Source organism: Numenius arquata, chromosome 11 (genome assembly GCF_964106895.1).
Source record: "Numenius arquata chromosome 11, bNumArq3.hap1.1, whole genome shotgun sequence".
NCBI lineage: Eukaryota > Metazoa > Chordata > Aves > Charadriiformes > Scolopacidae > Numenius > Numenius arquata.
Window position 1 is genome coordinate 26,122,176 of NC_133586.1, and position 71,733 is coordinate 26,193,908.

A 71,733-nucleotide genomic window follows, 5' to 3' on the forward strand; every position below is an offset into this window, starting at 1 on the left:
GGGGGAGAAGGAGAGGCCACTCATGCACACAGAGGCTCATTGAATAAATATCTGGCTACAAATTATCTGCTGATCTAATAAAAAAGATATTACCTACCTCTACAAACCTAGTTTCAAATTATTCCTTCTGCTCTGTTCAGTAGCCTACTGGGAGATCACTGGCAGGTTAATTTGCTATTGAACAGGTCCCAACTGGAATTAGCACTTCAGCCTGCCTCTGGTTTCACTTGACAGTTAATGAAAGTCGCTGTTATTCACTCCTGGCTCTGAACTTTATGCACTGCACCATGTTTCATGAGCGTGAAAGAGCTGACCAGGATATTTTTTCTTTGGACTCACAAGGTATTCAGTGCTTGCAAGACCCAAAAGGTGCTGAGATAGAAAATAAACTGCCATTTGTATGCTTTTACATGAGAACTTGGTGTGTTCCTAACAAAAGTGGCCTTTATCTGGGGACTGTCATTTTGATTATTTTATATCTGTATAGTGCCCCAGAGGTGTGCATAGAAAATGAAAACAGATAAAGAGCCTGAATGAGGCAGAGCTGTGCCAGAGGCTCTAATAAACCAGCAGGCTGGGCTGATGGGGGGAGGCCAACATGGGGACGGGTAAGTTAAAATGATCTGTCCTACAAGACAGCGCTGCTGCCTGCTCTGCAGCTGGGGAAGGTGGCATGGAGGGCAGCAGGTCTGATCCATGGTGCTGGGAGATGTGCCTTGTGAATGGCACTGGGGAGGAGTGATGGCTCTCCTCTGCTGGGAGGGCACCCAAAACCATCCCATCCCAGCACTAAATGGGCTGAGCTCTCTCCGTGATGATGAAGACTTGGGTGAACTCCATCCCTGTAGTGTTTGAAGAGGGTATGGCCAGGGACTGCTCAGGGACTGCTGCACAGAGGACCACCCTCCCCTGTGCTGGGCTCTCCTGCCACAGAGATCTCCAGTCAGACAGCTGACTCGGACAAACTCCATACAGGCATGCTGGCAGCATCCCAAGAGCCATGTTGCCAAAGTCAAGGTCTGTAACAACACAGATGCAACAGAAAATGCAATTTTTGTAGTTTCTTATCAGTCCCATCCCACCTTCCTCACCCTGCTGCTCTCCTTGCACAGCCCCATTATCCCACTATGTTCTCCTTGCTCCATCACCCTCCCCTCATCCCATATACAATTTCTGTAGACCTTGACCTGCCAGCCATGGGCCAGAAGCTTCCCTTGCAGCCCAGCCATGGTTTGGTTGGGGGTCAGTCCCATCCCCTGACCCTGAAGATCCATCACAAACAGCAGGAAGAGCTGAGTCAGCAGCTCTTGGTATTCCTCTTCCCTTTCTGACACCCTGAAGTCCCCTAAGTAATTTCCTTCTCCCTCAGTGTTTGCACCCTTCAGGCACTCCGAGACAGTTATCCGGCTCCTGCCTGCATGATTGATCAGCAAAGCTAGACAGATTTAGTTTATTTAATCTGCCTCCTAAATCCCATCCTTCAGCCCCTTCATCATTTTCCTTGTGTCTCTCCATTGTGTCTGTATCTCCTCGGGACAGCAGTGTCTCCAGCTGTGCCCAGGCACATAAGCTGCAGGCAGGGGCTGCCGGTGCCAGCACGATGCCTGGCAGCCCCGGTGTGCATAGCACAACTGCTGCACTGGGGCACCCTGCATCCCTGGGCTGTCCCTGCGGGGTCCCTGAGGATCCTTGGGGACACCTTACATGCCAGCCACTATTTGCTTCTGGCTACCCCCTCTGCCTCTAGGACCCTCCTTTGCAAACATGCTCCAAGACTAAGACCCTCCAATGTGATGGGCCCTCGTCAGACTCTTCTTATCACTTGTTCCTTGACTAGTGTTGCAGAAAAGAGCTTCCAAAGCCAGCAGCAGGAAGGCAAGGAGAGAAGGCACAGGGTATGGTTGTGATCATTCAGGACTCTGTGCTGGTGCCTGTCGTTCCACAACATCCCCTCTCTGGCACAGCCCTCTGTGCGCCCCAGCATCTGCTCCATCCCCAGCCAAGCACTGGGCACTGGAGAGCTTCTTCTGGGCAAATCCAGGACTCTGCTCTCATAAGTACTCACTGTTGTAGAATCTTCTCTCTGCAAAATTTGGGCCAAAATCTCTGCTCCAAGCTAAACTCAGTGATGTGTCTCATACTTGTGGAGAAAGATCTCATGACAATGAGAATGTGTGACTGCTCCAGTGAGGCTTGCCTTGTCCTGCAGAGACGAAGACTGCAGGTCAGAGAGCAGGAACCTGTCCTCCTCTGGGTCAGGGCTCTGGGGGCTCTTTCCCATTCCTGTGAAATAAGACATTCTGTCCAGATGACCTAGAATTCAATGTTTCCATCCCAGAGTCATTGAACAGATGCACTCACCATTGCTGTTTCTACTTCTGTCTGATTAGAACCTTCCTCTGATTGTCCACAAGAGCTGTGGATGTATTTCCAGCACCAGAAACCCAGTGTGGCTCCACACAAAGCAGAAGGACTGTAGCTGCTGCTGAGATCCCCAGAGGTTCACCAAAGAGGGAGCCTGAAAGCAGAAAACACGTCTCCCCAATTACCAGGGGTGCATTTTAGGACAAGCCCTTTGATCGCTGGCACAAAAGACAGGGTGAGGAGAGGACAGGAGGGCCAGGGGTAAGTCATGGGGGCAAAACCACTGTGGGTCGTGTGCCTGGTCCCCCCTCAACCCTCGCGGTTCCACTGGGCACTGCCGCAATTTTGTTGTTTTCCAGAAGTCTCCCTGGCTATCGGCTCTATTGTTGGGTTGAAGATGGAGCCGTGAAGTTATTGCTGCTGGGATCACTGTCTTTTCGTGAATGCTGGTGTACTTCCTTTTTCCAAATCCTCTGGTAATTTCCTACGTCTCTGTAACTTAAACAACTCTATTGTCGAGTCTCTGCTTTATTTCATAAGCTCAGTCCCACCCCGTCCCCTGCTGCATGCCCCCAGCCCTGCTGAGCCGGTACAGGTTCACCCTGCTTTTGCTCAAGAATTATATCTGACAATTTGACAAGGTTTCCTTTGTTTTCTTATTGTCTGTAGATGCTCTTTAGCTTTTCTTTTTCTTTCTTATTTTCTTTCTGTCTTTCTTTCTTTCTTTCTTTCTTTCTTTCTTCTTTCTTTTTCTTTTTTTTTTTTTTTGGTTGAAGGCAGATTTTAGAAGGCTGTGCAGCAGTTCAGCCATTTGAGAGTCATCATTAATTTAATCTTCTTCCTAATTTATTAATGGCTTCTACTTTCTCTCCAGTAGTTAGGACTCCCCTGGTATATTTGTAAAAACCGTCTTATCCCCTTAACCTCTTTGGCAGTGTTAGTTCACTCTGCCTTTCCTCCCTGTCTCCTGCAGGTTGAAGGCAGTCACTGTCCTCCCTGTCTCCAGGACAGTCACGTTCCATCCCAGCAGATCTCCCAGTGGTTTGCCACCTGCTCTTTGTGGTGCTTCTTGTTAGGTGACTTGCTGGAAGCTGCCACCTTGTTGAGGGAGGATGTCAGCCTCTCCCCAAAAAATAACATCTTTCCTCCTCACGTCTCTTGCCAGCAGGCAGGGGAGCGGGGGGCACAAGTCCGTAGCTTGCTGGTTTATTAATTACAGCCCCACAAAGGACCATCCCTCTCTGAGCTGGTAAGGCAAGCCCTAGACGTTGAGAAGAAATCTCTCCTAATCAACTGTACTCTGCAGGCAAGACCTGGAGTTGCTGGCACACACCAGCTAACCCATGATAAATGGAGTAAGCTGATAAGCAAACATCACTTAAAGAGCAGGAGAAAAGTGCCGAGACTGACCTGCAACAGTAAGTATATTAAGGTTAATCCATCACTGGTTGAAGTCCCCTGGATGGCACCAGATCCCAGTGCCTGCAAATCCCTCTGAAGCACTCCAGGGACTAGCAGGGGGGCCTGAAAGCTCCCCACCGCTTGAGACATGGTAATGACTCATCCACTGCTGACCAAGCTTGTAGGAACCGGGTTTTCCAAAAGAGCTGGCTGGGAGAAGGATGGGTGGCATCTTCCAGGGGTGGCTTCTGCTAAAATCAACTTGGATCAGACTGGGAGGTCCCACTGCTGGGGGGGGGTTGCATCCTGGGAGTACCCCAACCTCTCAGCTCTGCTGTAGTGCTGCCTGCACCTGCACCCCCACCACCCTCATGGGACTCTGCACCAACACCCCCAGCTGCAAATGCACCCCCAGCTGGGCAGCAGCTGTTTACCCCATAGAGACAGCATCTCGTGTCTGCCCCATGCAGCCTCAGAGACCACTGGGGGAAGGAAAGGAGCTGTATTTTTCAGGAAATACTGAGGATGTGACTTTTTTTTTTTTTTCCCATCATTTGCAAATGAAACAGGCCCATCAAAGTCTGAATTTTTTCTGGAAATGAAGTTCTGGAAGCATTTCTTTTGGATCAATCCAACTGTTCGGTGTCAACAAAGCCAAAATACGTCATTGCAATTTGGACTTTTCCAAACAGAAGTAAAAAGAAGACTTAAATTAAATTTGTTCCTAAATGTCATTTTGAACAAAGAGAGAAATTCCTCAGCCTGGAAATGTTGAAACAGACATTTTGATAGCACCAGAATAGTTAATCCTATTAAAATAAAATAAGATAGGAGTAGACACATTTTATTCCATTTTTTGATTTGGGCAAAACCACCATAAAAGATAAAACCCCAAACTTTTTGAGAGAGCCACTAAGTAATGTGTGTTCCAAGCAAGATGATGGGATCCCTCCTCTGTGCTGGAGGCATTTGGGGCTGTAGGAGTGACTGGGTCAGGAGAGGGGAAGCAGCTATGGGGCTCCACCATCCCACTTCCTGCAGGATGCTGTTTTGGGAGGTAGCAGCTCCGCCCACGGTGTCTTGGATGCACCCACAGTATCATCCCATGGGTGCAGCAGCTCTGTGTCGCTGTACAGGCACTGCATGCTGTGCTGTTAAAGTGTCTCTGAAATAATCCAACCAAAAAGCATCGCTTTTTGGGACACAGTATGAAATGCTGATTTGTTGAGCGAGGAATGTTTTGCTCAGAGCACCTCAGGTCTGCCAGACTTTCACCAGCATTGCAGCTAAATTCCCTCACACACCCTCAACCTGCCCCAAAGCAGGAGTCTCACCCCAGTGTTGCCTCTCTAAGACGATTCAAGTCTCATAAGACCAATGAACTTCTGTGTCAGTTCATTTGAGAGCAAAATCAAGTTAGGTGAAAAAAATATTATCATGAACTGGAGCTGTCAAAGGACAAATTGTATTCCCAGATTGCTAGAAATGAGCAAAATGGAGTCTGGCTGGCAGCAGCTGGAGCTCCTTTGCCCTGTTGTTTGCTCAGGACGGTTTTAGGTCTCTCCTTGAGATGCAGCTGTTCTTCCCCATGCTGCAAACTTTGACGTGCATGACAGCCCCTCGCATTTGCAGTGCCCATTCCCCCAGTGCAGAGACTCGCTGCCTTCCCCACTGGGACTACTCCCTGGGTTTGAGCCACCTTGTCACCCACCAGCTCTTTTCTTCACTCCTGTGCTGGCTCAGCCACCCCATGAGAACTCCTGGCTCCAGAGCACTAAAAATCCCCATCTCTCCAGCTCCCAAGTCTCTCTGTCTCCAGGCTCTCCAGTTTTTCTATCTGTTGACCAAAGCATTACTTAAAAAAAATTTGTTGGGTTTTTTTTTTCCCTTTTACTCAAAGTTGCATGGTATTTAGCCAATGTGTTTTGACTGCAGGAATGAGATTTTTCATCTAAATTGCCAGCAGCTGTAAAACGCAGACCCTGCCTAAAAGGGAGCCAAGATTGCATAGGGATGGCAGGCCAGGAGCACTGTGCCTCCCTGCCTGATGATTGCTGCCGGTCGCTGCCTGCAGTGCCCTGCCCCATGCCGGTGACGGCACCATTCACCCACAACAGCCAGGATCCTGGTCAGAAGCCAGGTGGGAGCCTGTTACCCACGTGAGCCATTGTCATTTCATTACTGGCCATCAATGCACTTGCAAATCTTCTGCCATCCAAGCTGAAGAGACACCAGTGCCTGTTCCCAGAGCACCCCCTGGAAAAGAAAAAGGGAGAGGGATGAACACAGACATCGAGAGCCTGAGGGCAAGGACCCTCTCCCTTGAACAACCCCACACAACACACAGCATCTCTAATTCCCACAACCAGCAACAGAGGTGGCTTGGGCAACGCGAGGGCAGCTTGGCTTCCTCCCCTCCCAGCGCTCCTTCAGAGCAGGGCTGAGCCTCAGGCATCTGGCTGCAGCATGGACCAGGGCCAGGACTGGCATGTCAGTGCATCCATTCATTATTTTTTTTTTTTCGGATGGATAAAAGCAGAAATCAGCAGCACTTGGACTGGAATGCCCTGTGGTTGCCTGACAGCAGAAGCCAACCTCAGATATGGTCGCACAAACACCAAACAGACAATGAGAAGATCTAATTATAGAGAGGAGAAAAGCAGCCATCTAACCAGGCAAAGATTCGTATTTCTACCGGCAGACGCAGCGTGGAAGGTGGGAGGACAAAAGGAACAGGCAAACGCTGCTCTGGGCTGACTCACGGTTCACTTGACCCCAAGGAACAAATGTCCCTGTCTGCGGGAGTGAGCACACACAGTGATGACAAGCAGGTGTCACATCAGTCCACCTGGGTGCTGGCAGGTACCTACGTCACCAGCCATGCCTCACGCCAAGCAGCCCGTTCCTACCCTGGCACAGGCAGCTAGACATCCTTTCTGTGCCTCCTAACCCACGAATCAATATTTAACACCGTGGAAAAGCATTCCCCTCTCTGCAGGATGGACTCTAAAGGCTACAAAGGACTTGTTCCCAGCTCTTGAGTGCTCTCAGGGCATATCCTTTCACCCCAGCTGCAAACCTGCTTCTCTAGCACTTGCAGGCATGTCAAGGTGGCAGAGAATTGCTTAGTCGCTGTGTGACTGCTTCTTCTCATGTACTTGGGGATATATAGCAAGCAATGAAGCCGACACTGTGTGGGATTGACTTCCCAGCCAGGCTTTGAGGATCTCAAATAGGGTTTCTAGATTCTGTCATAACAGTGATAACGTGGAGAAATTGCTGATGTGTCAGGAGAGAGCACAGCACCTGCAGCAGTGGCTGGGTCACCCCATGAAGGACGCAGGAAGGTGGGTGCCAGGGGAGGGCTGTGGGAGTGAATGAGGATGCTGCATGTCCTTGGGATGAACAAATGCCAGAAGCACCCCTCAACCCGCACCAGTTCCCAACCTCCCCCCAGCGCAAGCAGCATGGGAAGCAGAGGTGGTGGCTTCCAGGGCAAGCTGGTGGGAGGTGCCTGTTTGAGGGGTGCAAGGCTGTGTGGGGACACTGAACCCCACAGTGGGTGCACTGGCTAAGACAGCCCCGTGCTACAGGGTGGTGGGTGCCACAGCTGAGCTGGGAGCTGGAAGCTCATGGGGACAGCCTAGACTGGCTGAGTCTCAACAGGTGTCTGGAGTTCCTCTTCCAGCTGATGTGCATCTCTCAGGACCAAACTGGATGCCCAGGCAGTTTTGAACAGACTTTTCTCTGACAGGTGCCTGCTCTGGCTGCTTCCATAAACACAGCCAAGGCAGTCCATGGTGTTTCTCCTTGACCAAGGATGATGGCAGTTTGGGTTCACCCTCTTCTCTCAAGTACAGGAGCGGGGCTGTGTTTTCAGCCCAAAAACATTAAGTAAATATGCTTCAGAGGAGGGGTGAGAGACTCTTCTGGGAGTGGGGGGATGAGAGTTGCTTCGTGGCTTTTCTCCAGGAGTTCAGCTTGAGGCAGCAGCAGCAGCCACCTTCTCCCCTGGGAAAGGGATCATTCCTCTAACCTGCCATGGGGCTCCCCATCCCTTCTGGGCTGGACTTTGCAGACCCAGGCACCCCAAGAGCTGTGGGCACCTGTAACCCTCTCCCAGAAGAGATCCCTCTCCAAGCATCTGGCAGCCAGGCTTGCATCCTGCCCCGGCAGCCGCTTCGCTGTGCTGCAGAAGTGCCATGTCACCACAGGATGCCTGGCAATCCCTGTCACCGGCCTGACACAGATGCACAGGCTTTCTCCAAGAGCTGACGTCCGTGAGGTCTGGAGTCAAGGAGCTGCTGCTGCTGCCAGTGTTGAAGAGCTGGTCCAAGAGGAGTGATGAAGTGGAAGCAGAAACAGCTGGAGCCGGCATTGGGACCCGCTGTGCTCGGCGAGTGGTGTGTGAGTCCTGCCAGCCCGGCTGAATTTCCTGAGCTGTCAGGTCAGATGGAGAAGTGCCACGTCATTCTTGTCAGGTCACGTCGTGGGGGGGATACGTCCTGTCAGCAGCAGCATGTGCCGCTCTTGCCAGCTGCAGAGTCCCGTGGGCTTTGGGGGGGCCAAAAGAAATGACATCTTGAAGGGAGGCTGGGGCTTGGCACAGAGAAGTGGGGTTTTTGGCGGGGATGGGTGACAGATGGGCTTCACACCTGCATGGGTCCACTGGTGTTTTATCACCCATCAGTAGAAGCCAAGACATGCCTGCTCTCAATGAGTGGCCAAGGAGGAGATTTGGCCACTGCCAATACTGAGACTGGGGCCATCATGTCACAAAGTGGCTTGTCAGGTTTGGTGAAGAAGCCAAGTGCGTGGCAGGTGACATATTTTCATAGATGGCCTTTTAACCTGGTTTGATGCTGAACCTCTGGCAGCAGGGAAGGAGAAGTGCAGTTATACATGAGGGCAAGAGCTTTATACCAGCTGGCTCATTCATGCAAACCTGGAGCATGGGTCATGGCAGCTCTGCCATGGTCCCAGGGCTGGAGATCTCCTGAGGGTCAGCAGAGCCATGAAGTCCCAGATCCCTTCCTACGTTTACACCACAGTATGTTACCCATCGCACAAAATCTTCAATACACTTTGCTGTGACTTTTCATCCCCTCCTGCTGCCAGCAGGTTGCTCCAGAACTTCCTCTGGGGACTTGTGCCTTGTTCAAACCTATTTTCCTTTGTGCCAATGTTACCTATTAGCACAAAGCATCATCCTCCCTGGAGCGTTTTTGGGGAGAAGGTTGCCCTCTGAGCCATCATGGTGGGTGGGCAGGCCAAATCCTTCCAAACATGGAGTGGGGGGGCCACATTGGGAGTGCCAGAGCAAGCAGGACTGGCAAGACTGTTCCTGATGAGGCTTCACTAACACACTGTCAGCAGCACGGATGGGTTTCTCTCTCCAGGAAATATTACAGTGCAGCTCACACATGCCTTTTTCACCGCTGAACAAAATTGGCAGTTTATGGCCCTTCAGTGACTGACTCCCCCAGTCAGCTCCTTGTGCTTTTCATTTACTTCCAGCTACAGCTGAACTTCCTGCATCAGTTCCTAAGTACCTGACCTCACATTTGTACTATTGAATTTCCTTCCAGGTCTCTCACTACAGACTTTAAGGTCACCCAATCGCTTCTGTTTGATATTCCACTGCTGTCATGCATTGCCTTCCCCCTTTGAATCATCAGCAGGTTTTATCAGCAGTCTCCTACCTTTTGTGCAAAGATCATTAGTGGAAATATTAAGCAAAATCAGACCCCAAATGGATATTTGAGAAACTCCATTAGTAGCCTGCCTGCAGGTTAGTGCTTGCTGTTTTAACACTACCCATTGCTGCCTCCCCTCCAGCCATTTCCCATCTTACCCCTGTTCCTTATCATTTCTCCATTAATCCCCATCTTCACTGGTTTAATTAATAATTTCTCATGTGCATTACATCAACTACTTTACTGAGGTTCAGGGAGATGAGATCTACTTCAATTCTTTTGTCTGGGAAAGCAGATACTTTCTTAAAGAAAGCTATCAAGGCAACCTGCCACAGTATACCTTTGGTAAATCCATGTGGTATTTAATCCTGTTTTCTATTTACTTCCATGCTTTTAATTACAATTTCCTTTAAAATCTATTTGAAAGCCTGGTCTATTGCTCAGATCAGGTCTGAAGTCGTCTTTTCTCCAGATCCTGTTTTTTTACCTCTTTCTGGTCAGCCAGCTCTTCAGCCCAGTGAAAAACTCCCGTGGGCAGGAGCACTCGTGGTCTGGAAAAAGAAAACTATTGGAAATGCAGCCTGAGCAAGGGAACCGTGATGCCCACACACCCACTACAAGCAAAGATCTAAACATTCTCATGTTGGAGCCTCTTGTCCAGGGGTGGTTCCCCACCACTCACCGTGCAGCAGGGTCTCCATACAGGGGAGCTGGGCAGTTCAAAGCCCAGGTCAGCACCTGTCCCCGGGAGGTGATGGTGCCAGTCAGTGCTGTTGTGTGCAAAGATCACGTATCTGCAGACATGTTTCTGTGCTAGAGGTTTCAGAGGGCACCAGAAGGCTTGGTCCAACAAGCTTGGCATGTTGGATAGGATCAGTCATCAGATGACACCAGAGTAAGGCTGGAAGGATTCACATCATCTCTGCATCTGATTTCAATACCCAAGGAGAAGAAATTAAAAAAAAAAAAAGTAAAGAGAATTGATGGATATACAGGAGAGAGAAAGTGTTGACAGCTTCAAGGACAGCACCCAGATGGATCCCTTCTGAGGAAAGCCACATGTCTAACCCAGCCAGGAGATCTGCAGAGCCTGGAGAGGAGAGACTATTTGCAGTATACTGAGACAAGGAACCCAAGGAAGGAGGAACCAAGACAACTTGTGCAGTGCATGACACAGGACAACCATGAAATTACCCTCCTTTCCTGCTGAGACTCCCGGCCTAAGCATCCCTCCAGCCCCTCCCACCTACTGGAACCTGGTGCAGGAATGTGTCTATAGGGTTCTTCTTAAAAGTGGGTAACACTGTTCTGCCCCTTTGTGTTGGCATCTCATGAGGCTGTTGAGCTACTTCACTTGTGGGATGCTTTTCTCACTGTGCATCTCAGGCTGCTTCGTGCACATGTTCACCAGAGCTGCTGGCCCTGCAGGAGACTTCTCCTGGCTCAACTCATGTATAAGCCATGGGACTGCCCCATAATGTTTAAGTCAGAAAAAATGATGACTGAAAGACATAGGATAGCTCTCTATAAATATTTTGGGGAGAAAGAGAGGGAGGGAAGGGTAAACATCAGCATGGCAGCTTGTTATTTAAACTATAGGCCAGTGTTGGCAGAAGAGCAAATGGGATAAACTATTCATGAATATATTTTGAGTAGAAATTGGAAAAACTGCTGAAGCCATCAGAAGGTCAGGGTGGCTGTGGAAAAGCCTCACAAGAGGAGCAAGGAGGGTTGGCTCAGAGCCTCTTCACTGTTTAGGAAAGAGAGCTTCTTGGGTTGTGCAGGTCACCCTGCTGCAAGGGGCAAGGAGAGAGGGTCCCAGACCCTGGGGGTCCACACAGGAGAATCTACACCATGCCCTGTTTCCTCCCCATCCTTCTGCCCTTCTCAGATGCCATCAATGCCCCAGGAGACTTTTGCTGTGCCTTGCTGTGGGGCTCAAAGCTTTCCTCTGGAGAGGTGGGAAAAGACTTGTGCGACCGGCACCTCTGGAATTACCATGTCTGAACATTGCGTTTTCCTTGTTTCCTGATCCAGCTTTTGATTTTCTTTGCTTAAGAAAAGGGAAATTTTTCCTTCCTATTAGCAACAACTAGAAGCCACTCTCCTCTAAGCTGGGCCCTCTGTTCACTCAGGACAAGCAAAATTATTTTGAATTCCCAAACTCTTTGCTAGGAAAGGGTCCCCTGAAATGCAAGTGGGTGCTGTAGTGAGGTACAGAGGTGGTGGTCACTTTGCAAGAGAGGAGCAGGGCTGGAGCCACCAGAATGGTCACCCAGGATAGAAAGGGATAGAAAGGGGGGGATAGAAATCACTCCTGAGGAGTTATTTGGGTTTGGTATAAGGGCCTGTAGTGATGGTGATGGGTGGTGGGTGAGGAGAGAACTGGGGTACCCCATCTGGCATGGCGTGACCTTGCCTCTGAAGGACCCCACGTGACTGGAGGTGGCTCTCACACCACCACCCTGCCCAGATTGAGTGTCCCCACTCAAGGACAGGAATGAGGCCCAGGTCTTTTCCCAAATACAAGCTGCCTGACAGCATGAGGCACCATGCCATGGACACTGACGTGCAAAATCATGTCCTGTAGGCTCCTGCCTGAGCTTTGCATGGAAGCCGTGTTCTCATCTCTTCATAGGTCCCAGTGTTGAATAAGGGCATCGAATGTCTGCAGCAGCAGCTACAATGAGCCCTTTGCCCAGAAGATGCACTCCAGACTGGAGAACCTCAGAAAGGCCCCTGTCCTCCCCCATGTCTGCACCCTATTCCCCCATCTCCCTCATCCTTCTCCCTGCACTGTCTTACTCTATTTTCCTGGAAAGCTGGCAGAGCTGGGATAGACACCAGCTCTGCTAGGGCTGGTCTGAGCTTGCTCCTGACCTTGAACTGATGGATCCATGGAGAGGTTCCACTGACCCTGCGCCCAGGTCCCAGCAGGTTTGACTCTGAGATTGCTATGCAGGGTACAACCAACAGGTCATCTCCCAGCTTCAGAGAACCCTGTCCTGAATTGACAGAAGTTCCTGTGAACCAGAAACAAACTAAAAGACTATGTTTGTATATATGGGGTTTTTTTTCAGCAACATATGTTTAGTAGCAGATGCTTCCTATGGGAATGTGACCAAAGAACGGATGCCTTTGCCTGACCCTCTTTCCACACTGTGCAGACCCAAGGGGAAAATGGAGAGCAAACATTTGTTTTCAGAGGTTCAGGAAGCTGCATTTCCACCCTGACAGCCTCTTCACCCTGCACAGAAAGTCTCTCTGTGTTTGCAAAGATCTGTGCTTACCAGCTCCGGTGTATAAACAACTGTGTCCTCATTTTTATCTCGTAACAGAATTCAGATGCAGATTATATACAAATGAGGTGTAGCCCAGGAATTTTTGGTTAGTTACCAAAACAGCCTGAAGTACCGGAAACATTGCACATCTTTGAACTAGGGAATGAAAGAGTCAAAGGAGTTCATGGAGCTTCCCCAGAGCCTGAATTTTTGACACCTATTACTAATATGTGCTCTTCAGACACTGATAATTTGCCAGCTCTTCCTAATAAAAGCCTGAAAATACCTTTTAACTGGACCAGACCCTGGACCCTGAAGCCTGGGATCACAGAGAGCTCCAAAGTGGAGACTACTGGTGGGGACCAGCTCCAGGAGCACATCTCCATTCCTGGGCTGGTGTCCCACTCCCCACACGGATCCTCTTCCATTTCCCCTCCTCCTTGCCCCCATCACATTTAAATACAGAAGGTGGAGGCATGGTATGTACCAGTATGTACCAGTATGGGTGACTGGAGGGGCAGGGCAGGGCAGGACAGGGGTGGAAAACTCAGCCTCTCTCTGCAGATCCCAGACAGCTTCTTGGTCATCTCTGGAGTTTCTCCAGGTAACTTGGTTGTGTCTAGAGTCTGCAGCCATGTGTGGGGCTAAACCATGTGCTCCGGGCTAAAGACACAAAACTTGCAACCTGGTTGGTAAAACATGTTGGAGCAGCATGTAACCTGTTACAGTCATCAATCTAGTTCTGCCTTTCCCTGCGAGCAATGCCTGGATCTCCTGCCGCACATACACGTGCTGTGCCTCACCGGCTGCAGAAGCAAATCTGCTGGAAGGGAAAAAGGGATTCTCTGATTCTGCCTGTGCTGCAGTGGCATCAGCTCCAGGGCAGGGCCTCCAGCACTGAGCTGAAGCTGTGAGAAATGCTGAGTGGACCGTTAGCACCAAGAACATCTCCTCCCTGGGCGAAAGGAGCACAGCTTTTGTCACTTCCCATTTCTCAGCATTCAAAAACTGGCCATTCAAGTTTGCAGTCTCCAGCCCTTTCCTGCTGATTCCTTCGTGCTCCCTGTTGACACCTCCAAATAGCAACCACGGTTTTCATGCAGCTGAATGAGCAGCTGGTGTCAGCAGGTCCTCTCCTCCCACCCAAGCACGCCTGTGCACAGCCCTGGTTCTTGGGGATCTTCCCAGCTGGTGCAATCGCCCAGTCTACAAGCAAACACCAGGAGCAGGGTTTGTCAAACTAAAGGCGCTTCTCCTGAATGTTAGAAGACAAGGCTGCAGCTTGACATTGCTCAGGTAAACCCTGCAGGCACCTGCGAGCAGGAGTGCTGCTGGGAGAGGGGATGGTGTAGGATCACACTAAGCCCCTCCAGTGGAAGCAATTCACGGGCAGAGCTGTGCTTTCTGTGATCTGGATGGGTTGGCTTACTCAGTTTGGTTTTCCTGTGGTAGGTATAAATGGCTGCTTCCCTGGGACAGCTTCATCTGTGCAAGAAGTGTTGCTGGTATCGTGTGCCAGTATTTGTGTACCAGCAAGGCGCTCCTCCGGTCGAAAATCCCCGATGAAGTTATTATAAAACCAGTAGCTTGACTGTGATGCTAACCTCAGTCAAGTGGCAACAGGCAGCTACCTGCTCACATAACTTTTTCCGTGTGCCTTGTGTCTCTCTGGTTTTCGCTAATGAATTATGATCAACCAAAACATATAGCCTTACAGCTTGATATTGCAGATATTTGCTGCCTGTCCAAAGGGCACAGTTTCACTAAAGTTTCAAGGACAGCAGGGAAAAATGGCTGGTAAGTGGGCCTGGGGAAGAAAGGAGTCTCCTTCTCAACAAGAGCAAGCTCCTTCAACCGTAGACCCATTTGACTCAGCACCCTGATTCATAGGAAGGATCCCATGGCAGCAATCAACTCCCAGGAGAGAGAACAGATTTCTCAGTTCTGGACCTGAAGACAAATTTTGGAAAGAAAACTCCTCTGGGATGACTGTCAAAGCCTATCTGTGACATCTAAGTCCCCTGGCTCACGAAGAGCAGCTGAGGAGCCTTGCAGCCCAATGGCTGGAAATAGCAATCCTGCCAGGAGGCAAGAGCCATGCCTCTGTGAAGGACAGTGCAAAGGGCTCCTCTGGCTCCACGCCACTACCTGCTCCTCCATCCCAGGAGGCTGCCAGCATGCTCTCACAAGCTCCAGAGGTTTTTGCTCATTCTGCTTTGGCAGAGATTGCTAAAACCCATGGTCCACTTAAACAATCGCAAAGTGTGGTCACTGGCAAGAACATGAGAGGAGTGCGTACAATCCTCCCTTCAGGTCTTGTGATTGCAATTAGCACAAATATGCTTCCCTGAGCTATTTTAGATAAAGTCTCCACATGACAATCTGTCAAACTCTGAACATAGAGTCCTACAAATCACTTAAGCTTATGCCAGCACAGAAACCCTGTATCTGTAGAGTTGTCTATGATTTAGGTCTGAGATTCTAAGGTGCTCCAGACTCACTTTTCTCTGCTCCTTCCCATCAGCCCAGACTTTAAAATCACTTTCACTCCTTTGCCTGATGTACTCCACACAATTCCCATATATCTTGGTTTTCTGGGGTGGTCCCAGGTCTCAGCAGTGCCATAAATGTCTTTGGAGTTTCTTACTTGAAAATGCTTTGGGTGTATTTATCTCATCAATCTAAACACTTGATTTTTTTTAAAATATTATCTGTCAGCAGCTGCAGAAATGTTTGTGTTGGAGGCATAGCCCCCTCACAGGGGAGCCAGCCTCTGAGATGACAGGAGTGAGCCATTCAGGGTGCCAAGCACTCAGGGTCATGAGCGGTGAAGGACTGTGTGGAGACGTGATGTGTTAAACCCAGGTTGGCATGTTTCTGCAAACTGACCTCATACTCTTGCTCCACTTTCCAGAGCCTCCGGAGCCACCAGAAACTCCCCAGGCCAAGCAATTTGCCCATCTTCCTGCGGAAGCTGACAATCTCAAGTCCAAAAGACATTCAAAAAGACACATGCTTTTAGAGGGACACCAAAAGGTGCCTTTCTGCCTCAACTCCCCCATAATTTGGAGGCCAGAGTGTTTCTTATCCCTTCAAACCTGTTCTCTGCTTTAAGTCACAGGCTGCAAACCCAGCTTCCCTTGGACAGGACACCAGCGGCTGTGCCCTCACTGCTGGGATGAAGCCATCCCTAGGTGGACTTGAGACATCACACCATGCAGCTTACTGGCTCCTGCCCTGGCTCTTGCAGAGGAACTGCCAGCAACAGGACATCAGCTGAGGAGGTCCCTTGGCTTGTAATCAGCCATGCATGGATGGAGATTAGGTCTGTGCAGGTCTGCAGTGGGGTTTGCCCTTTGAAGAGTTTGCATGACCTCACAGGCAGGGCTGAAAAATGTCTAGCTGCCGCAGGGGATTTTAATATGCCAGAGGCATTTTGGGAGGTCCCAAAGAAGCCCAGCAGGGACCATATCACCCCACTCAGGAGCTTCCCATGCTCCCTCAGGCCTGCTGCTCCTGCAAACCGCAGAGAAGGAGTCCATCAGGCACTCTGGGAAATGGCTGTCTCTGGCTTCCTTTTCATTTTCAAAATGCTGACAACCACTATTTGTCCCTGGATGGTTTTTTTGCTTTGGGCTTTTCTTTCAGTTCTTGTGAAACTGAATCATTTTGTGACCAGACGGGAACCTGGACCTGCTCTGAGCTGACAAACATAGCAGCAGCTAATACTGCTGCTGCAGCTCTTGGCTCCCAGCCTGACCCTGCTGCCAGAACGTGTCCCTTCCAAGTGTCACCAGTGCTGGAGGGCCTGGAGGGGGGACAGTTTGCTCACGGCAAGGGTGGTCACCTGCCAACCAGGTGCTTCCCATCTCCCATAGGTGGAATTAGCCCTGATGAAATTTGGGGCTGTTCCGAGCTCGCCCCCATCTCACTGCTCCTTCCCTGCAGCACTGAGGGTGCTGCTTTACCCCACGCTCTGCCTCACCGCCGCCCTGCCCCAGCATCTCCCTCATCCGCATCCCTGCCCTCGGCGCTTCTCACATGTCCGCTTTCATCATCGTTACCCACGAGCTGCCGGTTGTGGCTCCCAGGCGCCTCCCAGGGACACTGATGCTCGCTGTGGCCAAGCACCCACCCCAGATCTACGGGAAGATGGTGGGGCCAGCTGCCCACGTTACCGGTCTTCACTCTCTGCGCTCGGAGCCTGCCCACTTCCCCAGCAGGGCAATGCCTGGCCTTGATGTTTGTGACACTCTGGCCTGGCTCGCTTTGAATTAATAACATTCATTTCACAGTGCCAGGATTTCACTGAACTCTTGTCCTTATTTTTCACATGATTGCCAATCTCTTTTGTTTCACTGGCCGAGTCCAACAATTTCTCTAACTGTCCAAAAGGGCCATTAATCAAATGAGCAGCCACTGCTCCACGCTGTACGTGAGACACATTCATGTGTGCAGCCCCATGGAAGTCAGCCTTTCCTTCGCATCACCAGGCTGGAGCTCTGCAGCACGTCCTGCAGTCCCATCACGGGCCTACTCTTCTGCATTGACTTGCCACTTGCTCTGTCATGGCCGTGGCTCACAGTGTGCTAGCCTTGACTCCTTGCTGGGACCTGGCTGTGCCAAAGTGCCATGCTCCTCAGCTCCCCAGCTAACGCAGGTGGAATTTCTGCTGAACCTTCTTGCCGGGACATCTGTGGGGTCCCAACCAATGCAAACTGTCATCTGGCCCCAGGTAGCGTGCAAGGATTGGTGCCAGCTTTGGATAAATTGGTCCAGGGGAACTTCTGCAGCATCAGCAGGGCTTGGCTGCTCAACCTAGAATCATCCCCCAGCCTGGTTCATTCCCCTGCCTCTCCCTGCCTGGTTCATCCCCCTGCCTCTCCCTGCCTGGTTCATTCCCCCACCTGGTTCATCCCCTTGCCTGGTTCATCCCTCTGCCTGGTTCATCTCCCTGCCTGCCCCTGCCTAGTTCATTTTCCCTTCTGGTTCATCTCCCTGCCTAGTTCATCCCCCTGCCTGGTTCATCCCCTTGCCTGGTTCAACCCCCCACCTGGTTCATCTCCCCGCCTGGTTCATCTCCCTGCCTGTCCATTTGAACTGCAACAGGGACCTGAGCCACTACTGCAGGGGGTGGGTAGCAGCAGTGGGAAGGGAAATGAGAAGAGAAGCCTGACTTTGTGTTCCTGTCGGATGCAGAGAGGGCAGGAAGAGCAGGGCTTGTCATGCCTTCACCAGGCTGTGCTGGATGGTTGCCTGTGCTCTGCCCGCCCTCAGGGTTCTGCACAAGGCAGTTCTCTGAGCCCCTCATCTCTTAGCAAGTGCCAGGGAGGCCAGGGCGTGCTGGCTTCTTTCCATTTTCACAAAGCCTTGTGGTTCCAGTGAGACATGTTGGGGGTCAGCTCCTCAACCCCCTTTGCCAGCCACAGTTGGGCAGTTGGAGGCTTCACTTGAAACCATGCCTGAACATCTGAGCCCTCAGCCAAGCTTCTACTTTCAGGCAATTGGCTTTGACCTCTTTGTAGCTGTAGGGCATCTCTCTGTATCTCCTAGAAAGCCTCTAGACAGAGCTTGAACTCCTTCCAGCCCTCCTAGAATTTTTTTCATATGCTTCAGCTGTTTGCTTCCTCTCCATTTAGGCATCAGAGCTCCCGCCTTCCTCAGACACAGAGTTTGTACAGCCTCTTCTTTTGTCTTTGGGCCTCCTTGCAAAATGCTTCCTGGAAAGACAAAACTAGGCACAGGGTCAGTCTAATCTGACCAGAGGTGGGCATCTTCACCTGAGTTAATCACCCTGGGCTCCTCTTACAGCAGGGTTGGGGTGGGTGCCAGAGTAGATCAGATACATCTTGTCTACAAGTTTATTTTTCTCTGCAAATGAAGCAGAAATGAGTGGCCCAGTTGGTGAGATGTACACTACAGACATCTGAAGCCAGGTGAGATGAACTCTGCCCAGGCATCTGAGCACACTCCTTTCTCTGCACGCTCACACCCACATGCACACACACCCCACATCATGCAGGGCAGTATCTTTTTCCAGGAATCATAGCACAATATCAGCAGCACCTGCAGAGGTGAACTCAGCAGCAGTGAATTGATTTCCCTGCAGGGCTTTTAGCTAATAGATGTCCTGCTCTCACCCACTCCCATCCCACGTGTCCCTCATTCCAGAGGCACTGCCTTGCCTCCCCAAGGCTAAATGTTTTCTTACTTGCTAGGTAAGATCTGAAAGACTTTGTCTAGTGGCACAATGTAGCAGCTGTGACACGAAGCCTTAGCTAATAAGATGGGGAAAAAGGGCAACAGTGACCTTGCATATGACACGAATAATTAAGGCAAGTCAGGCCTGTAGAAGCATGAGGAGAATGATCTGAGAGTGTAAATATATGCACCAGCAAGAGAAGGAGCATGCATCTGAAACAGGAGGTGAGCATGACTGTGAATTCCTGTGCCATGGCCACGCTCACCATGGACATCCTCCTCCACTCACATCCTCTTTGATCAGTGACCCACCGACCATGCCAGGATGCAGAAGAAACAGGATGGTAGATGCTATGGGTCTGTCTTCATGTTGGAGGTTGGGCAAAAGCTGTCACAGGCACGGTCCTTGACTGTTGTAGCTGATCACAGGCTCAGGGAAAGCTCACAGGTTTGCTTTCTTCCAGGCAAATTGTAAGAAATAGCCAGATGTTCCTTTTTGTCATGTTACATGGAAGCAACCACGATAGGAAGCAGCCAACGTCAGGGTGATAAAGTGCTGCACTTCAGGGGCTTGGCGTGCAGGGAACTGGAAAGGGCTGGGATGACTTCATCTGGGGAAGAGATGATGAGTGGGGAAGTGGAGCAAGGTACCTGTCCACTGCAAGTATCACGTCATGAACAGCCTGTCTGCCTGTTCACCTCTTCTCAAAGTGAAAAAGAAAGTGCCAGACCATTAAACCAGAAGGCAACATAATTAAAACTGATAACAGGAAACAGTTTCATATGTACAGCAAAAGCTTAGCTGGAGGGACTCATGGCCACAAGGCATGCCTAAGGATGTGGATTTAGGAGGGATCAGTCGAGGGTTAGATCTGTAAATGGGTTAGATGAGGTCCCTGGTGGCCACCTTGGACAGGATCACACAATTGGCTTAGGCAGGAGATAAGCCTGCGTGCTTTGGGCCATAAACCAACAACTTGCTCACAGTCTAAGGCATCTGCAAGGAAAGGGATCCCTGCCTGGGGACATGGCAGAACTTTGTCTGGAGGCTGGAGATGGGGCCAGGCAACAGCCTGAAGAGGAGGCTGCAACGGTAGCAATCGAGACTGGGAAAGGAAACAAGGTCATGGAGAAGAGCAGCAAAGCTGGAAGGTCCCACTGGAGACAGGGCCTGACCACTGCTTCCCTGGATCCACCAGATGCCTTGTTCCTGCTGCAGGATCCCAAGGGCTGCCAGCTCCCCCCTCCTGGGGAAAACTGGTTGTTGGCTGAGATGTGGAGAGAGGAGGAATCTGCTTCTGACCACAAAAATGAGGAGGGAACAAAGAGCAGGAGCTGGTTTCTGAGCAGGATGTGGCTGTCACAAGCAGGGGGACTCTGGGCAGGGTGGGAAAAGCAGTGATGGCACAGGGCTGCTCAGTTCCTTGGGGGACAGGCTGTTGTGGACAGAAGAATGCAGCTGTGCTCGCAAATCTCAAAGGCCGGAAACTCCAATAGTTAAACGGGGATGGAACCACCTCCAGCACAGAGGTCAGGCTGCAGAACCTGTGCCTTGTAGCTGCCAGTATCAGTGCCCACTTGGCCTGATATCTCTGGGAGGAGCCCTGACATCCTCATGGACGTGTGGCACTGTGCAAAATCAGTGCTGCTCACAGATCCCCTGGAAGAGGACAGTCATCAGAGGAACATTGGTCTCACAGCACCTCAGGGAGGATGCCTGCAGCGGTCAGCGATCCCCCTGGCCAGGGGGAGAAGCAAAGGGCACCGTCAGCCCCAGCCCAGAGAAAGCTCCACACAGAAAGGGCTGCACCAGTGGCGAATCTATACAAAATCCTTTCTAAACACAAACAGACAGAACCTTATATGAAAGAGCTTTAAAGAATAGAGAAAGGCACACTAATAACTCTTGGTAGGAGCCATGACCCCAGCGATGAAAGCATCAGTCTGGCTATTTGAATTGTAAGGATTTTCAAAGAGACTCCGAGCGTAGTGGGGACCCACAGGCATTTCAGAAAGGGGGAGATGTGAATGGTAAAGTTTGGGCTGCTTTGACATGCCAGCCTCTCCAGCACAGATAAAGGATCTCTTTCTAATCAGCAGTGCTGGGACCCAGCGGAGCACACGCAGAGCCGGGGTTCCCAGGGTACATTATGAACATTGAATTCACACACCAAATAGCAACCAAAAGGAGGGGGGGGAAAAAAAGCAGTTCATATAATTAAACTGTGACTGAAGAGAGAAACAGCCTCGGCACTGGGTGAGCTGGGGAGTGCTGGAGTCAGGCAGCTGGAAAGAGGGAAGGAGGGGGTGGGGGCCAGCCATTGTGGTAAAAAACCTGGAAAATTCATTTTGAGTAAACTCATTAGAAAGATTGCATCCCTGTCCTCAGAGGGGCAGAGGAAGAGCTATTGTAGAGAGCTATTGTGCTGCTCAGGAAGCACTCGGTGCTGCAATGGCACCAGACTATGGGAGGCGGATGGCAGGGCTCCAAGGGCTCTCCATGCTAGGAGCGTTAAGCCCTTTCGGGCCAGCAGCTCCAAGGAGCAGGTGGATTAGGACTTTCCTCGGATGCAGAGCAACCACACATGGGGGGATTTGTCCTATCGAGCCGCTGGGCTGGTCAGTGCTGAGCTCTCCTGTTGGCAGAAATAGAGGGTGCCTCTTTGCCATCTTTCTTAAAGCTGCCCACCAGCGTGGGGTTTAGTTTTGAAGCAGCAGTTCTACCAGAACCCCGGGGCATGGGTGCTGGTGAGGGTGGCAGAAGCACTAGGACAGAACACATCAGGACCCCAAGAGAAGGCAGCTCTTCCCATTTAACCTGCTTGAACCACCGCTTTACCCCAAAATCAATCTAGTGCTTATTATTCTCCCTGTGGACATTTGCCCTTTTTCTCACAGCAGAGCTGCTGACCGTGAGGGTTGGCAGCTCTCTGCGCTGCTCCAAGCTTCCTGGTGCACCATCCCCAGGGAACACCAACAGCAGACTGGGGGGAGAGGAGAGCCCATCACCCCAGACCTCTGCTATGCATGCGTGGGTTTGGTAAGCAGGACTCCAAAGACATTACAAGACTGGCTGCTTTTCCCACCTGGGGCTTCAGGATTTGGGTTTCTTTTTTTGGTGAAGTGTCCATGTTCACATCTGTTATAAATTTTACAGTATAAAGGTATTCAGAAAGGCTATTTGCACTGGGCCAAATGCCCTAATAGGAACCAGTGTCATGAGGGCTCCCTTTGTCACCTGAGAGATGTTGAGCACCCAGGGTAGAACCTAAGGAGCAAAAGCTCCTTGCAGCTGGTGGTGGGAGGACAGGACATTTAACTGCTGTCTCTAGCGATGCTGTAGGGTGCTAGTGTGATGAGGACTTTCCACTTTATCTGTCAGCAGTGACCTGTACAGAAAAAATTCCCCACAGCCAGCACTTGCCAACCCCTCAGCAGTGAAATGAAACTCAGTGCTTAGACATGACTCTAAGGAACTGAACCCATCGCCTCTGTCTTCCCACAGTTTCAAATGGCATGCAGGTGGGGACCACAGCTGGCAATCAAGTATGATCTGCCCTGCATTATTGTGGTGTGGTTTATAGGAGGAATTAACTGGTGAATGGGGTTGTTTTTACTGGCCTGCTGATCTCTGACATGAGGTTTCTCACTGGGGGCAATTCAAAACATGCTTTATGCCACCACATGTGCTGGCTCTTTTGTGCAGTACCACGAGAAGGAGATATCATGAAAGCATCTGGCCCAGGAATACATGTAACTGTCGTTGAGGTTCAGAGCAAAACTTTATTGCCAGGAGAAAGTGCAGAACAGCTGCCGTTGCTTTGACAACAGCTAAAGCAGCCCGGTCCCTAGGTGAGGAGGATGTGAGCTCAGTGTGAGCTGTACTGGTGTGTCTACCAGCACCACCAGCTCTGGTCCACGCCCTGATGGACCTGGCTTTGAAGGCACAGCATGTGCCTTTCCTTGCCCCAGCAGATGATAAAATGTCTGGCCTTATGAATACTTGCTTCTTGGAGGTCTTTTGCTTTCCAGGGTGGTCTAGCTGTCAGCTCAGCCACACAGTGATACATCTGCCAGAAGGTACTGGGTAGAGGTCCACCTGAACCCAGAGCAGATACCTTTGAGGACTCCTGTCTCCCACCCAGAGTCCCTTGCTAGAGACAAACTGGTGAAAAGAAAGATAAAGATCTCAGTGTATAAGTCCATCTTTCCTTCACTACCTTCAAATAAAAGAACAGGTTTGGGTGCAGGCAATACAGTTCATGATGTCTGATGAGCTTTGTACTCAGCCATGCATCAATGCTTGATACCGTGATCTCTTCTGCTTGGCCAGGGTTGGGCAGTGTTCTGTGCAGTGCCCGTTTGCAGTGCCACTTGCCCCCAGTCTCTGTGGAGGAAGCCTATGTGTTTCACCCTGCGTTTGGTTTCCAAGTCACTATGGTTGTGGCTGTGCCTAGGTCTTGGATGTGGCTGTGCACGTCTCTGCTCCAGGACCCTGACTTTGGTGTCCTTTTGCCCCTACCAGACATGGTCTGGCCTTCCTTCATGTTATGGATTTTCTCCAGGACCATTCCCAACATCACGGAAAATCCCATGTCTCACTCCAGGGCAATGCATGTTGAGAGAGACCAAGTGGAGACCAAATGGAGACTGAGAAAAGGGCTGCAACAGCAGCAACCTTCAGCTAATGACAACAAACATCACAACTCACAGACAAATTCAGTGAGACAACAGTAGTTATATCCCAAAAAAGAAATTTTTCGTTTTATAAAGGGCTTCCAAGACCCATACAAGATCTCCAGCCAGGTCAGATACCTCCAGCAGTACAGATAAGAAAAGCTGAGAGCTTGGGCTCAAGGTGGGAGCTTGGAATCATGAGGGGCTTGGGATCACCTCAGCCCACTGGTGGAGATGAGGAAAAATCCTAAGAAGGGTAGGAGAGGTCCTGCCTCTAAATTGAGAAAGAGAGGGCAGACATGGGCATGGAGGGACACAGCCATGCTGCAAGACAAGGTCTGACATCCATGAAGCGTTTTGCTGGCACTGATTATTCTGCACCATGAGGGAGAGAGGGGCATGCCACAGGCAGAGGGACCAAGGCAGGCTGCTTGCCCTGAGGTGTTTTCATTCAGTGCTTCTTCAGCACAAGCAGGGCCTGACACATAAAGATGGGGAAGCAAATCCCAGTCTGCTTGCTTTCAGCCACATTATGAATGGCTACAGGGATTTGTCCTCTCTGGAGTGAGGATGCGCTGCTGGGAATGTCATTAAGAACATGCTCATCTGCCTTCAGCGCTGAAGTGGTCATTGCACATGCGGGGGACAGGAGGCGAGAAGGCCTGATATTAACCACCTGGGTTACAATAATGTCATTTACTTTTCCCAGTGGACAAGAGGCAGCTCAGATGACAAATATTCAGCGCTTAGTCAGAGCGTTGCTGGATAGGTTACTTGCTAAGTGAGGGTGTAACACAGTGGTGCAAGTTTTCTGGTATCTCAGGGGTCTGGGCCATGGGACCCCCTTAGAAACCTTGGTTCTGAACTAACTATGAACTGACAATATCTAGATGTTTTTAAAAAATGATGATGTGCACAAGGCAGGAGGTTCTCTGCCAGAGAGAAAGGGAAAGGTGATGGAGAGATCAAGGAAGAGCCTAACAAATCATCCTGATCTTGGTCACAAGGTTTGGGGAGAAAAAAAAAGATATGATCCAGGATCAAGGGACTCATCTGATTAAATTCAGCATGGAATTGGCTCCAATGGACACCTACTCAGTCTTGCTGAGTGTGCAAATCCCTTGTTCTCAGGTAGGTTGGATAAACTGTCGCCTACTCTTCTCTGCTGACTAGGGAAGCCAAGCGTGACCAACAGAGCTCTAGCTCGGCGTTGCACACAACAAAAGCTGGAAGAGATCCTATCTTACCCTTGAGCTGAGGGAGAAAAGGGGATACAGAACCAGTACATGTGGGCTTCCTGCCCTACCTGCCACTCAGGCTGCCTGCCAGCCAGGTGCCACAGCTCCTGTAGCCACAGGCTGGAGACTGGGTCCTCCTGGCACTGCTCCGATGTGGCACTTGCCCAGACAGCATTGTGGTCAGAGCTGAGAACCACCCTCCACATTGACTCTGAGCCTGGCCAGTTTGCCTGCCACTACAGTTCCCAGAAGGTTTCTTGGTCATTTCAGCACCATCCAAGCTGCTCAACATCCAAATATCCATGGAGACAAGACATCACCTTCACCAAGCCTTTCTTGCGCAGAAGACAGTGCCCTCTACACTCTGGCAACAGTGAGCCGCACATTTTTGACCTCCGGGCTCAATTACTGCAGCTCATTATATCTGGGAATGGAGCCAAGCAGGCTGAAAAAGCTTCTACTGGTGCAAAACGTAGCAGCCTCCGTGCTCAGACGCCTGGGGGCTGTGATCCATCAGCCTGCAGCTCCTGCTTCGTTACCCGTATTCCCAATTAAGCCAGCACCCCTGCCAGACTCCAGCCCAGGACCTGGAGTGTCTCACACTTGCTGAGACCAGCTTTCTCCCAGCATCAGGCTTCTCAGCTGGCCACGTCTGGGGCTGAAAGGGGAGATCATGGCAGAAGACAGCTCTTCTCAGGCAAGAGGCACGACATCCACCTCTCCTGGTGGACTCTGTGATCTCTCTCACTCACTCTCTCTTGGTCTGGAGGTCTTTTCCCTGGAGATGTGGGGTTCTCTGGTCTCATCTTGGGGTCAGACTCCCTGGCAGAAGATGGGGAAGGTGTCAGGAGCAGAGGATGGGACAGCCGTAGGCACAGAGGAGGTGGCAGAGGAGGGCATGTGAAGCAGCTCTGGCTGACATGTATCCCTGCCAAGCCAATAATCCTTGCAGCCAAAGCAGCCAGATCCACTGTTCCAGAGTCTCTGTTGACTCAGGAGAGCAGGAGGTGGCACTAGTACCTTTGGGCTGCCCCTCACAGGGGGAGAGTTCACATTCGCATTTGGATGTGCAGCTCCCGTGGAGATTGGCAGGAGGAGCTGGGTGATTTCCATTGAGCTTCACAAATCTGGGTACCTCTCTGCCTTCAGTCTTGTCTTGCCTTTGCCTCTTCCCTTGGTCTCTTCCAACAGGCTCTTCTGCTGCCCTCGCAGGTAAATTGGCGAACACTGCAGCGATGCCCAAGCAACAGTGCAATAACAGCATCCCTTTCTCCCCTCTCCCACCCTCTCCTTTCATCAGTCCTCCCCCAGCCCCACTAACTCACTCTCCCGCTAGTTTATGGCCAGAACATTTTGTTTGCAAAGTGCTGTCAGATGCGACATTAAGAGGTGCAGTAAATCAGAGCACAGGGGCCTCTCCAAGCCTCTGCAGATGAAAACCTTTTATCACAATTTGGATCTGTTTGCACTGGTATGAAAATTATGGCTCCAGTTTAGCATCAACTTCCCATTATTCATGTCCCTGTGAGCAGCGCCTGCTAAATTGGATTGTTTCAAGCCTCCCCGCCCTGCTGGCCCTGAGAGCCCAGCAGATCCCGCCCGGCTTCCCATCCTCACCTGGATGTCCTCTCCCGGCGGGATGCGAGCAGTAGGGAGGTTGCAGCACACTGTGTATGCTCCTGGCTGGAGGAAGGCTTGAGAGTGAGGAGAAGAGGGATGACAGAGCAGAGAGAGAAGCTTCTGCATCCCGTGCTGAAGCAGGCACGGACCCTGCTCTGAGCTGCAGCCCGATCTCACTGCCACCCCCTGAGGTGGGAAGTGCAGGTTGCTGCCCGTGTCTCCCTGCACATCCCTTCCTCTGCTCCTCTGTGCCCGGGCACTTTCTGGTTACTGGTAAGTGTTGGGAAGAGAGAAGCAGAGTTGTTGGGTTCAGGAAGGAGGGAAGGATGAGGGAGAAAGCTCTAGCAGGGGTGAGGATGAAGCTTGGAAGAAAGCAAGTGATTTTCAGCCATACTTTAATCCTTGTTATATCATAAGAAACCAGGTTGCGCCTCCTCCCCATCCTGTCAAAGAGGTCAGCTGGGGGATTCCTTGGGCCAGAGAGGGCCAGTGGCCAGGTGTAGGGACAAAGAGTGGGGCAGGCTGGAAGGGAGGGCCTTGCTCCTTGCCTGTGCTGTCCAAGAGCTGGGAGCAGTGCTGAGCTCTGGTGGGTTTCTTGCTTTAGCCAAGGGAGGCTGTGGCTTTTCCCAGCAGCACCAGAAGAAATCTTCTCTATGTCAGGGACTCTGCCTCTCTCCATCCTGGTGCTGCAAGGGTTGCAGTTTCAGGTGTACAGTTTAAGACAGGGACTTACTGGGGATCAGGACATCGTGACAAGTTGCTAGGGGCAACAGATGGACCAAGAGACAAGGTCTGAGGGGACAGCTCAGAAGAGAGCATCTGCTGATCTAGGCAGTGGTTCTCAAGCAGGCCAGGCACAGGCTGGTCAACACATGGTGTCCCAAGGAGCCTAGACCAGCACAGCCTTTTTGGATGTGAGAAGGGAGTCCTCTGAACTCCCTCCGACACCTGGAAGTGCATCTCACACCAGCACCGCTGCCCTGGCAAACTGGAAAATGCCTTGCATGTTGGTTTCCACCTGAAACACTGAGGTTCATGTTAATGAGGCACAAGATTTTCTTTGCAACAAATTAAGCTAGGAACCTCCATTGAAAGTTGGTAGCGAGCCCTGGTTGGAAGTGTTGGATGTTCCTGCCAAACTTAGCACAGGCTCCATGGAAAGAAAAATTAAATTTCCCCCTGGACTGCATCATCTGGAACAGTATGGAAATCATTGTCCAAGGGGATGATCCCCCAAAAGGAGGCCCATTGACAGTGTCACCATGTAAGCACAGTTTGTGATGATCAGAGAGCATGAAGGCTGGAGAAAGGACTGGCTGCTTTCACCTATGTGCATGTGTGATTTTCACGTGCACCTGAGAGATGGAGCAGGATTTTGCTCAAGCAAAATCAAGAGCGGGCAGCCACAGAACAAGAGGAACAGCAGCGTGTGCGATATCAGGAGAAGAAGAGGAAAAGCTTCTTCCAGATTAGGTTGGCTGGCCACACAGATTGGTTTCACACGGCTGGAAGCTTCCTGCGAGCATTCATGCCTTCTGAGTTCAGGGATGCAGCCCCACAGGTTTATTCTCGCTACCTAAGAGGGACGTGCCTGCGTGTCACCATGCCCTGTCGCTACGTGTGCCACGTAATGACACCAGAAAACTGCTTAGCCACTGCACAACAACGTCCGTCTGGATGAAAAGCTGATTCTGCAAAGAAAGATGAGTCTTGTAACTACTGCTCAGCCATCTGAGGTCCCCAGCGTGGGAAGCATTGTACCCAATCCTCACAGCCCTCTTTTTTTTTCCTGATTGTGCAAAGGAGTTCAAGCAGCAGCTGCAAAGACCTGGTTCCCAAGAAATAGGGAGCTGGTGCAAGAGCTTTCTCATAAGCAGACATTCTGACACAGCTGGGAACATTTATTTTCTTTTTTACACCTCGCTGCAGAGACCTTGTTGCAATTGTAATTGCACATTTTTTTTAGATAATATGGCCAGATGCTCCCCAAACAAACCTTGAAGTCTGTTGTTGCAAGGCAGTAGGTATTTTAATTTTAACTTAATACCAGCGTGACTGCTCAGAATGAGACAATGCCACCGTCCGGCAAATCCCTCGGGGTTTGTCTACCACAGACAGCTTTGGAGTGAGTTTTGTGGAGCAGGTGACCATCCCAATAAATCTGGGCATTTCTTGTATTTTTTTTTTTTTAACACTCATCCAGTGCTCGGCCCTCAGGCTATCATCTCGTTCCAGTCAGGTCCATGCTAAAGATCCCCATCTTCTGTCAATCTCAGGAGAAGTGAGATGACGCTAATAAATATACTTGCAATGCTGTGAGTCTCTGGTGCTCTCTGTATTCCCCCTTGCATTGCCGGCTGTTCAGAGCAAGGCTGGCTTTATTTCTCTCTCATACATCACTGATTTGCTACACTGTCAGAGTTCAACAAAAGCAGTAATAATTAACCATTTAATCTGGATCAGACACTCGGTCTTGTTTGCTGTTTCTATGTATAAGATAGAAAATGCTTGCAAAGATCAGATTCTGATATGTCTCAACTTAGTGTTAAGTGTCTTGACTCTGCAAAATTGCTCGGAGTCTTTCATTTTGCTCTTTAAGCTCGTTAGTCCAAATTAAAAACAGCATTCATTCTAATTTCAGCTTCTTGAAATCCCTCCAAGATCAGTGCTATTATTCTTTCAAATGCCTTGGGAGCAGAACTAACACCAAAAGATGTTCACTTACATTCCTGTTGTCCAAATAGTTTAATAAAAGCCACTAGCTTCAACACAGTGATCCTGCCATCCACCTTGCCAAAGTGCATGTCGTGCTCCTCCCAAAAGCTTCTCTGCTATTTCTGTAATGTCCTTGCTGCCCATCACTCACTTGTGTGGCTTTCTGTGAGTTATGTAGATCACAGAATCACAGAATGGTTTGGGTTGGAAGGGACCTTAAAGATCATCCAGTTCCAACCCCTTGCCATGGGCAGGGACACCTCCCACCAGACCAGGTTGCTCAAAACCCCGTCCAACCTGGCCTTGAACATGTCCATGATGAATGTCCTTCTTATTTTATTTACGATCTGTGAATTAATCAGATGTGCATGTGGCTTTGCCTTTTCAGTGGTACGAGATTTCTGAATTTTGTCATGTTTGTGTTTAAGTTGAGCTTGCAGGAAGAACGAATTTCTCCTGGTTGCTGGACTGCTTGAGCCATCCATCCTCATGTGGATTGCACTGCCAGAAGAGGACTGCAAAGAGCGTGGCCAAGCTACTGTTGCATCTCTGCTCAGACAGCAAAGTAAGGTCTTTAAATCCTCTATATGTTGCAAGACTGGGGTCACAAACAGGGTCTCAGAGAAGCCTCAGCCTCATATCAGGCATGAATATGGTCTCGCATGCAACTCTTTCTTGACTGCAGCAAAGAACTCTACGTTATCTTACCAGTCATTTATCTCTTTAGTCTTGAAATGGTCCATCAAGCCACATGCTCGCTAGGTCATGCAACCCCAGTTTACAGCAGAGGAAGTTAGTGAGTCAGGCAGGGTTTACAGTCTTTTCCTAAGGGATGTTCAGCTTCATTTCATGAACTAATAAAATTGGGCAATGAGAGAGGAGATGTAGCAGGAGAAAAGCTGCATTCCCGAATCAGCCCTTAGCAGGCAGGCAGTTTAGAAGAGAGCCCTGACAAAGGCTGAGGGGAAATCCAAAGTGTCTGTTCAGTGTCTGCTGGTGCTGTTCTGCATCAAACTCCGTCATGGGAGGAGCCAGGAGAGCCACAGGGATGCCTTTCCAATCTAAACCCTCCTTTCTTCTCTCCACAGAAGCTGGGAAGCCCAGCTAAGGGTGCTGACGGTGTCCAGCCTGGGGAATGTGCCTGGAGACATTGCAAGTTAGCAGTCAGCACACCGCTGGGAGATTTTGCAAAAGTTTGCTAGAGGCCCACTCAAACAGCCTGCCGATCCCACAGTACAGAACTCCTCACTGAGGGCGATCCATTGCTCTGGGACTTTTCATACCAGCTCAGCAGGCAGCTGCCCCGTCTCCATCCACAAACTGGCTTCTTGCTTCATCCTGCTCTTAATAAAGAAGCATCCTGAAAGCTTGCCAGTTGGCTTCTCACCACACTCATCCTGTCCTGGAGGAGAGCAGTGAGGGTTGTCTTGGGGAGAGAGGCAGATATGACCAGGGCTCTGCAGCCTTGCACAGCTGTTGATGGGCTGGAGTAGGAGGCGAGCAGCAGGGAAGGTGTTGGAAGGGCATCTGCATTTGTTTCCAACTTGGTACAGTCACACAAGAGGAGCGAGGTAAGGGGTGAATGGCAGGAAAGTCTTTTGTTCCCCAAGATGCACCAGGGAAGGTAATTTAGAGAGCACTGTCTAAAGTCACGTCTGCCTCCAAGTCTTGCGTAGTCTTTGGGGAGCTCAACACAAGATGGAAATTATGAGTCTAGGAAGATAAAGATGCAGTTAATACCTATTTTACATGTAGAGTCTATAATATGTTGCCATAGTCTTGAAAATGTTGTGACTTGGAAGCCATAAAAGCTGGAAGGAACATGCTAATTGAGAACACAGTCAAGCTATAAATTCAGAGAAGATACTGGGGCTGGCAGGAGAGAAACCCAGTCCCAAGGAAAAAGGGAGGGGGAGGAACTCAGCTAGAGGGTCAGAAAGGAAATTAAAGAGAAAGGGGAAAGAGGGAGAAAACAGGACTCCTTGGTTCCCCAAGGCTGGCTTAGCCTAAGGTAACACTCCAGGTTGATATTAGAAAATCAAAGGAATTGATTCAAATGGAAGTGCCATTAGAAGAGAGAATTTAGAACAAATTGGCAGCATGAATAGGAACTAATTGCCAGAACCAGGGAGAGTCACCCAAAAATTGTACAGAAAGAAAAGATGACATTTCCCATCTACTAACTGTAATTCATAACCTATTGCTTAAAATGGTCTTTGTAGCAAAGTAAGGGAAGGTATCAAATGTGACACTGGGGTTTTTATGTGGTTTTGTTTTTTTTTTTAAGTATTAAATGGGATGTAGAGTCTTAGAGAGCAGTAGGTCAGACTTCTGTGTCAAGCAAATAGGTAGAAATTGCAACAAAGAATAGAGCTACTGGGTAAATGAATAAATAGGATATAATAGGAGAAAGTTGCTTCAGTTTCTGTGGAAGGAAATCATGCATCAGAAATCCATTAATGTTCATTGAAGGGATCAATATGTGCACAGGGGTGATCTGGTCAATATAATCTGGTAGGATTTTCAAAATGCTTTTGGGCAATGTCCCTCATCAGAGACTCGGAGGGAGATTAACTTGTTATAGGTCAGAAAGGAAATTCCTTTCATGAGTAATTCTCCTGGTTGAAAAATAGGAAAGAAAGGGTACAAAAAATCAGTGATTTTCATAGGTGGGAGGGAGTTGGCCCATGAAGTGAAGTGAGGAGCTGAGCTGCAGTGCTCAGTACAGGCATAAATGGTCCAGGGAGGCAGGGAGCAGTGAGGTTGCAGAACTCACCGACGGCATAAAATTAATTTGGACAGGCAAACAAAATCTGACTGTGAGGAGCTGCCAAATGTTGTTGTGGGACTGAGTGGCTGGGCCAGAAAATGATCTGATGACATTTGACTTCAGTGGAAAGTAAATGTGCATGGGAGACAGAACTGCCTCACCTGTACATGCAGAGCCCAAGGAAGGGACCTTGGTGTTACACCACCTGCTTCCAGCAAAAAGATCACCTTGATCCATGGCAGTGGCAGGAAAATAAAGGCAGTAATGAGAGCTGTCATGAAAGAAATGCAAAGCAAAATACACAACTATTATTTGCCACTTTATAAATTAAAAGCGGAGCCGGCTTTGAAGGGTTGAATGGGATGGAGAACTCACGCGTGGCATGGGAAAGGCAAGCAGAATTATGACCCAGAAGTCAGAGTTTTAGAGCAAAGACTTAAAATGTTAGATAGCATAACCAGAACTGGCCCAGGACCCTACACCTTGTGCTGTGGGAGGATGCCATGAAGCAGCTGACTGTCTCCAAGAGGGACACCATCTCCTACCTTTCAGGGAGTCTAACCTCTAATTTGAGTCAGAAAAATATAATCTCATGCATGTCTTCCAAAAATTAATCTGTCCTCATCACCTTGGAAAGGTTTCCAGCCCCTGCATGGTATCTATCTGGCTTTTGGGAAGGCTTGCAGATATCTTCGCTACAGATAGGGAATTATTATAGGGAATTATACCTGGGGGACTGGGAAGGGCGTAACTCTACTCACAGAAAACAGCCCTCTCCTCTCCCATGGGCTGGTCTGACAAACCCCAGCAGTTTGTGACTCTTCCAACATTTTTAGCTGCATTTGAATTATTCTCATTTTCAACAGGAGAGACAATCACTTCCTGGCTGTAGCTGTGCATGTGACCAAACGGGGTGCCTGGGAGGAACCCGGCCCCTTGCAGTGCCATTGCTGGTGGCACTGCCCTTGCTGCAGCAGCAATGCTTTTCCCAGCACTCTTCATGTTGGGGCTGATGTGATCCCAGCTCCGAACCCCCAGCACCGAGGGCACGGAGCCGGCAGAGCATATTGGCAGGCTGGAAGGGAAAAGCTCCCATGAGAGAGCTGCTCTTGCGCTGAGCAGGCATGAGAACAGAGAAGCCCATCAAGATCACGAGAGCATAACATGGCCCTGCTCTCTCAGGCCAAAGGTTTGTGTAGCCTGGGCGGTCAGCCTCCACACAGACGTTAGAGGATGCAGAGGGGAAGGGTGTAAGAAGCAACAGAGGTTTGGAGAGGTCCTTCTCCTCTCAGCCCTCCCCCAGCATCCCACCAACAGCATTTCAGGAGCTTTTGGAGCTGGAAGTTGCACCCGGATCATCTTGTTCAGCACTGCGGCTTTGTCTATTTCAGATCGGTTTATGGTTTTGGTCCCACCGCCTCCCAGGGCAATGAGTTCCAGGTTTTAATTATGCACTGGATAAATTGGTATGCTCGGGCTGCTGCCTGTCCAGCCCTCTGGGCCCAGCGCTCTCAATAGCTGTTCCCAGTCCCTTTCTCATACTCGTCCCCTCTGGTGTCTTCCCTCCCCACGCTCAGTTTTGGCTCCTTCAGTGCCTTTGCGAGGACAAGCCCTTCACAGGTCCCACCTCCGTGGGATGGAGGCGGAGAGTGGGAAAACATCTGGAGCTCCTGGTCTGCTGAAGAAGCAGTGATGTTCTCAACTCCTTTCTTAATAATCTCTTCTTTTTGAGGAACTGTTTGCCCCCTCCTAGGGTGATATTTTGAGAACACCCTCCACATTGATCTCTGGGTCTTCTTCCTGACAGCCATGTGCTGGCTGTGCACTGGAGAATTGGTCCTCCTTATATGCCTGGACCTTCAGGAAATCTTTATAGCTGGTTGTGGTTCACCTATCCTCAGTTAACTCATCTCAAAAAACTGCAGATCAACACACTGAGCCAGCCCCTTTTCCAGATCATGAACCCCTGGTGTAAGCCCACTTGGACACCGCTCTGGAAGCCCCGTGCAGTTGTTTCGTTGTGCTATTTATTTGGCTGTCATATCCTCTGCTTGCACTGAGTGAAAAGACTGCGCTGAACTGTTTTGTGAGCTGACTATTTTATAGAAGAGAGTGAATATTGCATGCAGCTGTACCACCACCCAGAAGCAGCCCAGGGCTGGAGTATGCCCGGTGGCAGGGTGAAACTGTGGCACGTACCCTGGGGCAGAGCCCGCACCCTTCTCCTCCTGCCTGCTCAGACTGGATCAGGCCAGATCAGCTGAGGATTGCGTTCCCCTCCGCCCTATGTTGGGGCTGCGAGATGCAGTAATAGCTGTTGGCAACATCCCTTGCCTTCCTGCCTCTGATTTCCACACTCTGCTCTCACCAGGGACCGCCTGCAGACCCTCTCCCAGGCTCTCTGAGTGACCCTCCACTGCTTTCGGCCTCCCTCATCCCCTGTGCTGCCCCAGCAGTCCCAGCTCTCCCGTTGATCCCTGTGCCCCTTGGCACAGTGGCACCCCCACGCCGATGGCAGCTCTGCTTTGACTAACATTCTCTCTCAAAAAAAAAACCAAAAAACCAAATAACAAAACCCCAAGAAGCTTGAGAAATGACTGGTCCCTATAGCTGCAGGGCATTTGTGTTGCAACACCATTTTGTTCATGCTAAATGAATCTGCCTGTAAGTTCAGTGCTGTTTGGTTTGGGAAAAGCAATGCTCTTGGTCCTCACCCCGCTTCCCCTCCCAAACCCTGCACGCCATGGGACAGCCGGGTGACGAGATGCCAGGTGTGGGGTGGCTGCAGCCAGAGGGGACCCCCTTTGCAGCTGTCCTGCCCAGGCAGAGGCCAGGGTGACTAACAGGGAATGCCATCAGGGTGGTGAATGGGGACTCTGCTCCTGGCATTAACTCTTGTAAGGCAGGGATGCTCTGAGCGAATGGCTGCCTCCATCCCTGCCGAGGTCCCTTGAGCCCCAGGGAAGGGGCTGAATGCTTGCCAGAGGTCCTTGGGGAGGTTACCACTCACGTGGTTTCCTCCCCATTTCCAGCCACCAAATTGCATTTACAAGAAGCAAAACATACATTAAATAACTCTCGGATGTCAGAGCAAGCAACTGCTGTGGGGGATGTTGTGGGAGAGAGAAGGAGAAACAGCTGGTCCGTCCAGGAGCAAAGAGAGGAGAGGAGAGAGCAGGGGGCAGGGTGATGGGTTGGGAAGGGGCTAGGGGTGTCACTGGGGTAGAGGATGCTGAGTGTAGGGGCAGATGTCCTGGGCTGAATGAGTCCTCTACTGTGACTGGTTGATGGAGAACAGTCCATAGCGTAGGATGCCTCATTGCAAGAGTCTGTCCCACAGGCCCCAGTTTAGGGTGCTTTTGTGCAAATTCCACAGGAAGAAATGCATGTAAATACTCAGTATCTCAGATTATAAATGCTGGCAGGGTGTGATGGGTCTGGAAGGTCAGCTGGCACCGCCGCCATCCCCCAGCAAAGGCAGAGGCAGGGGTGGGTGGCTGGGATGCTCCACACGTGTCCCCTGCCCATCCTCTGCTCCGGCTCCAAACAGGAAACAACAGTCGTGCCAGAACCGTCCCAGGGGAAAGTGAATCTGACCGGGCTGAACGTATGGACAAATCCCAGCAAATATCTGCTAGCTTTCTATAGTGGGTAATGACATGTCCTCTGAGTCCTCCAGCGACGATCCCAGGAAAGCCAAGCCTTTGAGAGCCTGGCTGAGCTTGTCCTCAGGTTCCTGCTGTAAATTCCCATGGTGCCATTTACCCAAGCATGCTTCAGGAAGCAACTGGAGATTCCCACAGGCAGCAGCAGCACTGCTCCACTGCAGCCTGCATCTGCGTCCCCAGGCAGGGGCAGACCAGGGCAGGGGCCTGCTCACATGGATGTGCGGGAGAACACCTCCTGATTCATTGCTCCCCACTGCATGCTCGTGCAGACCCCCAGCAGGTGAATCATCCTGTTTCCCTGTCCCTTCCTTGTCACCTTCAGGCAGGCAGTGTTACACTCTCAGCACTCCTAGCAATGCATTGGGAGCTTTTATTTTTCCCTAGGTGGCTTTCGTATTTCGCTCCTCTTTGATACTCTTTATTGGGAGATATACAGGCAAGCGCAGCATCTGAATTTCCATCTCTGCAACACCTAGGGGGTTTGAGGGGAAGGCAGGGTAGAGCCCGCATGAGGAAACCTGTGTGGAGGTCAGCAGGCTCCCTACCTGGAGCGCTGCGTTTTCTCGGGAGGGTTTGCCATTGTTTAAGAGAAAATTTGAAAAGTAATAATCTCAGGAAAGCAGAGGGAGAGGCCCCTGGAGGCAGTTCAGCAGCAGAGAGGGAGCCTTGCAGATCTGCATGAATGAGAGCAGGCAAGGGAGGAGCAGGAGAAACAAAGAGGGAGGATGAGATAGAGAAAAGCACATGAAAGAGGTGCCTGGGATGGGACCATAACAGGCAGGTGCGGTCTGCAGTACCATTCATGGCTTCAGACTGGGCGTGCTCTTCCAGGCTGCAGGCAGGGTCTATGGGGGAGACTGGCAGCCTGTCTGCGGGAGAGGGACATGTCCTACAGTGCTGGAGCACCTCATGGTGCCTTGTGCTTCCTCCTTGCTTACCCTTCACGGGCTGAGCGGGACAGACGGGGTGACTGTCGTGGTCTGCTCACTACATACAGCCCCATCCAGGACACCAGCAGCGCTTGCTGTCTTCATCTGCTGCTGGTCCTCTGCAAAGCTCCTTCCCGCAGCTCCCCATCCTTTGACTGCTGCGGGAATGTCATCTGCTCGGGGTGCCTGAGGGGCGAGCTGCTCACCTGCGCTCCAAGGGCTTGATTCCTGCAGGCACAGGGAGTGCAGGGAAATGAGTAGCACTGCAGTTCACAGCCCAGGGCCGAGACACATCCCCCTCCGCCAGCACGGCTGGTGTCAAGGGAAGGAGCTGCTCAGCGGGCATCCCAAGACGCAAGGCGAGGGGTAGGAAGGAGGGAGGGGTGTCTTCCTGCATGGACCCTTCCTCTGACCCTTGGCTATTGTTCTGTTTCCCTCCTCCTTCCCAAGGGATGCAGAGGAGCTGGGCTTTATCAGGGCACTGAATCGGACCAGGTAATCCAGGCCACAGCTGCTTCCTGCTTCGCCTGGGACATCGCTCTGAGAGCAGGAGGGAAGGAGATGAATAAAACACTCTGCCACTGAGAAACCTCGGCGAGGAACAGCATGTGATTTCACTCCCCCATCCCAGCCAGAGCACAAATCCTCCTTTCCGGGGCTTCCTGCTGCCTCTCTCCCACCCTGCTCACATCAGTTATCCCAAACAGGGAGCAGTTGGCTAAAACCCTGCTAATAGACTTCAGCAGGAGCATTAGTGTTGGGTCTAATTAACCACCTGATGGCTCCTCTGTATTGGACACGCACAAGTCGCTCATGCACAAGGTGTGCAATGTGCTTTCCCTGCCTGCCTGGGGCTGCCTCTTCCGAGGGCTGCCTGCACTGCTGTGGTTTATGATGCCAGAGAGATGGTTGGTGGGTGTGATGGGGACCCCACATCTGGCAGGGATGGACAGATTCAGGAGCAAGCAGAACCTGTACCACAACTCGGGAGAGTGTGGGTTCCTGTGGCTGGTAGCTGGCTAAAGGTGAGAGTTTAGCCTTGGTCTCCTGCTGTGGGAGCCTGGAACTGGGACTGGAACTGGGGAGGTGACCCAAAAATGAGGTTTCTGGGGCTTGGATAGTCCCATACACCAGGCCAGGACCATCAGGAGGGAAGGAAAGCCAAGAGCCAGAGTTGCCTGCAACATTGACACTGTTTGACTATGGATTCCAGATGATCAAAGCAAGCTGGAGGCCAAGAAGAACAGGGGTGCAGGCCCCCCAGTGCACGCCTCCAGGCAGGGGAAGGACAGGGGGAGCAGGGAAGCAAAATCTCCAGCTGCAGAACCACCTCCAGGCTCCCAGCAGTGACAGTGAGACGTGTCCATGGGCTGATGGATTTTCATCCCCAGCAGAGCTGCCCACAACCAGCCCCTGGGGTAAGCTAGAAGAAAGCTACTGCTTTCTGGTGGGCCCATGAAGAGCCAGGTTGCCTCCAGGGTTGTGAAGGTTAACCAGGAATGACAATTTTATTGCATAAAAAGGCATTCACTTTCTAAAAAAATCCCGTCACTACCCTGCATCAGAATGAAAATGGAGACTTTCAAGATGGTTCCAAAAGAAATGAGATACTACAAATAGTTCAGGAGCCAGGTCACTCCTCCAGGCCATGGGAGAGTTAAGTTTATGACCCATCTGACCCAGTACCCAGTCACTGGGCAGTAAAGTGCCTCCTAGAGACCCTCCTACTGCTGTGCTTCTGTTTTGTAGAGATAAATAAACCCTTTCTGGGTTAGAGAGGGACAGAAAACTCCCAACAGGGGTTGAAATGCCATCTCCACATTCCAGATGACAGTCTGGGCCACCAACATGGTGTTCTTCCAGAATTCTCCTTCCTCAACCACAGAATCCACCCTCAGTCTGAAGAACGCATGTCAGTGCTAAAAGCCTTTACAGAAATTCTTGGAAGAAAAATTCACCAAGTCAGATTGACCATAAAACACGGAGACCGTCTTGGGAATTGTCTGTGCAACACATGGCAGGAGACAGAAGGGTCAGGGGAAATCACATTGAGCTTGGTTTATACCCTCCAGGAAGCACCTGGGTTAGGGTGGGCGTTTGGTCTGGGCTGCTTTAACCACTCCTGCGTCCTCCCGTGAAACTTTCCTGAACAGCATCTACAAGAAATCCCACCTCTGGGCTCAGCTTTGGTGAACTGTTTTTTTTTGCTGATGTGAAATGGTTACACAGAAAGCTCCCCGCGGATGTGTGTGGATGCATGTCCACTTCATGTACCTCTCTCCCTCTTTTGTGTGGGATTTTGCTCTGGGGTCTGCATGCCATGCAGTGGCAGGAATACATTACATGGGCCAGGATCGTGGTGGTCGTTTTCACAGAATCACATGGGGTTGGAAAGGACCTCTGGAGATCATCCAGTCCAACCCCCCTGCCAAAGCAGGTCCACCCAGAGCAGGTTGCACAGGAACTTGTCCAGGCGGGTTTTGAATGTCTCCAGAGAAGGAGACTCCACCACCTCTCTGGGCAGCCTGTTCCAGGGCTCTGCCACCCTCAAAGGAAAACAGTTCCTCCTTGTGCTTAGGTGGAACTTCTTATGTTCAAGTTTGTGCCCATTTCCTCTTGTCCTGTCACTGGGCACCACTGAAAAAAGACTGGCACCTCTTGACACCCTCTTGACACCCACCCTTTAAGTATTTATAGGCATTGATCAGATCCCCCCTCAGTCTTCTCTTCTCCGGATTAAAAAGACCCAAGTCCCTCAGCGTTTCCTTGTAAGAGAGATGTTCCAGGCCCCTCATCATCTTTGTAGCCCTCTGCTGTACCCTCTCCAGCAGTTGCCTGTCTTTCTCAAACTGGGGAGCCCAGAACTGGACACAGTGCTCCAGATGGGGCCTCACCAGGGTGGAATAGAGTGGGAGGATGACCTCTCTCAACCTGCTGGTCATACTCTTCCTGATGCACCCCAGGATGCCACTGGCCTTTTTGGCCACAAAGGCACATTGTCAGCTCATGGTCATCCTGTTGTCCACCAGGACTCCTAGGTCTTTCTCCTCAGACCTGCTCTCCAGCAAGTCAGCCCCCAACCTGTACTGGTGCATGGGGTTATTTCCCCCCAGGTGCAGCACCCTACACTTGCCTTTATTGAAGTACATAACGAAGTACATTTTCTACCCATATTAATACATTGCTTATTGGGGAGGATTAGACTGAGCCCCTGCCTTCTTTCTGACCTAGCCCCATCTTGCAGTGGTTGCACTGCCAGCCAGAAGAACCCTGAGGAGCAGGCTGTGTGATGCAGGCTGAGATCTCACTCCATCATAAAGCTTGGAAGCTTTACGAGGGCCACACTCACTATTGGTTTTCTCCAGCACCCTTGGGAAGACGCACTGCTCTGGGTTTCTGGTGGGTGTTTGTTCATGCAGTGATGGCATGGCCCTGCTGGCACACACCAGCCCTTCATCTCAGGGACCCATGATGATTCTGCAGGGCGGGCAGTCACCCGTGTTGGTGTAGTGTGACAGGCTGGGGTCCCGCTCCTCCCGCCAGCCCCGGGGCCCCTTTGCACTCTGTTTATTTTTATCCCATGCCTGATGGATCGGTGCACAGGTTCAGTGCTGTCAGATGATTTTCCACCAGTTCCTTCATGTAGTAATATTTTTTTTTTTTTTGTAATCTCTGAAGCAGGCGAACACCTCCCTCTGTAATTGAACATCTGTAGGCCATAGATGTGGTTACTGGTTTGCTCTCAGGGAGGGCTCCAATTGGACTTTAATGGATTACGTTGTCTGCTGCAGGACTGTTTGCCGGTGCTGTTGCTCATCCAGGGGCTTCTCCAGCTGCCCACACTCTGCTCCAGGGGTGTGTCCAGCTGGACAGGCGAGGATGAGTTCCCGGAGGTGTGCAGGGCTGCATGTCAGCATCTCCGCTATGTCTGAGCCAGGGCACACCGCTTCCTGTCTTGGACTAGGCTAATGCTTCCCTTTTGCTCCCACGTTGTGTCAGGGGTCCCAGGAGCAATCAGCGACGTATTTAAGTGTCACTGTTTTTTCAAGGATGCTGTTTTGTTCGGGGGTCAGGTTTCCAGGTCAAATTCCTTCTGGGAAGGTTGGGCTTCATATTCCTTTGTCTGGTTACGTTCTTCCTGGAAGTATTGGGGGAGCTGGTGCCATGCATTATTATTATTTTTTTTCTTCTCCATTCCTTGTTCTCTGACTCTGTTTTTCTACAGGACTATTGATCTGCAGCCCTGCAGGGTGTTGGGGTAGTATGGGAGTCCCTGTGCTGTGTGTTGGAAGAAGCACTTGCTTTTCCCCAGCTGTGGTGGTATCGAAGCAATTGTTTTCCATTCTCGCTCTTGTTTTGGGTTCCTTCCCACCTTATTGCCACGGGCTAAAGAATTGCTTTGCCACTCTTGTGAAACTTTTGTGGCCGTGTTAATATTGTTTGAAGTATTGCCATAATGTTTGTTTAAAAACATATTAATTAGGTTTTCAGTAATTGGGGTTTTCAGGGCTCTCTCATATTGTTCTGCTGGTATAATTTGTTCTATTGATCTTCCTCAAGATATAACTCGGAGCCAATCTGCAGCAAGGCTGCGGCGCACAGCTCACTGCTGCTGTTCAGTGTGATTTGTTTACACACCGGGCTGGTGGCCCGTGGTCTGATGAGCATGGCTGTGTTCTGACTCTCAGCCCATTCCCATCATCACAAAGCAAATCCATCCCAGCAGCTGATCACTTTTTCCACCTCCCCAGTCCTGGCGAGACACATGGCTGCCTTCGTGCAGGGTCCGGGGATGCGGCCAGTGATGGCTGCGGGCACCTGGGGTGTCTCCAAGGCACGCTGCTGTTGTCTTGTGCTCGCATCGGCTTCGCTACCACAGACCCAGAGACACTGTGGCTGTGTCTCCTGCTGCAGCGCGGCTCAGCGATGGGTTTCCATGGTAACCCTCAGGCTCATTCCCTGACTCCAGGTTTTTCAAAAGTGAAAATTTTCGTTTCCATCAAAAGAGCCTTTCTGCCAGGAGACCCAGCACCACCTCCCCCAGCCAGCACCAAGGCTGCCAGCTAATGAGCCCAGCCTGGGGAGCCGGGTGCCTGCAGCCTGTCCTCCAGGAAGCTATTTCCACTGGCAATCTGCCCTCATCCTGCCATGGATGCCCTCACCCTGCCATGGATGCCCTCACCCATCGCCCACCCTGAGAGGGTGCTGTGCTGCAGAATTGGGCTCACTCACTGCAGGGCTGGGCTCATTGCGAGCCCCTCACTCCCTCGATGGTCAAAGAGAAGCTTCCCCCAACACCTTCCCTTGCTGAGTCTCTGTTCATGTGTCCCTCCTCAACAGAACCAGGGCAGGATGACAGTGCAGCCCCCAGCTGCCTCACCACTGCTGCTGGCAGCATCATCTGGCTCCTTGCAACTCTCCCTGTGTATCTTCCCCACCGTCCCAGTGCACCTGGCAGTTGCGTGGGATCGGGCAGAGACGTGACCATTTTTCTGCCAGCAGACACAATACATTCCCAAACAATAGTCATTGCACAACTCATCCCCACATTTAACAGAATTTTACAGGTAGAATAAATCTCAGGGCTGCTATAAATCTTGTCGGTGAGATAAGGAATGTGCATCCAGAGCCTCGTGTTGAGTAAATCCTGCTCAGCTCCAGGACACACGAGGAGCATCCTGTATTTTGCACCTGCTTTGGAACCCAACAGGAGATTTATGAGATTCAGAAATGAAACCACTGCACTTTGCAAAGACTCCCTGTTCCCTACCCCACACTGGGGCACTCCTGATTGCCAGGCAGATGGAAAATGAGATTTCACAGAGCAGCTGGCAAGGTCCACTGGTCTTTGCAGGGTTGAGATGGGGTAAAACACCCCAGTTTTCACAACTTCTGGGGCAGGGTTGCCATGTCTGCATTCTGCAGCAAGAATTCCAGCAAAATCTGAGTGGACGGGTCTGCTTCATATGGCCCCACGTCTTCCCAGTGTCCTTAGGGATCCTCTTCATGATGTCCAGTCCCACCATGGCAGTTGCTCTGGATCCACGGGTTTCTGGCAGATGACTGGGACCACCAGGACTTTTGTCATGTTAGCTGCTGTGTCTGCCATTAGCTCATCTTTCTGGCTTGTCTCCTTAGTGAAACATCTAGGAGTGTCATTTCCTAAATGGGCACCAGTACATCACAGAGTCAACTGCACAGAGGGGGAGATGTCTGGAAAAGAAAACACTCCTTCCCACAGATTAACAATTGTACTAATGAAAAGAAAACAACAACATAAAAGACCAAGGAAGCTGCAGTCCATGGCAAGAGGCATGAAAGTGTTTTGAACTCCTCACCTCCTCACCTCTGCCATGGTCTCCCTGAAGCTGTGGGATTCACACTGCAGTCCCAAGGGAGCAACAATATGGGCAGGCCAGAAAAGGTTTGGTGGGACAATCCTGGGAGCTGCTACCCCCTGCCTAAGAAAAGGCATTGCAGGCATGTCCCATCTAATGGTTTGCAATTCCAACAATGCTGTGGTTTTTTCTGTGGCTGAGAAGACATTCTAATGTCCTAATTTTTCCAGCCCAATATTTCCCCTTTGGATAGAGCAAATGACTGGAAATTTGAGCCCTTCCACAAATCGTCTTACTGATAAAGACCTGAGCTGACCTGTATGCTGGGTATGCTTGTAGGAAAACTTGGGACATATGCTTGGGGAATGCTGGTTGTGGATGGGGAGGGATGGAGAGGGAGCAGAAAGGTGTCTGGAAGGTGGGGACAGTGCTTTGCTGCTCCAATTTCACTCCTCTGATGTTTCAGCTGCTGCAAGGGAAAGGATGTAGGAAAAAAAACTGAGTGACTGGCAAGGGATATGGAAAAGAGAAAGCAACTGAATCCAGGAGGCTCTGGGAAGGTGAAGAAAGGATGGGAGACACCTGCCTGATCCCAGAGGCATAGCCAGCCTTTCTTATTCAGGTTGGACATGGGTAAGAATCAGACGTCTGAAACAACAGTCCCACCAGCACCGGGGCTGAGCCATGGTGTGGGAAGACTTCTCCCCGTGCAAGCCCTAGGGGAAGTGAGGGTGTTTCCATGCACATATGCGCACTGTTACATGCGTGTACCTGTGGGTGCATAAAGCTGTGGGAAGGGTAGAGGTGCCTGGTATATTGGCTGGGAAAGAAGCTTGAGGCAAGTCCCCTCTGCTTAGGGACATGGGATTCAGAGTTTTTTCAAATAGGATTACAACCAAGAAATATGACTTTCTAATCCATTTTCTCCCTAACAAAAATAAGACTCGGTGAGCTGCTCAGGTCAGGAGAAAGCACCAATCTCTCCAGTATCCCTACACTTAGGTCTGGAAGACCTGGCCTGCCTGGTAGCAGCTGGAAGTGCCCCAGTTGTCTGGAGCAGTGGGAAGGCAAAAGCCCAGTGAATGGGACAAAGTTGCAGCAGTGAAAGGAGAAGACCCTGTGGAGGCCTGATCTTCTCATGCAGCTACTTGGGAGCCAGGCAGTGGACGTGGACAGGGACTGAGCTTCTCTTCTCACTTTGGAGGAAACTAGGTGCTGATGTGGGTTAACCCAGAACACTGTAGTGCTCCTGGGGAGCCTGTTCCTCCCATGGGGTAGGATGGGATGTTGTCCTGCAACTCCTTATGTTGATGGAGTGGTTGGGGTTGCTGGGAACATCTGAAAGTCAATCACAGGAGGCACAAACACATAGCAGCATTGCTGTGTAGAGCTGTGGCAGAGTTGTGGGCAACAGAGCTTGGAGCAGCCCTTTGCCTGGGTTGTGTTTGGAGAGCAGCGGCTGAGCTGCTGAGGATGGGGCATGGTGGTGCTTCTCCCCCCCTTCACAGGAGCTGTGGTTCCTCCTGAGCTTATCCTGGAGGGGCAATGATAATTTTCTTTGTTTTTTAACTGTGGAAACCTGACCCTGACAGACAGTGAATCCAGGCAAGAGGCTCCAGGGTCTTATTTCAACCTTCCTTCTCCACCTTCTGCTGCCTTCACTATCTGATGCCATGCAAATGTTCCCAGGCTCCATGAGTCCTTCGCCTTTCACAGTCCCATCTCTGATTTCTGTGGCACATGAGAAAAGAAGCGGTTGGCTTTCCTGACTTCCCTGCTGTGCGTTCATTTCAACCTGTGAAGGGGAAGTGCAAAGTGTGTAGAGAACATGGGTAGATTAAAAATCCCTGCAGGTTCAAGGGCAGCTGCGATGGAAAAGAAGTCCACAGAGGGTTCCTAACAACACAGTAATGATGCCCAGGAAGTCCCTGAGCTATAGATTGTGGGAGGATGGAGGTTATTAGAGGGGAACAGCATGCATGCTTGCCTGGTCTTTTTTCGTCTTCCCTGGCATCTGCTCTGGGCTCTCTTGAAGATAGGTACCATGCCACCAGCTCTCTGGTATCACCCAGCCTATACTGTGTCCAGCTCAGCAGCATCACACAAGGGAGATCCCAAAAATGTCCTGGTAGGAAGAAGCAGGTGAAGTGTGAGGATATGCATCATCCCCAAACCATGTCTTCCGAGAAAACTACCATTTCCAGGTGCACAGGACAGGACCCAGCACCTACCAGGGCCATTCATCAGGATCTACTTAAACAGTCCTCCCCGTCCTGTCCCTTCCCCCCCCCCCCTTATCTCAGCTGCCAGGTATTAGTGGCGGCAGAATTATGGGGAACCGTCACTAAAATGACTGGGATTTTGAATTGTTTTGGTTTTTCTTTTTTACCTCAGATCATTGCAGAGAGATGATCGGTCCATCTAGAGATGGCCCAAGGGCACGTGTTGTTGCCCACGCTGCCTTTATGCATGCAGAGCACTGATGGTCTGATAGGATGTCTTGGTGTTGCCACTTCCCTCAACCAAATTTTATTTGAACTGAATAACATTTTTTTTCTGGGGAAAAAAAAAAGTTAAGCTGCCAGGACATGGAAATTGCCACAGCCCTGGGGCATGGTGGTTAATTGTCCTCTAGACCTCTACGTCTATTCTCAATTTGCCCATGCGCTTCTTCTGGCTCTGGATCTCTTAGTGTTTTGGTTCCTAGACCAATAATCAGTGTTTTATTCCCCAGCAAGCTCTTACAGATTGATCAAGTCACCCTTTCACCTCCTTTTTTTTCCAAGCTGATCATCCAAATTCAGCATTTACCTGCATGCACTTCAGCTGCACTCTGTGTCAAGCAGCAAGGGGTTGGTCGGGGGAGTTCGGCAGTGCTGCTGTTGTGATGGGAGAGGGGCTGTTACCACTTTGACAATGGTGCATGGAGTGGATGTAGGCAACACACCAGCCAAGATGCCCAGGAGATGTGCAAGGTGGGCAGAGGCGACTCCTCTGCAGGCATCCTGGCAGCAAGGCAAGGTGTCTGATGCTCCACGTGGTGCACAAGAAAGGTGAGGGTCTTGCGGCAATGCAGTTTGACCCAGACCTGCGTTTTGCCTTAGCAAAGTGTGGGATTTGGCACCGGTGCGCATGGGCTCCATTCCCAGAGCATTTTGTAAGGGCAGATGGCTCGGAGGCAGGAAGCACGAGTGTCAGCACACGCTCAATGGAGAGATGGTTGGGGGGGAGGCAAAGCTGGAGGAGATTTCAGGGCAGAGATGAGCTCCCGTTGCATCTGCCACTGGAATCCCCTCCTGCCTTCCTACACACCCTGCAGTGCTGACCTTTTCTCACTCTTAGACTTGTCAACATGACCCGTTAACTGAACTAGGAATGATTTCCCGCTGATAGATGAAAGGTTCTTGAGAATGTCAATTTTTTTCCTCGTTTATTTTTTATTTTTCGCCCAGCAATTAACTGAATTTCAGCGAGTCCTTCTATTTAGCAGGAGTTGTGTGCTGCTGGCTCACCTGCCAGTGCAATTTGACCTGGATTATGTTTGAATACATGATCATATTTCTGTCAAATTTGCAATAGCAAACAACGTGCTATTTATTCCAACTTCACCCTGGCTACACACTGGCTGTAAAAGGGCAGGCAAGGCGGGATATGGCAGGAAGTTTGCTGGGGAAAAAAGCAAATTCCACCGAATGCTTTGAACAGCTGAACCATCAGAGCGAGTTTGCACTGGATCAGGGCCTCTGTGAGCAGCAGTGGCCTTGGCCTACAGTTGGGCACTGACATCAGATGTGTCATCTCACAAAGCCATCTTACGTCAACAGCAAAACCTGAACTGTCCAACTTCCTAGATGCTGTTACACTGCAACATATGTACCACCAAAAGGTCTTCTCCATGCACCAGCTGCAATGAAATTGCAGTTTTTTAGCTTTATTGTAGAGCCTAGGCATGAACAAAATTATCAAACAGATGTCAGAATTGGGAAAAGGCTCTTAGTCCAAAAGCATCCAACCCTCCTTTCCCACAGAAGGGTCTCCAAACTCTGACCTGCGATGAGGATGTCCACCTTTCCAATAGCTCTGCTTTGGGAGAGCTCCAGGACAACAAACATTTCTTGGAGAATGATCCCTCATTACCTCAGAGATCCTAAACAAATTTCTGAAAGCTCTGGCTTTCTGCAGACATCCCAGGAACTGCATCAAGCTTTTGAAATTCCCCGTGTGGATCTCATCTCCCTGCACACCTTCACACATTGCACTGCTCTGTTTGGTCTGACTCCCCTGAAAGCGGGTGCTGGGCCATCCCTGGAGGGATAAGAAAGGCTGAATCCTCCATCTCCACCCACCCAACACCTGAACACTCTGTGCTGCTCCAGCCCCCAATATCCTCCCTTTCTGATAGACTCCCCAGTGCATGTCTCTCACCTTCTCCTGCTTTGGGGAAAAGACAACCAGCTCTGATGGAGGGTGGTTGGAGCTGGGTGGAGATGTCCCGAAGAAGGGAGGAACACTATCACTCCACAGGAAATTTCTAGAGGGGGGTAATTTAGGTGAGAAGGCTGTTACTGCCCACTGGCACTTTGGAAAACCTGACAGCCTGGGCAGTGTTGGGGTTGGAAGCCAAATTAAGCACTTTTAGGAGAGACCCAACTGGAGAAGCCTTGGACAGAGAAGGATCAAGCCCACCCTCCAGCTGCAGGGATGGCAGCAGGACTATCAGGGTTTTCCAAAGGGCAGTGCCAGGCCAACGGTAGCAAGCCAGCAGGCGAGGGACCCAATGCACAGCCTGGCTGCTGAGAAGAACAGGGAGCAGATGCCTAGCTGGGCTGGAGACACAGACAAGAGATCCAAGGGACACCATGGAGAGTTGCTGGAAACCACTGAAAGTTGCTAGACTGAGAATAAGCCTAGAAGAAAACATGAGGCCCCCTTGATGGTGGGCAGGGCAAGGCTTCTTTACGATCTTTTTTATTTTTATTCTCACTCCAGCAAAACAGAATTCTCACCATTTTTTATAGTTCTCTTGTGTTCTGCTAAAAGCTGGCTTTTAAATGCTTCAGGCACTTCCCCCTCAAAGCTCTGGACAGCTTGGGACCCTGCCTGCTCTACCCACTGTGTCCAAACACGGGGTGTCAGGGCAAACACCCCAGCCTGGGGCACACTGTGGCATGGGTCAGGCCCCAGGGATTTTCTCTCCAGACAGGTTTGTCAGCTGGCAATGATACATCATTCCTCCTTACTTTCTAATTCCTCCTCTGATGGATGCAGCCAGCCCTTCTCCAAACCTGACATTTATAGCACCAGTTTTCTCTGGGTATAAATATAACCTGAATGCGTTGGAGTAGCAGGAAAATCGTTTAAATGTTCCCTTTGACAGCAAGTTTGAAGATTGCTGACACTAAAACCACTTACTTATATTGTTCTGTATCATCCTGCACTCAGCCTTCAATCATCCTCATTACAGGTGTGTCAGGCACTTTGCACAGGGATGCATGCATGAGCTCCCCCCCTCCCACATGCTGCCCAGCCCATCACACCTCCTGCGAGCCCAGGGACCCTCATAGTCCCACTGAAATAAAGAGCAGACCCAAGAGCCGCACAAATGGATGAGTATGCATGCACACACCTAAGGCATTGTCTGTGCCTAAGTGGCAGGGTGGGCAGGCACACATTTGCGTAAGCCTAAGGTAGGATGTATGGATGAGAGGTGCACACAGACACACTCCCCAGTGGGCTTTCTTGGACACTTCTGCCCTCTCCTAATGCAAACTGGGGAAGTCAGAAACTCTGGCTGGTTTTGGTACCCAAAGTCCTCGGCTATGACCAGCCTCCATCATTCGGGTAGTGACACAACCCGCACATGGATGTGAGAGAAAGGTTCAAATCTGGATTCAACGCTCCTATCATGCAGATAGAGGATTTACACATTCTGGTGTGGCTCAGCATCCCTTGGCCTGTCTCTGACGTCTGACTGGATACTCACCTTGTGGTCTTGTAGGAGCATAGGAAGGGTGACATGCCCACCATACAGGCATGAGAGCACCTGAGAATGGCCAAAAATTGGAGATGACCCCATTTCTCCCCAGCACTGGTAGCTGCAAGTGATCACTGGCACACAACAAGTAGCATTGCTTGTGGCGGGGAGGGTGCTGCTCTGCTCGGGAGCAGGACACCCTGCCTGCTCCTCACCCAGGAGAAGGCCACATTCACGTGGACATGTGCAGATCCATCAGGGGATGCAAGCACACGCCTGTCACCTAGCCACCAGTGATGGTCCCCTGCAAGACGCCTTACCCTTGCCATGACAGAAATGAAAGCAGAACAGCTCACTCCACCGGGATATTAAAACAGCCCTCAGGCAACGGGTCTCTAGGAGGAGGTTCCTCCACCGCTCCCTCTCCCAGAGCCTGTCACTGCATGGGGTGGGGGGGACGGCAGACACTGAGGAAGGAGCAGATAACTAACAGGCACCGTGGCAGGTAGTAACACATTACGCTGACGTACCAGCTCCTGCAGACATGAGCCAGTGATGAGACAAGTACAATGCTTTAAAAGCTGGGTAGAGAGAGATGAGCCCTCAGGTACTGTGTAGTCTTGTGACTGAGACAAAAGCCAGCCAGTGTGTGATATGCAATGGGAGTCTGAAGATCTTAAAAAAGATGAGGATAAATGCATTTCCCTGCCCATCCACAATGGCTTTCTGGGCCAAACGAGTGGGACAGTGGCTCTCCCAGGGCTCATGAAGGAGCAATGCTGAAGGATCTCAACTAGAGCTGTCCAGAGGTGTGAAATACAAGAGCAAAAACACTGCAGGAGAAGCAGTTCTAAAAGTACAGACACTAAAGAAAGATATCATGATGAAAAGGAGTGCCAAACGCGTGGTGACACAGCAAAGGAGATGAACATTCCGTGGAAAGTTTGCAGCAAACTGGTCTGCAATTAAGTCTCCTTAGGACCAGATAGGTCAGGCTGGGCTCTGCTTTCAGGTGTTTTTATGCTAGCGGTGCCCTGAAGAAACGTATTTTCCCTTTCTGTGTCCCAAGACAATGGAAATGGATGTAGTTCTGCTCAGGTGAGCCCCAGTACCAGGGGGTGCAGCAGGCTCCACCGGCAGTGACCTGTGTGCAGAACTGGTGGGGTGTTGTCCTTGGACCGCCGGAGCTGCAGTACCGTCGGGCACTGGTTCCCAAGGAGAAGATCACTCAACGCGTGCCCTTGTCTCTGGTGATGCCAGGTGATGTTCCCTCCTGTAAACATAAGGAGAGATGACATATGCTCTGCTTTCTGCTTGGCTGGCTCTAGAGCTCTCCGTGGTTAATCCTCTACTGAGGTGACACACTGCGCATTATGGGCCAGAATTGGAGATGACATGAGTGGTGGTGTAAGTGACATGTTGGTGAGTCGGGGTAAGTGAGTGGAAGGTGGTGTAAAACTCAGCGTTGCTGAGATGCCAGCGGGCAGGGAGAGGCTGAAAACAGGACACCCCACCACCTGGAGAACGGGAGAAGAAAAGGCAGCACATACAGAGACTCTTGCCCGGCAAATGCCCACCAAGATCCAGCACTGTTTCCCTGCTGGGGTGTGAAATAAGTGGGGTGCCAGCATGTACCACAGATGGCATCCTTGGGGAGGAAGGTCAGAGGAATCCCAACGTTTAAAATGGCAAGCTGAGGTCCCACGGAGAGCTCTCACGCTGCAGCCTCCACACGGGAGCAATGAGCAAGACTGGTCCAGCAGTTCCCTGGTGCCAGCAGCCCCTCTCCCCTGCCCCTCCATACACCAGGTCCTACCACAAAACACTGCCACAAAAAGGGTTGTGGCGGTCCACATCAGCCAGCCCCACTGAAGGCTCTTGGTTATTGACCCTGGCTTCAGCGGTTTCTCCTTACGCACAGTCTTTCAGACAAATCTGTCATATTGGTTTAAAACCAGCCAGACTTCGTGCTGTGGTTTCTCAAACTAAAAAAAAAAAATCTCATAGGCTACATAACCTTATGGAGGAGGCTTCACACAGTCCCTCGTTAGCATTTCTGGGCTATTCTGCATGAAAGCAGAATTCTCTCTAATAACATTTGCGTACTAATGTCTAGCCATGCTGCTCCTGGGCACTACCTTTTACAGTATTTTCCTTTCTTTGTGGCAGCTCATGCTAAATGCTCCTGTAACCCATACCCTGGTCTCCCGGTGCATAATTCCCCATCTACAACCAGAAAAATTCCCATCTTCTTTTTACACAAAGATGCTTTCTCCACTGAAGCTTCATGCATGTTGTCACGGCACCCCCTCTAAGCTCTCCACAGAGCAGTGGCACCACACAGGGAAAACCCAGACATTGCTTATTCCTCTCCATGGGAGGCAGAGCTGTGCCCCCTCCACCCAGCACGCTCTGCACCATCCTGGACATTATTTTTCTCTGCTTCCCTCAAACAGACTTGCAGAGCAGGTCTGGGCAAAACCGCTTTCTGCCAGGCTTGAGGAGGGCTCTTTCACCTCCAGAGAGGCACCTCTGTCTTCTTGCTCCTCTATGGGTCTGCTGCTGCCTCTGCACTCAGGCAGAAGGAGGGGATATCACCCACCAGTCCATCTTTGTGGTAACTAGAGTAGGATGCAAGGACGCAAGAAGGAGGATCTGAGAACAGCCTGGGTGACCCGGATGCTTTCAGGTATCTGCCTAAGCTTACAGGATAATTTTTCTCCCCATAAAACTCAAAGGCTGAGATCTTTCTCCTGACAGAAAGAGGAGCCTCAGGGCAGAGAACTCCCCACAAAGTCCAGCGGTGGGCCACCACGACAGGAGCAGGTTGGGGACAGGTAGAGTGCCTAGCATATGCAGGCTCATTAGCAAGGATGAAGAGCTTGGCAGGATGAAAAGCTTGGCATCATGGGGCTCTGCAGCTCCTGGAGAAGGAAGGCTCATAATTCCTAGGACATTTGGGAAGCTCCAAAACACTACCCTTGCATTTCCCAGGGAGATCTGCTCCACATAATCTTGGGATGAAGGAGGAAAGCTCCAAGCTGGCTGGAGGCACTTGCTAATCCAGGACCCTCTATGCATCAGAGGTTCCCTGCCCTCCACATGGGTCAGTCCCACTGGTTTGCTCTGTCATTTGGTGGTCCTGGTGGTTGCAGGTCTCTCCTCACTCTCTCCGTCTGACCTCATCACCACTCAAACCACAACGTACGGGCCCCTCTGCTGCCCCAGCAGAGCTACTCCAGGGGCCACTCTGTGGGCCAAGAAAAGGCATGCAGGAGCCTCCAGCGCCAAGACATGGCTGTGTCCTCAAGGCTGAGGCCTCCCAGCTCTCCTGGAACCAAGCTGTCACTGAGCTGGCACATGTTTTCCAGGGGTGCAGAACACGAGAAGCCACCAGCTGGGGACATGAGTGCATGCAGCTTCTTTTTCTCTTCCCCAGGGCCATCCCATCACCTCTGTTCCCTGCCTGCGCTCAGGTTCCTTGGTGACGTAGTGGGAGATAAAAGCCATGTGAGAGCCTGACTGGGGCTTTGAGGCATGGAGAAGGGGGGGGGCAGTTTTATTGCTAGATTAATAATTTAACAGGACAAAATGAAATTCACAGCACTGAGAATTTGAGAGATTCATACAGTGCTGAGGTTGCCCACTTTTCGCCCGATAAGTGGCTGCTCCCACCGCACAGTTGTCAGCCCCTTTTCCTGCTCCTCACCTCATTCCTCCAAACCGCTTCATTTCCAATTTGCCCCCTTCCTTTCGGAGGCAGACCCTCCGCATGGCAGCGGGCATTTCCCGCAGCCTCCCAAGCATTTCCCAGCCTTCAGCTTTGGGAGGAGCTGGATGCTGCTGCTGCTCCGGAGGTGTGATATCCTGGCCAAGCAGATTTGGCACCGAGAAGGGAACAATTCACAGCCAAGATTACTTACCTGGATTGAATTAATCAAATCCAGCAGCAGTAACTTTCTCAGCTCTCTGACAGCGTGGCTGAATGCATGTGTATGAGCACAGGCCACACGCAGGAGATTGGCACAACTCTCTGATAATAAATTGTGCAGAGAACAGCAAGAAAGGGAAGAAATCCTGACTTTGATGTGCAGGCGTACGCGCTATCTTCCATCTCCAGCACAGTGTGCATCCCAGAGTGGCCCTCGCCAGCCTGCTCCCTGCTCTGCGCAGATGAGGATGGATATTGCAGACGCGGAGAAAATTGATTGTGCTGGAAATGCGTGCAAGGTGCATATTGGGTGGAAAATTGGGGGGACTTGCTCTCATCAGGAACTCTTTGATTCATTGCCCTGGCTCCTGAGTGAAAGCCCGGATGCCACTGCCAACCTGGGCTGAAAATTTGGCTTAAGCAGTGGCAGATAAAATAGGAAAGGGCCCCAACTCCTTATTATGGTGGAGGAAAGAAACTCATTTAGAAATGAGAAATGGGAATACTAGTTGCTAGTTAATGGTTTACTCATTTAGTTAACAGTGGTAGGGCATGGAACCCACTACCACAGGAACTACCCGTGGCAGATCTGACCCAAAAAGCCAGGCCAGAGGGCTACCGAGGTTGCAAAATTCAGCTCCCAGCAGACAGTGTCAGCTCACTTCTTTCCTGGATGAATGATGGTTTATCGTAAGAGCAACTTACTTTCTTAATCCCACTTCTCTTAAGAGGAGGCAGTTTGGGAGCTCACTGCTCCAGCGCTAGGAAGATGCTACCAATTTCCAGCTGGGATTTCATGGTCCCTTCACCCCTGTTCGGTGCCATATCAATATTCTCCTTAAATGGCATTGAGGTTTATTTTCCTTATGTTACAAACAGCAGTTGAATTCCCGCTTAGCTGCTCTGAAATATTGCTGTGAAAATCAAGGATATGAGCCAACTTATCAGGAGAGAAAAATACCAGAAGGACTAATGCCTGGCTCAGGCGCTGCACAGCCCCTGAATAATAGAATTTCTCCTGCAAGGCAGGAGCCTGGGGCAGTGGCAGACCTTGGGAGACTGTAGGCATTACCAGGAAAGCACTACTCCCAGCCAAGCAAAGGAAAAGCCACATAAGCATCTTACAAGAGCAATCTGCAGGTTTTTCCAGCCCCGGGGCAAGTTGTCCGGTCTTAGGAAGAGGTGCTGCAGAGATGCTGGGTCCTTTGTGCTGCTGCATTCTCCACTGCACCCAAGCTGTATCCCTGGGGTTTTGCTTTCGGCAACCAGGGCACTCAGTAGCTTTGGTCTGAGGACAATTTATATTGCCTCATGCAATACAAAGGTGAGGAAGTTTGATCAGTGAGTACAGTAAAACCCCTTTTCAGGGCGCAGCCCCACCAGGATGTTCCTGATGCATCGTTCCTCTCAATGGCAGCTTTTGTGCTTGTTTTAGCTGGAGGAGGTCGCGGCAGAAAATTTTATAGTAGGCTTGTGCACTTGCATGTGCAGGCACATAATGCAACAGAGATTTAAGAGTACAGTATCACACTGAGCAGGAACAGTATACATTATTCATCATCAAGGTAACACTAACAAGATGAGAACATTTAGTTGTTAAATGTTGGAAAACAGGGTGGGGGGCGGGGGGGAAAGGCCCTTCCCTTGTAAAGAATTTGGTAACTGTGTCCTACAAACCCCTTTTACACTCAGCTCAAGTTTCCACACAGTTGCATGTCGCTATTAAGATGAAGCCAAAGCAGGATTTTAGAGAGGCTAAAAACCTCCCCACCCAAGGGATGTCAGGGCCATAGAACCTTGGATATTCCTCCTTCAGCCACCCAAAGGCAGAGGGATTGCAGCCTGGGTGCCTAAGACACTAACCATTCCCTCTGTGCCTCTGTTTCCCCATTACATGACTACAGACAATGACTGAAGCATCTTGTGAGTATTTCCTAATTCAGAAAAATTTCAGAGTGTCACTGATTCATTTGCTGGAATCAGACCAGGAGACACTTTTGATCCAGCTGCCGGGTCACTGCTTTGCTTCTTCTGAACTCAGGGTGTCCAACTTGGGAGTCCCCCAGCCAGGGACCTCTGTGTCCATGGGGCCAGACCGGTGTGACAGGCACAACACTGCAGGGACATCTATCCCAGCACTGTCAAGGCCTACAGCAACACAACAGTCAACAAGACATATGCCCTCAGGCAGACCTCAAATATTAAATTCCCCAGTGTAGCGGAGTTCCCAGCTTTAATAATTATACTTACCCAGTTCAGCAAAGGCCCTTGAAATCTTCTGATGGAAAGTGCATAATTTAAGTGCAAGGTACTTGTATTGTTGTTAGTGGTTAGTGGTTAGATCTGTGCCAGGTCTGCTCTCCTTTAACATCTTCATTTGATCTGAAAGAGGGAGGGTAAAGAACATGTTAATTAAATTTGCAGAGGATATGAAATGGGAAGGTGCTGCAAATCCTGGTGAGGACAAAGAGCTAAAAGATAATGCACTGGGAAAGAAGGGTCAGGCATAGGAAGGAAATAGCCAAATGAAATTCATTCTGAACAAATGCAAAGTAATCCAGTTGGGGAAATATAATTTAACACCATGGAGACTGGGAGAGAGACATTTGGAAAGCAGTAATACCGAGCGGCCTGAGGGACAACAAATTACATTGGGGTTTGCGATACATTATGGTGGGCTGCAGAACAGGAGGCTGTATACAGACAGCTTTCAGGCTTTTCTGGCTGGGTGGAAAGGGAGGTTTTCTGTTTTCCTGCTTGGGGTGCCATTGTAGAATCATATAGAATGGTTTGGGTTGGAAGTGACCTTAAAAATCATCCAGTCCCAACCCCTGCCTTGGCCAGGGACACCTCCCACTAAATGAGGTTGACCAAAGCCCCATCCAATCTGGCCTTGAACCCCTCCAGGGATGGGGCAGCCACAGCTTCTCTGGGCAACCGGGGCCAGCATCTCACCACCCTCACAGCAAAGAATTTCTTCCCGATATCTAATCTAAATCTCCCCACTTTCAATTTAAAATTGTTCCCCCTCGTCCTATGGCTCCACTCCCTCATAAAGACTCCTCCCCATCTCTCCTGTAGGCCCCCTTTAGGGACTGGAAGGGGCTCTAAGGTCTCCCCGGAGCCTTCTCTTCTCCAGGCTGAACCCCCCCAACTCTCTCAGCCTGTCCTCACAGCAGAGGGGCTCCAGCCCTCAGAGAACCTTCGTGGCCTCCTCTGGCCCCTTTCCAACAGGTCCATGTCCTTCCTGTGCTGAAGGAAGGTATCTTACACCACCTTTGTATGCTGAGAAACTGGGGGCCAAGAGGTCCTATCACTTAAGTAAAACTAGGGATGTTTGCATTCAAGGCCATCCAGGGCCAGTTTGGGGCCACAGCGGAGTATGGGATCTGTGAAAGCACCCAGAGTTCCCAGTGTCCGCATGCCCATTTCTGCAGCACCACCCTTGGATCAGGCTACGGAGCCAGGGGAACACCAGGGACAAGCATCAGCTCTGTGCCAGGGACATCTCTTGGCACCCTGTACGAGTAGATGGGCTGAGCGCTGGGCTGGCATCCAAACCTCCTGAGCACAGCGCAGAAGGCAGCTCCTCAGCCAGTGCCCTGGAAGCCCACACCACCATCTCTCACCCTGCAGCCACAGCATCAACACCTCTGGCATCACCTGCCAGCGAGGTCTGCCGCAAACACCTCCCCGTTACCTCCCACCTCCCTCTCCATCACCCTGTCAGTGTGGCACCAATGTCCCTGGCACCGCCTGCCCCATCATCCATCACAGCACCAACACCAAGCATCATTGTCTCATCAGCTCTGTGCATACCCCAACCTGGGGACAGCTGTTCCCAGGGCATCATCTGCGATGGGATGATGGCATTGCACTGTCCCCACAGCAGCGTGGCCACCCCGAGGGCTGGTCCCCTATCCCTCTGGGACACCATCTGCCTGGGACATGCACCACATCCTTCTCAAGGGTGTGGACATCACACGCCAAGAGTGGACATTCCTCCTGCTTCCTGGCATCTCATCGGCCCTGCGGGACCCTGCTTGCTCCCATCATGCCCAGGCAGCCATGCAGAGCAGACAGCTCCATTTAAGCTGTGCAGCAAGTTTCCAAGAAATCATGCTGTCTTCAAAGCGAGGTTGGCATGAATATTTCAGTGCAGCTGCTTGGCCCTGGGTACCACACCGCATCTCCGGGAACAGTCATTACAGGGGCATCCATGGTGCAGGGTTGACAGTCCCATGGTCAGTGCCAGCATCAGGGGGACCATGGCCAATGCCAGCATCAGGAGGACCATACACTGTGCCCCACGCAATTCCCTTCTTCCCTGGTCCCATACTGCATCCCTGCCTGTGATGGGGTAACACCAGGGTCCTGGCTCCTGCCCTCTCTCTCCACACAGGAGACCCAGGAGCTCCTGCTCCCAGCCCATGCCGAGCCCCAGGGAGATGCCCGGCTCTTTCCTTCGCTCCCCTGCACACGAGAGGGCCCCGGGGCCGTGCATGGCCTGTCACTCTTATTCCGTAGACATGTCCCCTTGCCAAAGTCGCAGCTTGGCAGCTCGGCTGCAGCCCATCTCCATCCCCATCCCCCTGCCTGCAGCTCCCAGCTCCCATTCATCACCCTTCGCTTCATGCGCTCGGCTTCTGATGTCGTTCACCCCCCCCTGCTTCTTCCCCGGCTCATCACGGCTGGGCTGGCCGTGGCCTTGGGGGGCCGCGCTGCCTGCCAGCTCCTGCCCGCGTTAGAAGAGGCAGCTCGTGAGCGGATCCACACGTCTGCGGGGATGCGGGGATGGGGACGGAGGGGGCCAGGCGACAGGACTTGGAGGGGAGGAACCAATGCACCGTTCATTAGCCTCACTCTGCCTGTCCTAATTGCCTGTTCAGGCTGAAACAATTGTGTTAGAGCCTGCTCTGCCTAATTATTATTGTTCTTCTAAAAATAATGGGGGAAGGGGAAAGAGAAGAGGGAAAGGGAAGAGGGAAGAGGAGGGAGGGAGAAAGGGGAAAGGGGATGGCAGGAGGAGCGGAGAAGAGGGGATATAGCAGCTTGCACACTAAGTGACTTGTTTAATGACTGCAAGCTCCCAGGCTGGTAGGGAATAAACAGGTCTGAAATTCGTTAGCCCCCACCCCTCCTCCTGCCTCCCCCCTTCTCCTGCTTGCTCGCGCTGTGTTTATTTCCGAGTGATCAGAGGGAGAATAAAAGCCCATCTAGTGTAATAGAGGGAGAGGATTTAATCTGTGTGCTTGGGACTTCAGTAAACTGCAAACATCGATCCAAGCCAGTGGGGAAAGAAAAGAAATTTACAGACCAATAAAAGTATATTAAAAAACTTCCCCTGCCCTTTCGCTTGGGCGGGGGCGATGCCAAGGGGCTGCTGGGGGCTGCAGCCAGAGACAGAAGCCCACGCATGTGGCATGTACCCACCCAGGGGGGTGCTGGGGTCCCCGGGGGGGTTGACAAGTGGCCCTGGGTGCTCCCCACATTTGCCCAGGGGTGCTGCGGGGCCAGGGGGCTGAGAAGCGGAGGGTCTGGCAGCCAGTCTGACACTTAAGGAATTAGCTCTGCATCATTTGGAGTTTTCTGCTCTACTAATTTTCGGCCAGCTCCTCATTTGCATCTTTTTTCCCCATGTTTTAAAGGGGCAGCATCCCGGATTCCCAGCACCTCCTGGGACCTGAGCGGTGGAGCTTCACCCCCGCTGCTTGCAGGGTCCCAGCCTCTGTTGGCAAAAAAGTGGTGGGTTTTGCCCTTTTCTCTAGCATCCTCTTCCCTTCCATGGGCTGTGTGTTACGTTTCCTTCCCTTGCTGGCATTTGCACAGCACCGGGACCCTCCTGCTGGGCAGCACCTCACCTGCTGTAGCATCCCCTCACCCAGAATCTCTCGGGGAGACTTCAGTCGCCAGGCTCAGCAAACAAATCCACCCAGCTCTGACTTTGCCCTTTGGTGTTTGCTTTTGACTAACATTTGAGGTCTTGTCTGCGTTGGCCTGTCGGTTGATGAAAACGAAATTTCAGTCGTCTGTTGACTGATGGTGCACTTTAGACTTTCACGGAGGGGGAGAAGGAGGGAATATTTGATCAGAGGTTTGCATTCGCCACGCACGACTCGCTGTGCGGGGAGGGGTTTAAAATACTGTCCTGGGCTGGGAGACAGGGAGAGCAGGGTGCATTTACAGCTCTTACTCAACCTGATGTGGACAGCCCTTATCATTGTGTGGAGCAATCTGTCTGCCTGTGGCAGGGCTCAGAGATAAGAGCATCCCAAATCCCTGCAGGATCTCTCTGCTCGCAGGAGGTGGCTGGTGGGGTGGCATCCAGTCCCCTCTGGTACCAGCTACAGCTGCCATGAGCATATCAGTCCTGGCTTCAACCCCTTGTGCTGGCTCCAGCCTTTATTCTGATTTAATGCTCATTGAAGTGAAGGGACCATTCCCAGCTTCCCTCAAGACAATGTCTCAGCCCGATGTGGGGACAGTGGCACACTTGGGACAGTGTAGATGACAGAGCCTGGGAGTGGCAGGAGCCTGACTGGCAGCAAGAAGAGGCTCCACAATAGACAGATGGATCCAGAGGCTGTCTGACCTTTATATTTTTGCCTTTCCACCACGAGAGCAAGCTGAGGACACAATGTTCAAACAAGCCCTATCATTTTCTCTCCCTTACCCAACAGAGCCCAACAATGATCATCCCATTAACAGTTACTGTCCAAGCTAACAAAGGAAGTCAATTAAATCAAACAACAACAACAAAAAAAAGAATAAAGAATCCAAGCCAAACCCCAGTCCTGGACACAGTCTCCTCCCACATGAGGAGAAGTACCAGAAATTCCCCGCAGTCGGCTTGGGGCTTTGCAGCGCACTATTGATTCTGCTATTGATAGCCTCCAGGCACCGCTGCGATGGGCTGGCAGATAAATAATCCCGGCTCAGCCCATGTTCCTGCATATCCAAGGCCCCTCAAAACTGTGGTCTGGGGACCCTGCCCACTGCCAAAATACCCCATTGCCAACACTGAGCCCTTCCGCCAGGGCACTCCTCTGGCTACAAGTGGGTGGTTGCATAGGGGTCTATCCAAACATCCCACCCCTCAGCTGTGCTGGAACGTCCCCTTCACCACAGCCCCAATGCCCCCTTTAAAGCCAGACCTTAATACTATGCGTCCCCAAACCTTAACACTGAAGGGCCCCTTTTTGGCTGAGCCCTGAGGGCAGATGCCTGCTGCTCCCCTCCCTCTTGCAGGAGCACCTGTGGGCTTGCATGGATGCTGTGTGCTCCTGTCCAGATTTGACCACACCAGCCTATGTCCTGGGCACCACTCTCCCCCTTTCCTCGTACCCACTCACACATCCCTTCACCCCCACAGATATTGTCTCCCCACAGCACTGCCAACCCCTCCCGCCCCACCACTGGTGCCCCTCTGCCTCTGACCCACTCAGTCCTTACCAGCTTCCCCAGCACTCCCCTGCTCTGGCCTGGAAGACCCTCCCCTGCTCCCAGACAGGGGACATGAGCCATTCCTCCTCCCACGTGGGCAACATAAGCACTTCCCCTCCCACCCACACAGATCTCCATGTCACAGAAGCGCCTCTCTCCTCCACCAGCGCCTCTCTCTCCCACGCACACACAATACCACCTTCCCATCAGCATCCCTTCCAGTCCTGCTCCCCTTCCGACAGCCAGGAGGTCACTTTGCACAAACCCCACAGCCCTGGCAATACAGCAGGAGCCACTATGAATATTCCCAGCAAACTTTCCTTGGTGTGAAAGTTGCAGTTTCTGCGGTCCTCTCCATGCGCAGACTTGTTCCATCCTGCAGGCTGGGCTGTCTGCAGGCTGTGCTATCCCTGCTGTGCCATCCCTCCACAGGGAAATGTCACCAGGGCAAGCATCTGCCCCATAAGAGAGGGAAAGAAATTTCCCCCAAGGCAAGGTACAGTGCTCCCTTTCAGTGGAGCAAATGCTCTTTTACTAACCACTTAAGGCATGTTTCTAAGCCATTGTTCTGCCTGTCTGCATGTGCTGGTCATAACCATGGGGCAGCTCTCTGCTCCTGCTGGAGCAGCAGGCAGCTGGGTCCAGGTTTTCCCCACAGCCTCTGTGTGTGGGGACCACACACCACTGTGGATGGAGAGGCTGCTAGTCCTCCTCTGCTTCTCTGACACCTGCTCCAGCAGTCCCTGGTTTGGAGACCCCAAGGATGACCAGAGAGGTGCCCTCCTGTGCCTCCTAATCTGTCTATGGAACTTGGTGGCATTTAGGTGAAGGGGATCCAGATTCTCCCATCAGAAGTGGTTGTGAAGGCAATACTGTTGGGCATGTCATTGCTGACAATGCTTGGGGATCTACCATGGCCTGCTCTGTCCCCATGTTCCTCCTGAGACATCGCTTCTGGGATCCATCTCTACAGTTCTTCCTGGGCACGGGTCCGTCACAGCAGCCAGACAAAAGCCAGGGGTGAACACCTTGGGCTCTTCTCTGACTCTTCCAACAAGGCAACTGAGGTGTTCACCCCAGAATAGAGCGCGGCTGGACCTACAGCATCTTGGGATGGCTGATGGGGCCATTCCTGGGGTGTAAGGGGAGAAGAACCATGCGTGGATGCACCCAGAGGACGCAGCAGCTGTGGAAGTATCAGGGAGCGAGGGAACAAGGGCGGCACCATTCCCAGCTAGAATAATAGGTGGTTTCTCGTAAGGAGACTAAATAATAAGAGCTCTGGCCTTCAACAGAGGTGACTAAAGAGGGATGTGATTAGAGTTCTGTAAAGCCATGACTAGCACAGAGAAAGTGATTACTGAGTGATTATTCACGACTTCTCATTATGTATGGACAAAACAAAATTATCCTGTAAATCGTTTAAAACAAACAAAAAGGAAGTACCTTCTCCTATGGTGCATTATGGCATTGAGGAACTTGTTGCCATCAGATCCGTTCAGAAATCCAGGGAGGGTGGCTCTGCCCACAGCTATCAAACACGGCTCTCTGGATTAGCCTTCAGTGTGGGAAACCTGAGGCAGCTGGGTTGAGATGGCCAGAGGAAAGATAATTTCATAGAATCATAGAATGGTTTGAGTTGGAAGGGACCTAAAAGACCATCGAGTTCCAACCCCCCACCCTGGGCAGGGACGCCTCCCACTAGACCAGGTGGCTCAAAGTCCCATCTAACCTGGCCTCGAACACCTCCAGGGATGGGGCATCCACAGCTTCTCTGGGCAATCGGGGCAAGTGCCTCACCACCCTCACACTAAAGAATTTCTTCCTGGTATCTAATCTAAATTTCCCCTCTTTCAGTCTAAAACCATTACCCCTCATTCTATCACTACACTCCCTGATAAAGAGTCGCTCCCCATCTCTCCTGTAGGCTCCCTTTAGGTTTTGGAAGGCTCCAATAAGGTCTCCACAGAGTCTTCTCTTCCCCAGGTTGAACAACCCCAATTCTCTCAACCTTTCCTCATAGGAGAGGTGTTCCAGCCCTCTGATCATCTTCGTGGCCCTTTGCTGGACTCATTCCAACAAGTCCATGTCCTTCCTGTGCTGAGGACTCCAGAGCTGGACGCAGTACTCCAGGTGGAGTCTCTCCAGAGTGGAGTAGAGGGGCAGAATCCCCCCTCCTCGCTCTGCTGGCCACAATTCTTTTGACACAGCCCAGGATGTGGTTGGCTTTCTGGGCTGCCAGCTGACTCATGTTGAGCTTCTCATCCACCAGCACCCCCAAGTCCTTCTCTTCAGGACTGCTCTCAAGCCATTCTCCATTCCAACCCCCCTGCCATGGGCAGGGACACCTCCCACTAGACCAGGTAGCTCAAAGCCCCATCCAACCTGGCCTCAAACACCTCCAGGGATGGGGCATCCACAGCTTCTCTGGGAAATATGTTCCAGTGTCTCACCACCCTTACAGTAAAGAATTTCTTCCCAATATCTAATCTAAATCTCCCCTCTTTCAATTTCTCACATTCTTCCTTAATCACTGACTCCTGGCTGCCTCCTGTCCATAGGAACCCTTGCTCTGAGTCACAGGGCCGTCCCTGTGCTCGCTGATGTATCTCCACAGGCACAGGTCATGAAGCACGCAACAGAAACCAAATGGAGTGGGATGTGGCTGGGAGCAACTCTCGAGATCGCAGAAGTGACAGTAATCAAGATGTTAAGTGACAACCGCCTGACTGTGAAAGTCAGCAGCTCATGTGCAGGGGATCAGCATGGGTGGAAGTAGCTGCTTGGCAGAGGGCAGTGGGCTGCCACTCACAGCTGCCTCAGGAAGCTGGGGCTGGAGGAGCTTCCAACAGGTGAAAGGAAAAGGATGGGTAGGCAGAAAGTTCTCCTCTCTCAGGTGCTTGCTCTGGTGATGCCCAGGTTAATGTAGACCCAGGGTAGGGAGGAGGAGTGGGATGGACAGCCAGGTACCAAGGAGCAGCAGATTTAAAGGAGGAGCAATACGGGGTGCCCAGCAACACACTTGGTGGTCGAAGTTAAATGACACAGGAGGTAAACACATGTTTAAAAGAAGGGTGTTGAGAATACAGCTAAGAAAGAACAAGGAGGAACCCGAGCAGGTGGAGGCAGAGGTGCCATCATTAGCATCAGCTAAAGAGCTGGTAAAATAGGAGCTGCAGAAAAAGAGGGTCTCTTAACCCCGTGTCCAACCGTACGTGCTAAGGAATATATGCCATCCAGTTTCTCGGAATATGAGGATCGCCTCAGCTCTGCAGTAAGGTGTGGAAAGTGTTCTGCAGACTGAGGATGCAACCACAAGTACGTCTTTGCAGTGTGAAAAAGGAAATCTGTGTTTTGCAGGAAAAAAGCAGAATCTTTGTATTCTTCTCCCACTCACCACACTTGTGTGGTGATGGCATAATCCAGAGATGGACTGACCCAAAAGGATGTGAAAATGGGTCAGAAGATTGGGTTTTGTTTGAAGCCAGCCTGAAGCACATTGTGGTGCTTTGTGTCCTCCAGGGATACCTGCAGTAAGTACTGATGGCTTTGACAGCAACCTCCACTGCTTGTTTTTTGAGCGTTTAGTTATGGGCTACAGACAACTGTGATGCTCTGGCTCCAGAAACAGCAGAGGTAGATCTTTGAATTTCTTCAGATTAATTTAAAGGTTTAGCACATTGACAATTATTTTGCCTTTCCAAGTTTAAATAAAAAAGATTATTGCCATTATGAGCTGCACCATGGTGCTGACCAGCTTCCTAAGTTCTTTTAGCTCAGGTGATTTTCCAAGGATTCAATTTGGCTTATTTTGCTTAGGATTTGAAGAGACAGTTGGTCTTTAACTGTGTGTTTGAAACCTTTGAATTGATCGATTGATTGATTTGGGTAAATCTTTCAGCAAACTGGGTGCCCTAATTGATGCTCACCTTGCTGGGGTGCTAAGTGTGCCTTGGAGAAGGCAAGCCCCTGAACTCCCAAAGGTCATTTGGGACATCTCGGCCCATTGGGGTTCATGGCATTTCATCAGAGGGGTCACACACAAGGGTGGTCGGTTCAACAGGCCACAGCAAATGGTGAAAAACAAGCATAGACCATCTCTAAGAAATGATTCCATGAAAGAAGAAGAAGAAGAAACAGAATTTGTCCTCCAAGAGCTGACATCACTGAGATTTAGTTCACTTCAGAAAGTGATGCTTTAGCAAAGTGACATTACAGATATTTAGATGCTTTCATGAAGTGATAGGCTTCTCAGCTCATTTAACCACCCAGCTTCATGTCTTTAGAAGCATCAGAAAAACTGCTCTGATAGGACTACAGATTGAAATTTGTGTGTTGTGAGCTGGTTTTCATAAATGTAGCTGTGACCACAGAGATTTTAACCAATTAATTTGTAATGGGAAACAGGTGAGATGGTAGGGCAGGAGAGAGGTAGCTGAAGGAGCTGCAGATGCTGTGATACTGATGGCAGCCTTATCTGACGTTATATCAGGTACCTCGCCAACACACTACAATCCAGCAGGCTCTTCCTTAGATATGCCTGGCCTTTGCACAGCTTCCGAGGCACCAGAGGGGTTTTCAAGGGCTAAATCTCCAACAATATTGAGATTAGGGAGTACACAAATGAGAAGGACACTTGATACAATAATAGGTAATAGGAAAAGGATATTGAAAAATAAATACGTAGCATCTTCAGGTAAGTAGAGCAAATTGAGCTCAGCAGAAATCCAGGCAATTAACCCACCATCGAGGTGGTGGCCGAGGAGGATCCATTAGCAATTACACACGAGGAGCCGTGCAGGACAGAGGGTTTCAAGGATCAGCAAGGACAAACACCAGTGCTACACCTTGCAGCAGACCCAGTGGTTGAACACACACACCGGCACATCTCAGTCCAGCTCCCAGCAGCACAGAAATCACTGAAACAATTAATAGACCTGGTGCCTGGCAGCACCCACTGGAGATGATAAACATCGCTCAATGGGAAGACTTCAGCAATCAATATCCAAACTAACCTCATTCGTTTCTTATTTGAAAATAAGCTTACTAGGTGACAGAAATAATCTGAATAATGAGTAATAACAAAAGATTGCTTTCATCTTGGAGGAGTTCTTTGTAGACCAGCTCAGGAGCAGTGGGGCAGGGCATGGCAGCTCTTTCTGCAGAGGCTCTGCAGAAGCCTTGGGGAGCAAAAGGGATGCTACAGCATGACAGGGGAATTTCAGGCAGCAGGAGGGAATCCGCCAACCCAACCTCTGGCCACTACACAGTGGCTAATAACCCTGCTCAGGTAAGGCATACCCTCACCTGAAAAGAGCACAATCAAAAATGTAGCAGCTCTGAGGCTGGATGTGTCCTCATTGCAGACCACTGCCTGCTCCAGGGTCCGCATCCTCACAGGGATGTTCTCTTGTAATTCAAAACCTGTCCGAGCCCTGCTGCTTGGCTTGCAAGATCTGACAATGGTTGGATGGATGCAAATAAATTTGGCAGGGTATATAAGCTTTAGTGTCCGTGTGTGCTCGAAGGGAATTCATGTTTGAACATGGCTCCTGCAGATGTAGGACAGGGCCTGAGGAAGATTTCTAACACATTTCCCTGCAACACACTCTCAGTAAACAAGATGAGGTGGTGGTACAAACCAAGTTCTTCTAGAACGACAGTGGCATGGCTACAGGAGCCCCAGCACCAGCTACAGCTCTGGAAGAGCATCCCGAGCAGCATGCAATGGGTGACAGAAGAGTTTGCTAAGACAGACAGCTTAATATCAGGCAAAATAATATGTGTGAAATCCTCGCTTCTCTCCATGATGGACAATCACTTGTGCCATGCAAGATACCAGCATTCCCAGCTGCTCTGCCCTGGGCTCTCCAAAGAAGAGGTACAACATCCCATGGATGGACCAGCTAGGCTCCAGAAGGCTTGCAGCAGCCCTTTCCCTCACCAGCCACCTCCATCCCTATCAGATCCTTCAGCATCATGAAGTGGCCTATATGTTCCCAAGGGGAACAGCCTGCTCCTGCATGGAGCAGCAAAGCCCATGAATGTGTCTGAGGCTGTAGAAGCAGGCTTGCAGGTTTGCAAGCCTGCTTCCCAGCTATGGGAGTCATCCAGCAACTGTAGGGCCCAAGACAATAAAAAGCTCTTAAGAAAAATAGAGTCATTGGGATAGCTGCAAAGGCTCTTCCATTTCAGCTGTCTGAAGGTCCATTTCCACCCTGGCACTCCCACACCTCCTAAAAATCTCTTGGGAAGAGACAGATGCATGGTCCGTAAGAGATTTTTGGGGAGGAGAACTGGGGAGCTCTGTTCCTTCATGTGGCCCACAACCAACCTGCCCAAGGACCTGGGGGGCAACTGGTACTCAGGAGCCCAGCTCCAGCCTGGGGAGTGCTGGCAGTGCATACCTAGCCCAGGGATGCTCCACAGTTCAGTGCTTCTGGAGACATCCCTAACAGTATCGCTGCAATTATCCTGTTGTTTAGGCATCCCTGAGGAATGGAGAGACTCTCATTATCTGGCAACTGAGAATTTGGATGTGCAGGGGATGTCAAAAAGGATTTTGAATGTGTAGCCCCATGCATAGATCACTACCCATCCATCCACCTATCCATCCAGCTCCCACTGCCCCTAACAAAGGCAGCCGTAACAAACCAGTCTGAGCCAATGTAAGGAGAGGAAAATGTGCTAAGCTCTTGAGGGGTTAACCTGCTCTCAAGCATGGTTCAGTGAAATTGTCAAAAAATCCCTTCTGACAAATTGCCTGAGAAGAGAGAGAAAAATATAAAGAGCCGAGCGCATGGTAATGATTTCTGAAAAGTTCCCCAGCACCAAAACGGCAAAAAACCATTAGCAAAGCAAATTGTATTTTGTGCGCATAATTCACACCAGAACACAGAATCCAGGCAGGCCCGCTTTCTATTATTAACGGGACGGCATGCCAAGTCATCTAGAAAGCTCTCTTTGCGCTGCCAATGATGAGCTCTTCTCCAGAGAGGGGAGGACAGCCCCAGCCCCACACGCCCCCCATGCTTCTCCACTGGGCTGCCCCTCCGAGCCCCCATGACACGTGGGGTGGGAAACGCCGTGGGATTCGTCCTGCATGGCTGGACTGGGCATGCAAAACCTCAGCTCCCATCAAAAGCTCATCAGCGCTAGCCTTCCCCAAACCTTCATCCCTGCTTCAGAGCCTGTCGCTGGGCTCCCCTGCGCAGACCAGCTTTCATCACTCCTCCTGTAGGTTTGGGAGTGGCCCTTCAAAGCCAGGTGCTCGCAGGACACCGGCTTTACAGATCTCATTTTCTCTCTCTTTTTGATTCCCCACGCTGCCAGTCAGCCTGCGGCTGGCTCTTTGCATGTCCCAAGCCTTGCTGGTGCCTCCCTGGCCAACCCGAGCCTGACAGAGCCACACTCCACCCCAGCTACTGAAGCTCCTTTACAAGTGCTCGCCGGGTGACTAAGTGCCTTGCTGAGCAGCTACTAGACAGATTGACTCCAGATGCTTACAGACAAACATTACCCGGTGTGCTCAGAGGCCTGGCTCCGACACATTCCTGGCATGCCCGACACCCCCAGGAAAAACAATATTCAGATGAGGCCAGTGCGTGCCGCTCACAGAGAGCTAGCTTTTCGTGCACCGGTTAAAAATATTACCTGGGCTTGCGCAAGCCGCTCTGGGGATGCTTTGATCGACGCTGCTTGCTGCGCACGTGGACAGGTCTGCTTTGGTGCGGCAGAGCATCCATGCGGCAGCAGGGGCTGTTGTACGGAAACCCAGCAGCTCACACAGTCTCCGACACCACTCTGCCAGGATTCCCAAGCCATACGACATGCAAATCCTACTTTGGCGACAAAGCAAAAAAGAAACAATAGCAGTGTTACAGCGCCCAGGGCTGGTGGCCCGACTGTTAGCTTGCAGGACGCACAGCCCAGTGAAAGCCCCCAGGCTGCAGGTCAGGGCGGGCTCCCATCCTTCAGCTGGTCCTGCTCCTCCTCTCCCAGCCCTCTTGCTGGTGCCCCAACAGCAGAAGCCACCATGGTAGCCCGAGCAGGGCAGACAGCCCTCCTCCCCCCTGCCAGCACTCAGTGGTCCAGATGTGCACAGATGTTGGGGATGCTCAGGGAGCGATGGAGGGTCCCTGGGAGAAATGATGATGTGGGGGCTGCACCTGACACCTCCCCGATTCATGAACCTTGGCCATCCCTGTTCCCCCTAAGGCTGGGAACGGCTTTAATGCGGAGGAGCCAGGCTGGATTTTGGTCAGGGAAAGGCTCTGTAATTCATTACCTGTGCCCCAGGACAGACAGGATTGTAATAAACACCTTCTTTGAGTCCTGTAGATAGAAGTTACATGAAAATTACCTACTTTAAAAGAACATTAGCATTTCAAAGCAAGCATTAGGAGACAGTGGAGCACAATGACTGCACACTAGCAGGGTTCTGCTTTGCGTCCTTGTATACTGTGATGCTTTGCATCTCCCTCTTGCATGTTGCTCCCGACGGGATCCGCCACAGGGCTGGGTACAGGACCTCCCAAACCACTCCCCAGCCCTCTGCTGTGGGATCTAGACGAAGAAATGACTAACAGCAGGTCGTTGTGCTCCTTATTATTTGGCCTCAAAGGAACAGTAAAGCAAGTTCCTTCAGCAGGTTAGGCAGCAGCAGAGGTCGAGCCAAGGTTGTATTCCTGGGTCTGGGCGATTAAAAAAGCATTCCTCTGCCCTGGTGTAAATGCGTGAGGCACTCACGTCCCAAGCAGTCCTCACAGTTTCGGCGCTCTGATCTCGAAAGCACTTGTCAGCAGCAGAAGCAGCACAGAGGAGAAAGATGGCAGCGATCAGGGACATGAAACGGCCTTTGCAGAGAAGAAGCTGAGCAAATGAGGTCTGTCTGAAAGCGAGGTGGAAAATGACTTGGGAATGGGTTTTACCTGTTAAGTATTGAGGAAGAACTAGAGACATCAAATGAAATGATGGAGCAGCAGGACTAACACATGCAAACCCCTTTTCCTCAGCCCCCAGAACAACACTGACGTGTGGCACTGGGGATTACAGGGCCTTGCGGTCCTGCATAGGTGAGCCCAGAACGTGGTTACATAAATTAACAGCACACAGATCCATCGGGAGATCGAAAACAAAGAAACAGATGCAATCTCTGGCTTGGGAAGCCTTTAAACAGAAGCTTGCTTGTCGCTGCTGGAGGATATAATCAGGGAAACCAACAGGCTTACCCTGTTGATAAACCCTTCCTCAGCACTTTCCGGCACCAGCCTGTGCCAAAGCCAAGGGACGGGGTGCTCCGTCGTGCATATTCAGGGCAGCTCTTCTCCCATTCCCACGAGCAGGCTTCCTAATGAGAGATGGAGGCACAGATAGGATAGTCCTCTAACCCCAGCTCGTTTAGGGTGCGGTCTCGTAGATAGCAGAAGACAATGCTAGAAATATCTTTGATCAACACAGCTTGGAGCTCAGAAAAAAGCCCAAGATGTAAAGGGAGTGTAGAGCCTTCTTGGCTCTAGTCCTGTTGACGGGGAAAAAGAGTACGAACAAACACTGGTGGTGAGAAGACCCAGTAATGCAAAATTAGGCCATGCTAAGGAAGCCAGTCTGTCTGCAGACTATCAACAGATGTATGTTTGCCTTCTTTAGTGTTAAATAGTTTGTGCTAATAATACCACCTTGCCTCATGCAGATTAAGGCAATTTTATGTTAGTAATTAAAGAGAAAGCGGTCCCAACTGCACAAGGGCATTCGTAATGCACCAAGCCTCATTTTGAGTGGATATGGCGTTTGCAGGTGACCCAGACTGTCTTTGCAACTGAGTGCCTAAACTGAGGCAAGGAAAGTGAGAGTTATCTCCTGACAGGCTAATTACTTCTTGTTTTTCAAGATAATATTCTGAATGTTTGAATATGGCTATTTTTCCTGCTCATCTACTGCAGCTATGAAGATTGTGTTACTGTCATATGTGAGTTCCTATCTCTTATCTGCATTCTTTTATCTTTGCCACTCGTTTAAATGTGTTTAAGGTTCTGAGCAGAGTCTTGTCTTTGCTCCAGAGGAGCTGGTTCCTCTGCACAGCTCCCATGAGCACCCTTGGCTCTGGGTGGGTGGCAGGGTCTTAGCAGCCTCTCCAAGGTGTCACAGAATCATAGAATGGTTTGGGTTGGAAGGGACCTTAAAGATCATCTTGTTCCAACCCCCCACCATGGGCAGGGGCACCGTCCACTTGTCTCTGGCATGTATCTGGGATGTGCCCTGAGACCTTCAGCAACTTACTTTAAGAAATGGGCAATAGTCTCAGTCTTCCCTCTGGGACTCTTCCTCAGCCATTTGCTCTCCAGGTGAGTTGAGGTTTGCACCAAGGCAGGCACTGAGCACTCCTGGAGCTGGGCACAGTGTGTGGTGCTTGAGCACTGGTGGTCCTGCTGGCTGGGAAATCAGGATTTTGAGGGGCAGTGGGGCTCAGCTTAGGCATTTGCAGAGCCAAGGTGCGAGAGTAACATTTGCAATAATAGGGGTGGGATGGGGGCTGGCGTGGGGGGCAGGAGGAGACCTTGCAGCCCCTCAAGCCCCTCAAGCGCTGGGTCCAGCTCTGCTTCCTCCTGGTCCCACAGCATCCATCTCCCATCTCTGTCCACAGCTAAGTGCATCGAAGCCTCTGGTTGCAAACAACCCCTTTAGTCTTCACAATCTCTGCTCTTCCTCTCTCCTTCTGAGGAGTGGGATCAGTGCTGCCCAGGGGTCTGAAGGGGAGGTCCAAGCCGGCAGTGCCGTGGGGCTGAGCCCCCTGTCCCATCAGGTCGTGCACAGCCCATACACAGTGACAGGCTGCTGCTCCCCCAAGGAGAGAGCCGAGATGCATCTCCTGCAGCCCGGCGCTCTGGGGGGGCTCCCCCGGCGTGGGAGGCTGGCTCCCCACATCAGGTCAGATTTCTCTGTGGGGAGCCAGCAGGCAGATTTTATTGCAGGGGATCATTACCCACACTGTAACACTAACACAGAAACCCTGTCTCAGCAGGCAGGTTTCCCAGTGCTCTCTGCTGCCTGTGCTCCAGCAGAGCTGGGGGCTAGAGATCTCACAGGGAGCAGATATGAGGACACTTTAGGTTAGAAACAGGATGTTTTTTTTCCCTCCTTCAAATTAAAAAAATATCCTGTGCATCCATCTAGTCAGCCAAGGGAGGCATTTTACAGCCGCCATAACAGATTTAGAGCTAGGAACCAGAAGATAAAATAATTTACTAATTGGAAGTGGCACCAAACATTTTGCCTCTTGCCCCTCCTGTGATCATGGTGGCAAGTGTCTTGCAGCTCGCCAGGAGATGGAGCAAAGGGACAGCCAAGACGACAGAGGTGGCCAGGGTGCGACTCCAGGAGACCCACCCTATTGCTTTCCTGGCACCCTGTCACCTTTAATTAATACGAGAGATGCCCATCAAAGGCAGAGCTGGGTGCAAGGCTGAGGAGGAGTGACAGGGCTGGTGC